Source organism: Pan troglodytes, chromosome 4 (genome assembly GCF_028858775.2).
Source record: "Pan troglodytes isolate AG18354 chromosome 4, NHGRI_mPanTro3-v2.0_pri, whole genome shotgun sequence".
NCBI classification, from domain to species: Eukaryota; Metazoa; Chordata; class Mammalia; order Primates; family Hominidae; genus Pan; species Pan troglodytes.
In genome coordinates this window covers 82,632,053-82,704,141 of record NC_072402.2, presented here as the reverse complement: position 1 = coordinate 82,704,141, position 72,089 = coordinate 82,632,053, and the positions used below count along the sequence as shown (strand labels likewise).

At 34.6% G+C, this 72,089-nt stretch overlaps 1 long non-coding RNA gene across 1 annotated transcript; it reads left to right on the top strand.

The window, feature by feature from the left end:
* The first annotated feature begins 48,445 nt into the window (after positions 1 to 48,445).
* On the top strand, positions 48,446 to 52,403 carry LOC134810017 (uncharacterized). Its single transcript, XR_010157078.1, has 2 exons — positions 48,446 to 48,526; positions 52,142 to 52,403. It is a non-coding gene; the product is annotated as an uncharacterized LOC134810017 (long non-coding RNA).
* The last annotated feature ends 19,686 nt before the right edge of the window (positions 52,404 to 72,089 follow it).

Sequence of the window (72,089 nt, the reverse complement as noted above, 5' to 3'; positions counted from 1 at the left end):
ATTTTTAAGAATAGAAGTGTAGGGCCAGGCGTGGTGGCTCACGCCTGTAATCCCAGCACTTTGGGAGGCCAAGGCTGGCAGATTGCCTGAGGTCAGGAGTTCAAGACCAGCCTGGTTAACATGGTGAACCCCATCTTGACTTAAAATACAAAAATTAGCCGGCCACGGTGGCGCATGCCTGTAGTCCCAGCTACTCAGGAGGCTGAGGCAGGAGAATTGCTTGAATCTGAGAGGTGGAGGTTGCAGTGAGCTGAGATCATGCCACTGCACTCCAGCCTGGGTGACAGAGGGAGACTCTGTATCAGAAAAAAAAAATGCAATTAAATTTTGTATGTTAACTTTGTATATGCAGTTTTGTTAAAAATAGTTTTTAGATATACAGTCATTTATAGATTACTTAGGTTATCTGCCTTCTTCTTTTAAAATTTCTCTCTTTATTGCATTGGGTAGCACCTCCACTATAATGTTTATTTAAAATAAGACAGAATCATCTTTCTTGTTTCTCTTCTTAGGACGAATATGTTCAGTCCATTTTTCAGTTACAGCAATTAGAATGATAGCTGTAGGTTTTTTAAAGATGTTATTTAGTGCACTGAGAAAGTTTATTTCCTTTGAGCTTTTACAGAAATTTGTTCACATGAATGGGTATTAAATTTTGTCAAAGGTATTTTAATATCTATCAAGAAGATTAGATAATGTTTCTATTTTCATCTGTAAGTGTTTTAAATTGTATTCATCTTCAAATATAAATTAAGTTGCATATTTAGGAAAAAGCAGATGATATATTGCACTATTTGCTATAGTAGAATATCTTAAGAATGTATTGGAGCATATATATATATATATATTTCCTCACTAATTGATTCATCTAAATGAAGATTTTAAATTTTATTCTCCTTTCTAATAATCCAATTTAGATTTCATTGATATTCTCTGTCATTCGACTAGTTTTTTAATGTCTGCACTTATCTTTCTCATATCACATATTTTAATATTTCTTTTCTGTAATACATTAATTTGTAGTATTTTTTTCCCAAGACACTTTATATTCCCAAATTTAGATAAGTTGCATTTTTATCCTCATTTAGGTCCAAATGAGTTCTACTGTCTTTGTTATTTTGTATTTGACACATGCATACATTGGAATGGTTTGTTAGTTTACAAAATATTTAGAAGTTTTAAAGATATCTTTCTGGCTTGTTTCACCAATATTTAAAAGTTTTAAAGATATCGTTCTGGTTTATTTTCACTTACTATAATGACCTCTACTTCCATCCTTGTTGTTGCAAATAACAGGATCTCTTTCTTTTTTATGGCTGAATTGTACTCCATTGTGTATAGATATCACTTTTTCTGTATTTATTCATCTCTTGAGGAAGACTTAGGTTGCTTCCAATTCTTGGCCGTTGTGAATAGGGCTACAATAAATCATCAAAGTGCAGATATTTCTTTGATATAGTGATTTCTTTTGAGTATACATGTTAACAGAAGGATTGCTGAACCATATCCTAGTTCTATCTGAGAAACCTCCAAACTGCTCTCCTTAGTGGATGTACTAATTTACATTCCCCCCAACAGCGCAAGAAATTTCCCTTTTCCCCATATCCTCACCAGCATTTCTTATTGCCAGTCTTTCGGATAAAAGTCATTTTAACTGGTGTGAGAAAATATCTCATTGTCGTTTTGCACAAAAATACAGACTTTACATGTTCTCACTTGTTTGTGGGGGCTAAAAATTAAAACAATTTAATTCATGGAGATAGAGAGCAGAATGACCATTATCAGAGGCTGGCAAAAATAGTGGTGGGGGAGGTAGACAGTGGGATGGTCAATGGGTACAAAAATATAATTAGATAGAATGAATAAGATCTAGTCTTTGATAGCTCAACAGGGTGACCATTGTTACTCCACAATAATTTATTGTACGTTTAAAAATAATTAAAAGAGTATAATCGAATTGCTTATAACACAAAGAATAAATGTTTGAGGAGATGGATACCCCATTAACCCTGATATGATTATTATGCATTGTATGCCCATATCAAAATATTTCATATATAACTCAAGATGGGTTAAAGGCTTAAATGTAAAACCCAAAACATTAAAAACACTAGAAGAAAACCTACGCAATACCATTCAGGTTGTAGGCATGGGCAAAGGCTTCACGACAAAAATGCCAAAATAATGGAAACAAAAGCCAAAATTGACAAATGGATCTATTTAAACTAAAGAGCTTCTGGAAAACAAAAGAAACTATTATCAGAGTGACCAGGCAACGTACGGAATGGGAGAAAATTTTTGCAATCTACCCATCTGAAAAAGGGCTCATATCCTTAATTTGTAAGAAACTTAAACATATTTACACAAAAAAGACAACCCCATCAAAAAGCTGGCAAAGGATATGAACAGACACTTCTCAAAAGAAGATATTTGGCCGGGCGCGGTGGCTCACGCCTGTAATCCCAGTATTTTGGGAGGCCGAGGCAGGAGGATCACAACAAGGTGAAACTCCATGTCTACTAAAAATGCAAAAAAAAAATTAGCGGGGCTTGGTGGTGGGCGCCTGTAGTTCCAGCTACTCGGGAGGCTGAGGCAGGAGAATGGCATGAACCCGAGAGGCGGAGCTTGTGGTGAGCCGAGATTGCACCACTGCACTCCAGCCTGGGGGACAGAGCGAGACTCTGTCTCAAAAAGAAAAAGAAAAAAAAAAAAAGAAGGCATTTACGCAGCCGACAAACATGAAAAAAGGCTCAATATCACTGATCGTTAGTGAAATGCATATCAAAACCGCAATGAGATACCATCTCACAACAGTCAGAATGGCGATTATTAAAAAGTTAGGAAACAATAGATGCTGGCGAGGCTGTGGAGAAATAGAAACACCTTTACACTGTTGGTGGGAAGTAAAGTAGTTCAACTACTGTGGAAGTCAGTAAGGTGATTCCTCCAGGAACTAGAACCAGAAATACCATTTGATCTAGCAATCTCATTATTGGATATATACCCAAAGAAATATAAATCATTCTACTGTAAAGACACGTGCACATGTATGTTTATTGCAGTACTATTTACAATAGCAAACACATGGAACCAACCAAAATTCTCATCAGTGATACACTGGATAAAGAAAATGTGGCACATATACACCCTGGAATACTATGCAGCCTTAAAAAGAAATGAGATAATGTCCGTTTGCAGGGACATGAATGAAGCTGGAAGCCACCATCCTCAGCAAACTAACACAGGAACAGAAAATGAAACACCTCATGTTCTCATTCATAAGTTGTAGTTGAACATTCAGAACACATGGACACAGAGAGGGGAACAACACACATCAGAGCTTGTTGTGGGGTGGGGAGTAAGGGAAGGGAACTTAGAGGAAGGTAATAGGTGCAGCAAACCACCATGGCACATGTATATCTATGTAACAAACCTGCACGTTCTGCACATATATCCCGTTTTTTTTAGAAGAAATAAAAAAAATTCTTATACCCATTACTATTTTATTTTTTATCTATGTTTTTGAAACAGAGTCATGCTTTTCTTGCTCAGTGCTACAGTGCTATAGCCCCGACCTCCCGGGCTCAAGCAACTCTCCCACCTTAGCCTCCCAGGTGGCTTGCACTACAGGTGCACACCACCATGCCTGGCTAATTTTTTTGTTATTTTTTATTTTGTAGAGATGGTCTCACTATGTTGTCCATGTTTGTCTCAAACTGCTGAACTCAAGCAATCCTCCTGCCTCAGCTTCCAAAATGCTGGGATTACAGGCATGAGCCACCACCTCCAGACATACATACCCCATAAAAATATACACCAACTATGTACTCACAAAAATTAAAAGTATTTAAAAGAAGAAAGCTTTCTGGGTTTTTATTAATAATATAATTTCTCTGAGGTTAGAAAACATATGTGCATAATATCATTTTAAAATAGCTTAAGCAAGTATCAAGAACCAGCAAAACATTCTAGCATGGTGAATGCTTTATGTGTACTCCAAAAGGATATGCATACTGCAGGTTTTGGATATAATATTGTATCAGGTAAATTAGATTGTGTTGGTTGATAATATTGTACAAGTATTCTGTATTCTTGCAGATTTTTTAAAAGTAAACTTTTATTTTGGAATAGTGTTAGGTTTATAAAAAAATTGCAAAGATAATGTAGAAAGTTCCCATATACCCACTACTCAGTTTCTCCTATCATTAACATCTTACATTGTATGATCCATTTGTTACAATTAAGAAGTCAATGTTGATATATTGTTTTTAATTAAAATATATCATTTATTCCAAATTTTAGTTATTAGCTTATGTGTTTTCTGTTCAATGATCCCATCCAAGATACCAGATTTTATTTAGTTGATGTCTCTGTTGGCTCCTCCTAGCTCTGGCAGTTTCTCAAACTATTTTTGTTTTTGATGATCAGGACAGTTTTTTAGAGGACTGCTCAAGTATTGAGATTTTTCAGATATTTTTCTCAGAATTAAACTAGGTCTCTGCATTTTGGAAAGAAAGGCAGCAAAGGTAAAGTGCCATTTTCATCACATCATAACAAGGGTACATACTATAACATCTGACATCACTGTTCAATTTTACCTTGATCGTATGGTTGAGGCACTGTTTGTTTTTGAAGTTTCTCCACTGTAAAGTTACTGATTTTTTCCCCCTTCTTGGGCTTCATTCTTTGGAAGGACAATATTACACGCATTTCAAACTTAAAGTGATAAGTTATGTGTAAAATCCTAAAAGGTAGAGTATTCACACATATTATTTGAAATTTTCCTCTATATTACATTTTTATATTCTTTCCAATTTATTTAAACCATGTGTTTACATGACTATGAAATCATGAACATTATTTTTACTTTGTTTTTTCATTCAGTTATTTTTAATCCCCAAATGTTGGGGGCTCTTCCAGTTGAGCGAAGAGTTTTCCTTTGCCATATTTCACAATATTTGGAAATACATATGCCATATTTCCATTATATACAGCCATATAGTCCATTAAATCCAAATGTATATTTACAACATGCTCCAGAATCATATTTTACATTTTGTATATTTATTATGGGCCTTAGCCCTAAGTCAGCCATTTTGCTAAGAAGACTCAGCTTATCTCTAAATACTTCTATATGTAATTATTTTTATCTATATTAAAGTAAGCATTAAAAACTCATAAATAAATAATTCATTTTGATGTCTCTAGGTACAGTCTATCTCATGGTTTATTTTAGCTTCTTCCCCTTATTTATCTCTAAATTTACACTCCAATAGTGAGAAACTTACCTCTCACAATTTGCCATCAATTACACAATTTTTAGTCCCATATACATTAATAAAGTATCTCTGCTGTTAACTTACACTCTCATGGCAAGTAATATTACCAATTAGAGGAGAGTTTTATGTTCAGTTTATTTTTTTCTTTAGTCCCACTTGACCTAGGACACCACTAATATTTTTACCGTCACTGTAACTTGCCTTTTCCAAAACTTCCTAAAATTTGAATCACTTATGCAGCTTTTTCCATACTGGCTTGTTTCACTTGGTAATATGAATTTAAGTCATGTATTTTTATGACTTGATGGTTCATCTATTTTGATCAATGAATAATATTCCATTGTGTGTGTTATCAAAATTTGCTTATTCATTCTTCTTTTGAACAGCATCTTGGTTCTCTCCAGTTTGAGAGATTATAACTGTCCTAGAAATATTGATATGTAGTGTTTTCATGAGGATATAAGTTTTCAAAATTTGTTTAAAATTTTATTGTATGTTCAGAGGTACATGTGCAGGTTTGTTACGTAGGTAAACTTGTGTCATAGGGGTTTGTTGTACAGACTATTTCACCACCCAGGTATTAAGACAAGTACTCATTAGTTAGTTATTTCTGATCCTCTCCCTCTTCCCACCCTTTACCCTCTGATAGGAGGGTGGCTGCATAGTATTCCATAGTATATGTACAACATTTAAAAAATCTAGTCTGTTATTGATGGGCATTTAGGTTGATTCCATGTCTCTGATAATGGGAATAGTGCTGCGACCAACATATGTGAGCGTGGGTCTTTATAGTAGAATGATTTATATTCCTCTGGATATACACCTAGTAATGGGATTGGTAGGTCAAATGGTATTTCTGTCTTCAGGTATTGGAGGAATTGCCACACTGTCTTCCACAATGGTTGAACTTATTTTACATTCCCACCAACAGTGTATAAGCATTCCTTTTTCTCCACAACCTTGCCAGTATCTGCTATTTTTTTGACTTTTTAATAGCCATTCTGACTGGTGTTAGATGATATCTCATTGTGGTTTTTATTTGCATTTCTCTAATGGTCAGTGATGTTGAGTTTTTTTCATATGATTTTTGGCCACAGGTATGTCATTTTTTGAGAAGTGACTCTTCATGTCCTTTGCCTACTTCGGTTTGCTTTATTTTTTCTTGTAAACTGCTTTTAAGTTCCTTATAGATGCTGGATATTAGACCTTTGTCAGATGCATAGTTTGCAAAAATTTTCTCCCATTCTGTAGCTTGTCTGCTTACTCCGTTAATTTGGTTTGCTGTGCAGAAGCTCTTTTGCTTATTTTAAAATTCATAAAGAACCAAAAAAGAGGTCAAATAGCCAAGACAATCCTAGGCAAAATAAGTAAATAAATAAATAAATAAATAAATAAATAAATAAATAAACCTGGAGGCATCAGGCTACCCAACTTCAAACTAGACTACAGGGTTACAATAAACAAAACAGGATGGCACTTGTACAAAAATAGACACATAGACCAATGGAATGGAATAGAGAACCCAGAAATAAGACTTCACACCTACAGCTGTCTGATCTCCACAAACTGACAAAAACAAGTAATAGGGGAAGAATTTCCTATTCAATAAATGGTGCTAGAATAACTGGTTAGTCATATGTAGAAGACTGAAACTGGATCCCTTCTGTACACCATATACAAAAATTAACTCAAGATGGATTAAAGATGTTAATGTCAAACCCAAAACTATAAAAACCCTGGAAGACAACCTAGGAAATTACATTCATGACATAGGCCTGGGCAAGGATTTCATGATGAAGACACCAAAAGCAATTACAACAGAAGCAAAAATTGACAAATGGGATGTAATTAAGTTTTCACATCTTGTGGATAAATACATAGGTGCTTGATTGTTAGACTGATTACATGGTAAGACTATAACTTATGAAAAATTGTCAGTTTATTTTCCAAATCAGCTGTACCACTCTGCATTCCCACCAGACATGGATGAGATGTCTCATTTTTCTGCAGTCTCATCAGCAATTGATTGTCAGTTTTTTTGACTTTATCCACTTTAATAAGTGTATGCTTTAAGTTTTAAATGCACTAGTTCTATTTAATGGTAAAAACGAATTGGTTAAATCTTTAACTAAAATCATAAGCTGAGATATTTCTAATTGTCAGATATTTCCCTCTTATATTTTTAACTCCATTGCTAGGTTTATACATATTTAACATTATTGAGTTTTAAAAAAATTGACCCTTTTATTATTAGAAAACATGCTTCTTTTATCTAGAAATATGTTTTGTCCTACAGTCTATTTTCTGATATTAATATAGACATTCCAATTTACTTGTAATTAGTATTATTATATGATTTTTATTGATTTTAAACTGTCTTTATTATTAAAACATGTTTCTTCTTATTTGTATGCATTTGATTCTTGCTGTGTTTCATTTGCCCGTCTGAATCTTTTAACTGTAATAATTGCTCCATTAATAATACTTGCAATTAATGATATAATTTTCATCTACTTTCTTGCTATTTGTTTTGTGTTTGTTTCATTTTTCTCTTCTTCTCCTTTCTTGTTTTCATTGGATTAAGTAATTTTGTTATTCCATTTTTAACATCCCTATTGGTTTTTTAGAATGCTTTTAAAAAAATTTTGCAGTAGGGATTAGAATATGCTTCTAATTCTTTTTTCAATGCAACATCAAGTAATATCATAACACTTCAGGTATAATGTAAATTTTACAACATCTTACCTCATTTTAAATTTTTCCAATACAATTTTTCTTTACTGTAAATGTTGTTTCTACTTGTGTTATAAACCTTAATATTCTTTGTTATTATATTTCTTTGGTCATTCATTATTTTCAATAAAATACTTTTTAAAATCCTTTTGTAGTTACTTATAATTACCATGTCTGCTCTATTTGGTAAACATTAAAACAATGTTTAAATTTTCTTTAAATTTCCCTTAACTTCCATAGTTGATTTTAAGTATGTCTTATGATACAGAACTTCTGGTGATAAATTTTCTCAGCATTGATTTAATCTCAAATATTTCTTTATTTCCCATTTTTGAAAGATATTTTCAACGAATATAGAATTACTGGTTAAATTTATAATTTTTTCTTATAGTGCATTAACATTTCATTTTATTTTCTGCAGCATGAGGTGTTTCAGAAGAGAAATCCGTGGAGCTTTTATTATTCCTCATACCTACCCCTGAGTTAAATACATATTTTTTCCTTAGGTGCTTTTAAGATTAAAGGACAATGGTATTCACAATTTGAAAATGTCTAGGTATGGTTTCCTTTAATTTTGTCTTGCTATTTGTTAAGCTTCTTGGCTATATGAGTTGAATTTTATTGAAATTTGGAACATTTTCAGTTATTATTTTCTCAATTTTTTTTTCTGACTGAAACTCTGTCTCCTAACACGTAGACTCTGTGACTCCAAATACATAGATGCCAAATTGCTGAATGTCAGTGATAATGTTGGGTGGGATTTTAGAATTTTTTTGTTTTTCTTCTTTAATTTGGATGATTTAACTTGATTTGTTTTCAAGTTTACTGATATTCAGTATCTAATCTACTATTAAGGCCATTTAGTGAATTTTTCATTTCAGATCTTTTTTTGCAGTTATTCAATTAATTTTTATAGTTTTAGTTTTTCTACCAAAATTATCTATAATTTCTCTTATGATGTTCATTTTTTCCTTACTGTCTTTAAAATATTTGCAATAGCAATTTTAAACTCTTTGATTCTAATTTCAACTGCTTTGAACGTCCAAATTTATATGATAAGTCATTGTTGGGGCAGAATTACACACCTTTGTGAGTCTATTGCTCAAGCTAGCCATTGCAGAAGTACACTCTTCCTTCAATATAATTTGCTCACATCAGCATCTTAGAATTTTACAGTAAAGCACTGGTTAAAATTTATGCTCTCTAAAACACTGTAATTTAACTGAGTAAATTGGATATAAAAGACCAGTTAGATATGGTACCTTTGTTACATGACATGTTGTGTGAAGTTAATAAGCCTATAGAATTGTAGATATCTGTTTACAATAAATACACACATTTTGCGGTAAGTACATAACTAATTCAGTTACTCCTGACTTCGATATCATGTCTACGTTAACAATGTTACAAGCACAATTAAATAATGAGAGGAAAGGGAAAAATGCACACTACTCTAGCTTTAATTGTGTCCAATAAGCTTGTTAGATTATGAATTGCATCCATTGCTTTTATTATAGAAATCACTAAATCTTTTAGATGAGAAAGGAATTGAAAAATAGAAGACAAAGAAGGCATTCTGAAGTTGAACAAAGATACATGTAGACATATTATATGCATACTAAAGTAGATTGCTAGACAGAGAAGCTGACAAATAGCAATCAGATAGACTAATGAAATATGTCTAACCATCCTGTCAAGTGCAATTCTGGGTGGAGAGACAAATGAAGTGGGCTGAGCACTTGCATACTGACATTCACTTAAGATGCAATCCTAATGATGCAGACCTTGATCCCTCCATATGCATCACTGCCATATACATTACATATACATATATTTAAAAATCTGAACAAAGCTAAAATCTGAAAAGAAAATTTATTTGGTTTATTTATCATCATAAGTCTGTTCCACCAGGAAGAAGTATAAGGAAACGTGATACAGTCTTCAGGTGTGAAGAAATCTGTGCATTAGTTGGTAAGAGCAACATTTTTTTCCTCACTTTGAATCCTGAGTTTACATTATTATGTTTTTGGCTATGGAACCTTGAACCAGTCACTTAATACCTCAAAGTCTCTCATTTAAAAATAGAAAGTTAACAGTTTGTATAAAATACCACCTATTTTATATAACATTTAAGATGATATGATACACCATGTATAAAACACTTAGAGAGTATTGAACACATGGTAATCATTTACTAAATATCCTAGCAGATTTTATGAACAACTTATTTTTTGTGAAGTTGATTACAATATATTAATATATCAGAATTTGCATAGATTTCTGCGTCTTATCTATATGAGGCAATAATTATTTCTACAGGTTTCTAAGATTAAATGCTAATATGAGGTAATAATTTTTCACTTTCAGGATAGCAACATAGTGTTTTAATATTATGATTTAAAGCATGATATTGGAAAATGTATTAAAAGCAGCACATTTATAATTATACCTGTTACCCAGCTTTTCAAGATGAAAAATATTTCTTTTTAAAATATAGAACTGAAAGGACAAGGCAGTCATGGGCACCTCTTGTAGGTCTCCAAAATGTTACTGCTGCAGAAAACCCCACAGGATTCTAAATTTAGTGGGATTGTGGGAGAGGAATGAGGGAGGATATTCTCAGGGTTTCAAATTCCCAAAGATGTATAATGTATATTTCCTGAACTTGTATAGAAGAATTGAAAGAATAATAAACATACCTTCCACGGATGGGTGTTTAAAGGCCCCCTCTGGATTCAAAATAGTAATGCACTAAAGTGACAGGGCAGGTGGCGTCTAGAGCAGAGGGAGGTGAGAAATAAGCACGTTTGTAAAACAAATGGTGATGTGATTGAAAAGAAGGAAGATGCCTCATGTGGTCAAAATACCAGCATCATGGTTTCAAAAACATAATCACATTTTCATCAAAATAAGAAGCATAACCTCAGAGTATATGCAGAAATTACATTTTACAAAGGGCCAGCATGGTCCAGTACTCGATATACTATACACAATCAATACAACCAAGTTCCGATTTGCCTGACTTCGGCCTAAAGAATGAATCCATAATTCTATATAAAATGTAAAGATTTAGGGGTTACAATTGAAATAACCCCCTTACACAAGGAAAATGAGCAAATATTCCTTTTGTATGTGTTTTATTCCTCTTACTTAACTCTTCGATGCTTACATTTTCCAAAATGTTTTAATTTACACACACACACTTAAATTAGTTATTTACAATATCTCTGTGAAATAGAATAATAATTTCTATTTCAATTTCAATTGTATAGAATACAAAACTGAAATCCATAGAGATTGAAGATTTGGCCAGTGTTAACAAAACAGTAATCAACAAAGCATAAGCTAAAATCAGCCCCCCAAATCTGATTTTTTTAGTTTATGAAGACAAACTCTTTTCTATCGCATTATTGCATGATCAAAACACTATATGGCTGACAGAGGAGATACATTTCTTGGATGAAGCATTTTATGTAAGCTGTTGGAATTTCCACAATTAACCACCAAGTCAAGTCAGTAATATCCACTGGCAATCTTAGTATGAGGGATCAGCCTTCTCCATGATCTTGGGAATTTTTATGTAAAAAGATCCTGGAGAGGCAATACCTTGCATTATGCCTTGGTCAGTTCAGGCTGCTCTCACAGATTACCATAGACTGGGTGGCTAAACTAATAAACATGTAGTTTTCAAAGTTCTGGAGGCGAGAAAGCCCAAGATCAGGATGCCAGTATGGATGGTTTGGTGAAGAACCTCTGTCTTGTTTACAGAATTTTGACTTCTCACTGTCTTCTCACATGGCAGAGAGCAGAGAAAGAGAGGACAAACTCTCCTCTTTCTTCTTATTAAAGCACTAATCCTATTCATGAGGGTGCCACCCTTATGACCTACTTACCTCCCAAAGGTCCCAATTCCTACTGCCACCATACTGGGGGTTAGAATTTCAACATATACATTTTGAGTGGACACAAATATTCAGTTCACAACACCTGCCACAGAGCTCGTAACATTCTACCCTCATAATGACAGACCCATGTATAGATCTATGTATGAAACGAATGCGAAGAATTTTGGATCATAATCCTGACTTCATAGTTCTCACATTATAGCCCTCTCTTCATTTTTGTATTTTGCAGTAATTTTAAAAAATCTTAGAAACAAAATTATGAAAACGCTATGAAGTAATGATTTTATTGTAAAATGCTTTTCCTCTAGGTGTAATGTATTTCTCCACTATCTCTTGGATATCTTACCAGATTATTCAGTGTATGTGTGGAGGATACAAATAATGAGAAAAATAGCAAATAACCAAGTCAGTTATTTTCAGAATTTATATATATGTAATGCATTTTAAAATATAATTTTAGTGAAAATCCGCTGAATAGAAATGAAAGTAAAAGTCCATTTAGATCAATTCCATTAGCTATTTTATGTAGACAATTGTTTTTCAATAACAAGTTATTAATAACTTGTTAGCATTCTTCTCGTTTAACTTGGAGAGGAAAGCAGAAGATACCAAGGAAAGGATTGGGAACATTTTTCAACATGCCCGAACATATAGTTCTGAGAATACGGGATGTTTTCTAGACTTTTAGAATAACTTCACCAAAGAAAATGAGTAAATATGCACTCAAACTATTAATATTGATGGAGCATCTATTTTTTCCAATCCAAATTTAGGTTGTTTTTGGAGATTGGATGAAGCATGCAATTTTAATGCTTTATGCATGGGAATAAGTAGGAAAGAAGATAGAAATAAGTGGACAACTGTAAGTGCAAAATCTTAAAAGTTGCTTGTGCAAGTTTTAACTCTAATACATTCTCTTTCCCTGTGGATTTCGACAGGCAGATGAAATAAATGTCCACTAAATAATAGTATGCATGAAATAAATAGGTATTTCAGGAAATAAAGGCATAGAGAAAATAGTGTGCAGTTTAAAAAACATAGAGTTAATGAAGGCCAGGAACTAAACAGAGTAAGTTGTCCTTCTATAGAATCTGTATTTCTTTAGTTTGGATGAGTTCCAAAAAGTGAAAACTTTTTTTACAGTTCCTGTATGGCATGGAGTAAGTGGTTAGATACTGTTAACTAAGCACATGGGACATGTGGAAAAAATCCACAGGCTTATATGGCCAAAATAATCTCTTTCTCAAATATAAAGCCTCTGGTGATGGATGGGCAGTACTGTTTGTTTTCTGAGAATTGCTGGTTAAGTGAATCAGTTAATGAAATCTAATTTCTCCAGAGGCAGATACTTTCAGAGAGAACCTCAACCATACATGAAAAACAATCCCACCTCCAGAATCCATTAAAATAGCACAATCTACATTAGTATCCTTCACTTTTTGTAAAAAAATTTTGTACAAAAATAAGAAAATTTAAAGCCATTCACTAAATTTAGAATATATCCTTGAGAAAAAGTTTCTTCACCAGACTAATATCACGATTTTGACACTGGGTCCACAGTGAGCTAGCAAACCAATATCACATTAACTATATGCACAAATAAGTGATTGCTTATTTACAAAGCATACTTATAGCCTGAGTAATTAACTCTTGCTCTTCCAAAGGCAAAGCTATGGTAATTATAGTATAAATGTGAATAAAAATAGTAAGATTTCATATAATCTCACAGCATTTATGTCCTATAATTCTCCAAGCAATATAGTGAAATATTATTTCACCTTTGAGTTTAGAATAAGCTAAAAATTTAATGACCTCTTTAAGAACTTCCCAATAATTTAATATCTCTAAATAAGTATTCTTAATTAAGATTATTCATATAGATTATCAAAATTATTTAGGTTGCTTAATATATGCCAATGTTTTAGTAAAAGCAATGCCCTACTTCCTCATTATTTAAATGAGAATATTTCAGAATTAGAAAATGTTTTTAGAAGCTGTTTCTCAAGATGTAACAATATCAAACTACCATCTAATTGAAATTTCTAAATATTTAATTTGCCAAGCAATAATAAATAAGGTTCATACCAGCTTTGTAGACTAGGTCTTTTTTAAATCCTTTGTTGAGTATACCCAATAATAAAAATTGAACAGGAGCCGAAGAGGTGAATGTATAAAATACCTTAAGAGTATCATAATAGCTAAATTGCTGCCAGGATAATGTATTTGTTTTGTTTTCTTGTTTTTGAGGAAGAGATTTACATTTCATCTATGATCTGTTAAAAAGGTAAATAATTTTGAGCCTCCCTAATACTGTTCTAAATCTGAAAATAAAAGTTCCTCATTAAAATTGCAAGGCTTTGGGAGTCAATTGGATGTTAATTCATTGACTTTTAACATTTGACTTAGAGAAGATTTGATCAAGCCTTTAAAAAGTAAGGCAAGTACCTAGAAAGTAAAATATAACTCTCTAGGAATAACTCTCCTAGCCTGAAGTCAATGCCAATATCCCTTGAATACTACGCAGAGGTCAAATGTAATAACTCTGGGAGCTAAACCGAAATGCCCAAATTCAACATTGAAATATAACCCAAGGCATTACACTGCCTCAATAATTTTCAGTACAAAAAATATTTGCTGCATAGTGATATGAAAAGAAACAGAAGAAAATCATATTTGGAAATTGTCTTAGTTCAGTCTGCCATAACAAAATTTCACAGACTGTGTGGTTAAAACAACAGAAATTTATTTCTCATAGTTCTAGTGGTTAAAAGTCTGAGATCATGGTGCCCGCATGGCTGGTTTCTGGTCAGGCCTTTTTTTTTCTGACTTCTGGGCAGTTGCCATCTCCCTGAGTGCTTGCTCATTTGACCTCTTCTTTGTGTGTACGTAGAGCAAGACAAGTGCTGTCTCTTCTGCAAGGACACGAATCCCATGACATCATGGTCCTGCAGCTAAGACCTCATTTAAACTTAGTTGCTTACTTAAAGCCTCCATCTCCAAACACAGCCACACTGGGGGTTAGTGCTTCAGAATATTAGTTTTGGGTGGAAGCAAACATTCAGTCCATAACAGGAAGCACATGACTGTTATGTAGAGGCAGCACACACATCTTTTGGGGAGAAGGGAGACAAGGATGATTTGTTTGAACTATTAAGCTCGTCTCTTTGAACAGCTCAAAATATCTAAGTATTTATAAAATATCTAAAAAAGACAGAAGCTGGGGTTAACTAGGAGGAAGCTGGGAACCTGCATGGGACTCCCATGTATCAGGACTCCTTCCTGGCCCCTAAAGACGAGGGGATAATGGGTGGCTAATGGGTGAGTTGAACTGGCAAGAAACAACCAGCTCTCACCATAAGCCTCTGGAATCCTGACAGAAGGAGACCCCTCAGCCACCATGGACACTGGAATTGGCAGGGAGAGCTGCTTAGAGAAGTGGTAGGGGAAACATAACAGCTGAGGCGGAGCCCAGAGTGTTTAGTGCAGGAACATCTCTAATAGGAAAATGACCAGGGAGGCCCATCTCCCTAGCCTCAATGTCCTCCCATAGGAGACTTTAGCCCTAAGGGAACTATTGGACCTGAACTCTGCACGGCGGGCTTGCCCATCAATCAGGGCTAGCATGACCTGAGCACCTCTTGTTCTGCTGGCCTCTCCTGGAACCCCGACCTGGCTGTGCCTGCTTGCAGGGCAGCCTCTGATGCCCTGGGTGCCCGCATTATAGCTCCTGTGCTTGCGGACTGTGCTTAACCACTGGAGAGCTCCAACGGGGTGGCCACACTGCCAGGCAGCAGCCTGCCCTCTCTCTTTCCACATTTCAGCTTCCCCCAGGCCTATGGCAACCCCCACCACCCAACATTGCCTTGCCTATGAGCGTGTGCATTGGCAGGTTTTGAGTGTGTGCATGCATCCTGCCCTGCCACTGCTGCCAGTGGGAGAGCACTCTACCCATACTCCCACACCCTCGGCCCCCCACCAGTATTGCAGTTGGAGCCTTGGCAGGCACGGATCCAGCCAGCCCGCCCCCCGCCTCCCTGAGTGCCCCACCTTGTGCCAACACTGCTGCAGGAGGGAAACTAGCCACAGAGAACAAACACTTCCTTGCCCTGAGTGACCACCATTGCCTGCAGAGCACAGAGAGCGCACACAGACCTGCACCCGGCAGTGAGCCATCATCATGCCGACCCCACCACCAGTGTGACTGCCTGCACAGTCACCAGCAGGGGCCCCCGCCCCACTGGACCATGCTACCTCTGGCATTGTGGTAAACCCCCACACCTCAGCCACCCCCAGCACCTGCTAGCACCCTGCAGCAGCCAAGTATGCACTCCACCACACTGCCACTGCTGCTGACATGTGCAAACGAGGATGGATCTCACTGCTACTGCAGTAAGAAACACTTTACCTGACCATTCATCAGAGCGTGGTGACCAGCCATACGGGAGCACTTTGGCCCTCCCAGTGAGGTGGATTCTTTTGTTTTTGTTTTTGTTTTTGTTTTTTTGAAGAATAACATTTTATTTGTGTTGTAGTGATTTTTTTTTTCACATTTTGAAAAATTGTAATAGCCTTTGGGTTTTTGGTTACACGGATGAATTGCATAGTGGTGAAGTCTGAGATTTTAGTGCACCCATTACCCCAGTAGTGTACTTTTTATCAATATGCAGTATTTAATCTGTCACCCTCCTCCCACCCTCCCCACTTCTGAGCTTCCAATGTCCATCATACTACTCTGTATGCCTCTGTGTACTCACAGCTTAGCTTCCACTTTTTTTGTTATTATACTTTAAGTTCTGGGGTACATGTGCACAATGTGCAGTTTTGTTACATATGTATATATGTGCCATGTTGGTGTGCTGCGCCCATTAACTCGTCATTTACATTAGGTATATCTCCTAATGCTTTCCCTCTCCCCTCCCCCCACCCCACGGCAGGCCCCGGTGTGTGATGTTCCCCTTCCTGTGTCCAAGTGTTCTCATTGTTCAATTCCCACCTATGAGTGAGAACATGAGGTGTTAGGTTTCTTGTCCTCGCGATAGTTTGCTGAGAATGATGGTTTCCAGCTTCAGCCATGTCCCTACAAAGGACATGAACTCATCGTTTTTTATGGCTTCATAGTATTCCATGGTGTATGTGTGCCACATTTTCTTAATCCAGTCTATCATTGATGGACATTTGGGTTGGTTCCAAGTCTTTGCTATTGTGAATAGTGCCACAATAAACATGCATGTGCATGTGTCTTTATAGCAGCGTGATTTATAGTCCTTTGAGTATATACCCAGTATTGGGATGGCTGGGTCAAATGGTATTTCTAGTTCTAGATCCTTGAGGAATCGCCACACTGTCTTCCACAATGGTTGAACTAGTTTGCAGTCCCACCAACAGTGTAAAAGTGTTCCTATTTCTCCACATCCTCTCCAGCACCTGTTGTTTCCTGACTTTTTAATGATCGCCATTCTAACTGGTGTGAGATGGTATCTCATTGTGGTTTTGATTGGCATTTCTCTGATGGCCAGTGATGATGAGCATTTTTTCATGTGTCTGTTGGCTGCATAAATGTCTTCTTTTGAGAAGTGTCTGTTCATATCCTTCGCCAACTTGTTGATGCGGTTGTTTATTTTTTTCTTGTAAATTTGTTTGAGTTCTTTGTAGATTCTGGATATTAGACCTTTGTGGTCTATTCAGAGATTCAACTTCTTCCTTGTTTAGTCTTGGGAGAGTGTATGTGTCGAGGAATTTTTCCATTTCTTCTAGATTTTCTAGTTTATTTGCATAGAGGTGTTTATAGTATTCTCTGATGATAGTTTGTATTTCTGTGGGATTGGTGGTGATCTCCCCTTTGTCATTTTTTATTGCATCTATTTGATTCTTCTCTCTTTTCTTCTTTATTAGTCTTGCTAGTGGTCTATCAATTTTGTTGATCTTTTCAAAAAACCAGCTCCTGGATTCATTGATTTTTTGAAGGGTTTTTTGTGTCTCTATCTCCTTCAGTTCTGCTCTGATCTTAGTTATTTCTTGCCTTCTGCTAGCTTTTGAATGTGTTTGCTCTTGCTTCTCTAGTTCTTTTAATTGTGATGTTAGGGTGTCAATTTTAGATCTTTCCTGCTTTCTGTTGTGGGCATTTAGTGCTATAAATTTCCCTCTGCACACTGCTTTAAACGTGTCCCAGAGATTCTGGTATGTTGTGTCTTTGTTCTCACTGGTTTCAAAGAACATCTTTATTTCTGCCTTCATTTCATTATGTACCCAGTAGTCATTCAGGAGCAAGGATATCCAGGAACTGAACTCAGCGCTGCACCAAGTGGACCTAATAGACATCTACAGAACTCTCCACCCCAAATCAACAGAATATACATTCTTCTCAGCATCACATCTCACTTATTCCAAAATTGACCACATAGTTGGAAGTCAAGCACTCCTCAGCAAATGTAAAAGAACAGAAATTATGACAAACTGTCTCTTGGACCACAGTGCAATCAAACTAGAACTCAGGATTAAGAAAATCACTCAAAACCTCTAAACTACCTAGAAAGTGCTGTGGATTCCTAACCTCAAGGAGACAGAAAATAACACTGAGACCCAATACAAGTCCTCCAGATATATAGCACACAGTCCAGGCATCTGGGAGGTGAGTGTTGGCCCCCTAAAATATTTCAGAAATGAAGGTGGTCAGCTGAATGCACTTTATATGACAGTCAACACCCAAAGTCATTAAATAGGATAAAAGAGAAAGAAAAACCCAACCAGAGGTCCACAACTTCAAAGATCAAAGAAACATCTGCCTATAAAGATGAGAAAGAACCAATGTATGAACCCTGGCAACTCCAAAAGCCAGAGTGCCTTCTTTCTTCCAAAAGACCACACTGCCTCTCCAGCAAGGGTTCTGAACTGAGCTGAGATAGCTGAAATGACAGAAAGAGAATTCAGAATAGGGACAGGAACAAAGATCACTGGGATGCATGAGTATGGTGAAATGCACCCAAGGAAGCTAAGAATCACCATGAAACTATACAGGAGCTAACAAACAAAATAGCCAGTGTAGAAAAGGATGTAACCCACCTGATAGATCTCAAAAATGCACTACAAAAATTTCATAATGCAATCACAAGTATTAATAGCAGAATAGACCGAGCTGATGAAAGAATCTCAAAGCTCGAAGATTAACTTTCTGAAATAAAATAGACACGAATAAAGGAAATAAAATGAAAAGGAATGAACAAAACCTCTAAGAAATAAGGGATTGTGTAAAGAGACCAAACCTATGACTTATTGGTGTCCCTGAGAGTAATGGAGAGAGTGCTAGCAACTTGGAAAACACATTTCATATCATTCATGAGAACTTCCCCAACCTACCTTGAGAGGTAAACCTTCAAATTTAGAAATGCAGAGAACTCCAGTAAGATACTTCAAAAGAAGTCCCCAAGACAAAAAATCATCAGATTTTCCCAGATTGAAATGAAAGAAAAAATGTTAAAGGCAGCTAGAGAGAAAGGTCAGGTCAACTACAAAGCAAAGCCCATCAAACTAACAGTGGACATCTCAGCAAATACCCTATAAGCCTACAAGATTGAGGGGTTAGTAGTCAACATTCTTAAAGAAAAAAATCCAACCTGGAATTTCATATGCAGCCAAAGTAAGTTTCATAAACAAAGGAGAAATAAGATCCTTTTCAGAGAAGCAAATGCTAAGTCACAAGACCTGCCTTACAAGACCTGCCTTACAAGAGCACCAGAAGGAAGCATTAATATGGAAAGGAAAAACCATTACTAGTCACTACAAGAACACAGATAATTACACGGATGAGTGATACTATAAAGCAACCACACAAACATGTCTGCAAAATAACTAGCTCATATCATGATGTCAGGAACAAATCCATGCATATCAATACTAACCCTGAATGTAAATGGCTAAATGCCCCAATTAAAAGGCAGAGTGACAAGATCCATTTGTATTCTGTCTTCAAGAGACCCATCTCGCATGCCATGACACTCATAGCCTAAAAATAAAAGGTTGAAGAAAAATCTACCAAGCAAATGGAAAACAAAAAATTGGGGTTGCAATCCTAATTTCATACAAAACACATTTTAAACCAATAAAGATAAAAAGACAAAAATGGCATTACATAATGGTAAAGAGTTCAACTCAAAAAGTAGGCATAACTATCCTAAATATGTATGCACCCAACATAGGGGCACTCAGATTCATAAAGCAAGTTCTTAGAGATCTTCAAAGAGACTTAGACTTCCACTAAATAATAGTGGGAGACTTCAACACTCCACTGACAATGTTAGAAAGATAATCGAGGCAAAAAAAAATGATATTCAGAACCTGAGCTCAGCACTGGATAAAATGGACCTGATAGGTATCTACAGAACTCTCCATCTGAAAACAACAGAATATACATTCTTTTCATCACCACTTGGCACATACTCTAGAAATTGATCACATAATCAGAAATAAAACACTCCTCAGCAAATGCAAAAGAACCAGAGTCGTAACAAACAATCTCTTGAACCACACAGCAATCAAATTAGAAATAAAGACTAAGAAATTCACTCAAAACCAAGCAACAACATAGAAATTGAGTAACCTGCACCTGAATAAGTTTAGGGTAAATAATGAAATTAAGGCAGAAATCAAGAAGTTCTATGAAACTAATGAGAACAAACCAGAATCTCTGGGACACAGCTAAGACAATGTTAAGAGCAAAATTCATAGCACTAAATGTCCACATCAAAAGTTAGAAAGATCTGAATTTAACAACCTAACATCGCACCTAAAAGAACTAGAGAACCAAGAGAAAACCAACCCCAAAGCTGGCAAAGGATGAGAAATAACGAAAATCAGAACTGAACTGAAGGAGATTGAGACATGAAAAACCATTCAAAAGATCAACTAATGTAGGAGTTGTATTTAAAAAAAAATAGACAACTCGCTAAACTAATAAAGAAAAGAGAGAATATCCAAATAAACATAATTAGAAAAAAATGAAGAGGCTATTACCACTGACCCACAGAAGTACAAATAACCATCAGAAATATTATGAACACATCTATGCAAAGAAACTAGAAAATCTAGATGAAATGGATAAATTTCTGAACACATAAACCCCCCAAGACTGAGCCAGGAATAAACTGAATCCCTGAACAGGCCAATAATGAGCTCCAAAATTGAATCAGTAATAAATAGCCTACCAGCCAAAAAAAGCCCTGGACCAGATGAATTCCCAGCTGAGTTCTACCAGATATACAAAGAAGAGCTGGTATGGTTCCTGCTGAAATTATTCCCCACACCCCACAAAAAAAAAACGAGGAGGAGGGACTCCTCCCTAACTTGTTTTATGAGGCCAGCATCACCCCAATGCCAAAACCTGGCAAAGACACACCAAAAAAAAAAAAAAAAAAAAAAAAAAAAAACTTCAGGCCAATATCATTGATGAACCTCAATGCAAAAATCTTCAACAAAATATTGGTAAACTAAATCCAGCAACATATCAAAAAACTTATCCACCGTGATCTAATAGGCTTTATCTTTGCAATGCAAAGTTGGTTCAATATATTTTAATCAATAAATGTGATTCATTACATAAACAGAACTAAAGACAAAATACACACAATTGCCATGATAGCTGCAGAAAAGGCTTTCAATAAAATTCAACACCCATTCATGTTACAAACTCTAGGTATTGAGGGAACGTATGTCAAAATAATAAGGGCCATCTATGACAAACCCACAGCCAACATCAGACTGAATGGGCAAAATCTGGAAGCATTCTCCTTGAAAACCAACACAAGACAAAGATGCCCTTTCTTGCCACTGCTATTCAATATGGTATTGGAAATCCTGGCCAGAGTAATCAGGTAAGAGAAAGAAGTAAAGGGCTTCCAGATAGGAAGAGAGAAAGGCAAAGTACCTCTGTTTGCAGACAATGTGATCCTATATCTAGAAAACCCAGTAATCTCAGCTCAAAAGCTTCTTAAACTGACAACTTGAGCAAATCTCAGGATACAAAATCAGTGTACAAAAATTATAATACTATAATTCCTATATACCCAAAGACAGTCAAGCTGAGAGCCAAATTAGGAACACAATCCCATTCACAATTATCCCCAAAAGAATAAAATACCTAGGAATACAGTTAACCATGGAGGTGAAAGAGCTCTACAATGAGAACGACAAAACACTGCTCACGGAAATCAGAGATGACATATACAAATGGAAAACATTGTCCATGCTCATTGATAGTGATATGGTTTGGCTCTGCGCCCCCACCCAAATCTCATCTCAAATTGTAATCCACATGTATTGAGGGAGGGGCCTGGAGGGAGGTCATTAGTTCATGGTGGCAATTTCCCCCATGCTATTCTCTTGATAGTGAATGAGTTCTCATGAGATCTGACGTCTTACAAGTGTTTGGCAGTTCCCCTTCCCCAAGTCTCTCTTTCTCCTGCCACCTTGTGAAGCAGGTGCCTGCTTCTCCCTCTCCTTTCACCATAATTGTAAGTTTTCTGAGGCCTCCCCAGCCATGCAGAACTGTGAGTCAATTAAGCTTCTTTTCTTTTTATATCACCCAATGTCAGGTAGTTCTTTACAGCAGTGTAAAAACAAACTAATACAGATAGGTAGAATCAATATCATTAAAATAGCCATACTGGTCAAAGCAGTTTATAAATTCAATGCTATTTCTATCAAACTACCATGACATTCTTCAAAGAACAAGAAAAAAACGATTTTAAAATGCATATAGAACCAAAAATAGCCCAAATAGTCAAGGTAATTATAAGGAATAGAAAAAAAGCTAGAGGCATCATGCTACCCAATTTTATATTGACAGGGCTACAGTAAACAAAATAGCATAGTACTGGTACAAAAACAGACATACGGAACAACGGGAGAGAATAGAGACCCCAGAAATAAGGCCATACAACTACCATGATCTGATCTTCGACAAACCTGACAAAAACAAACAATGGAGAAAGGACTCCCTATTCAATAAATGGAACTAGGATAACTGGCTAGTCATATGCAGAAGATTGAAAATGGACCCCTTCCTTGTACCATATAAAAAATCAACTTGAGATGGATTAAAGACTTAAATGTAAATCCCAAAACTATAAAAACCCTGGAACACAACCTGGGCAATACCATCCTGGACATAGGACCAGGAAAATATTTCGTGATGAAGATGCCAGAACAATTATAATAAGAGCAAAAATTGGCAAACTAAACTAGAGAGCTTCTGCATAGCAAAAAGAACTATCAACAGAGTATATAGACAATCTACAGAATGGGAGAAAATTTTTGCCAACTCCACATCTGACAAAGGCCTAATATCCAGCGTCTGTAAGGGATTTAAACAAATTTACAAAGCAAACAAACAAACAAACCCACAACTGCATTAAAAAGTTGGCAAAGAACATAAACAGACATTTTCAAAAGAAGACATACATGTAGCTAATAAGCATATGAAGTAAAACCCAACAATACTGATCACTAGAGACATGCAAATCAAAACCACGTCATCTAACACCAGTCAGAATGGCTGTTATTAAAACGTCAAAAAATAATATGTGCTGGCGAGACTGCAGAGAAAAAGGGATGCTTATACACTCTTGGGCGTGTAAATTAGTTTATCCATTTTGTAAAACAGTGTGGTGATTCCTCAGAGATTTAAACACAAAAATACTATTTGACCCAGCAATCCCATTACCCAGCAATCCCAAAAATGCCATTTGACCCAGCAATCCCATTAACAGCAATCCCAAAAATGCCATTTGACCCAGCAATCCCATTAACAGCAATCCCAAAAATACCATTTGACCCAGCAATTCCATTACCTAGCAATCCTAAAAATACCATTTGACCCAGCAATGATGTATGGATACATAAAGGCACATGCATGCATTTGTTCATTGCAGCATTATCACAATGGTGAAGATACAAAATCAATCTAAATGCGCATCAATGATAGACTAGATAAAGAAAATATGATACATATACACCATAGAATACTATGCAGCCATAAAAAGAATGGGAGTATGTCCTTTGCAGGAACATGGATGGAGCTAGAGGCCATTATCCTTAGCAAGCTAATGTAGGATCAAAAAACCAAATAACGCATGTTCTCACTTATAAGTGAGAGGTAAATGGTTGAAACACATAGACACAAACAACAGACACTGGGGCCTAGCAAAGGGTGGAAGGTAGGAAGAGAGAGAGGATTAGAAAAAAATAACTAATGGATACTAGGATTAATACCTGGGTGATGAAATAATCTGTACGTCAAACCCCATAATACAAGCTTACCTACATAACAAACCTTCAAAATTACCCCGAACTTAAAATAGAAGTAAAAAAAAAAGAAATAAAATAAGAAAAAGAAATATCTAAAAAAGCTAGTCTAATCTGATGAAATATTATTTCCTATATATCAAATTCTCATTTCAGGTCAACTTAAAGATTAAGTAAGTGCAACTCACAATAATTATACAAATATTAGGAAGTTTCCAAATAACCATTAATTTCATCTGGTCTGACTCTTCCTGTCAGCTTATGTCAATATATATTTTTATATTACTTTGGACCACTGATTTTTTATGTCATTGTGAAAGTGATAATTGAGTCAGTGATAATTGAGCCAGTGATCATGCCAAAATAATTTGAAAAGTGGATAGGGGTTCTAATTTTTTAAAATGACTGAAAGTGTAAATTACTGGAAATTGTAGCACAGTTCTTGTTACTTTGCATATCATGATATTTCATATTAAGCAGAATGTTTTCACCTATACCCCTTAAAGACAGTTTATGAGAACCATCTAAATACTATTCTAGAATGGTTATTTTAAAATAGTATATAGATACTCTATATACTATTTTAATCCATTTTTGTCATACAAAAATGAAGAAATACATAAAACTAGAATTCAAGAACTTACTTTTGAGATGTTCAGTAATTGTAAAATATTTTAAATATATATGAAATATAGAGTATATATGTAATACATGTATTTATTACACATATACATTGATATGGATATTATATACATATATGAATAACATACTGTGTATATAACATATAATATTTATGTATGTATCACATATTATATTCCTATAAATAGTAATGTGAATATTAATAAATGAGAGTATATGCTCTATAAATGGATTGAGCCAGAATGTAAATCTAAGTTCTCCCAACTTTCTCTATATGAGTTGTCTTATCTAAAAAAGAGAATGATTATATTATCTGCTTCATAGGATTATTGTGATGAATAAATGAGATAATACATGTAAAGTGGTAAGAGCAATACCTAGTAGTTCCCAGATCAAAATTAGAGTTATTGACCATGTCCATAATTATGTTACTAATGATCATCATTTCCACCACCACCACCATCACCATCATCACTGTCATCAAATATAATATATGATTTTGGTTCTCTGTATTTACCTTTGACTGCCTCACAGTTCTACTGGATATATCACACCCTTATAAGAAAACAAACAAACAAACACAGGCAAATAATGACTTCATGTCATATGGAGACATTATGCATGCTTCATTGCACCAATGTAGATTTCATACTAATTAAAAGAGAAGACTGTTATGAGAGGGTTGAGTCATTACCTGGCAAATAATAGTATTAAAGAGCTGCTCCTTTTCCCCATTAGTTGATTAAAAATATCAAGCATAACTAATTTATGCCTAGTCTTTAGTCTATATACATTTGAGTATTATTAATGTTAAAATAATAGCATTTAATTTTGAAATTCAATGAAAATTGCTCACTTAAAGTAAGAGAATATTTACCACTAAGTATAAGAAATATTTCAATAACAGGAGGAAGATCCCTTGTAGAGAAAGATAAGTTTCCTCTCCCTGCCCTGCTTCTTAAGAGGGGGGATCATATAAATATCTGGACCCTTCTTATCATGAAAGACCCCATTTTAGTGAGGTTTTGCTTACTCTAAGGGAAATTACTTTAGAACTATCATTTCTATCAAACACTATAAAGAAGATGAACACAATCATTAGCAAGAAGTACCATAAAACCAGCTCTACAATCAGGGTTCATATTTATTTGTAGCTATTGAAGATAGTGGATTTTATTTGAAGTTCACAATGTGCAATTCTCTGCCTAGATGCTGAGCTCTTAATTTAATTGCTTTGAATTTTTGTCTGTCCCCATGATTGATAGATTGATAAAAGCAATAAATTGTGAAACAAGAGTCCTGGGATTCAATTGTGTTCATTGTGTTTAACTAGCTCTGTGCACTTGAGAAATTTCCTTAACTTCTCGGGTCCTGAAGCTCTTCACTAGCAAAGTGAATGAATGTATCTCAGAGGCTTATGAGGCTCTAACAGTTGGTGATTCAATATATTACAAGAAAATCACAACGTCCTAATATTAGCCACAAATATATGTATTTTTGTTATTCTGAATACCAACGTTATTTAGTAGAATAAATATAAGAAGTCAAAAAAACAAAACTACACAAGCAGTTAAGGCAATTTCAAAGCTATGTCTGTCTTCACTTTAAGTAGCTGAGCATAATCACTTGGAAAAATTGGGGGCACTTTTCTCTCGTTCTATAAAAGTAAACAAATGGTAAGAGATCTGAGCTATTGTGAGTCTGAATCCTATCTATACCCAGAAAAGCAATATGTAAGCAAAAGCATGTGTACCATACATCTATCTCCCTTAAGAGTCTTCACATACTAGTTTAATTAAAGTAAACATTATTCTACTTTTACTCTATAAATGCTTAGTGTACTGTTGAATCTTAATAAATATTTAATAATATTAAGAACCAACAGAGTGACAAAGTCATTTTCCTTTTATAGATACAGCCTTTTTAACTGAAGTAAAGAAACCTTATCTATTAAAGCCAAATGTTTTATAACTGAAGTATTCAGAACTCATAATCTTTACAAGACCTTCATAGCAGTATCTACATTAGCATTTTAATGGGGCAGTACTTTTTTGAAACCAGTACCCTTGTTGAAATATTATGGTAGATTAACACAAAACAATCTATTGAGCTATGATGTGACACTTTTCAATAATATACATGAACTGCTCTAAAAATTTCCCAGAATAGACTTAATCCATTTCTGTTATTTAATTTTAATTTCTACTTAACTTTCCATTTGTCACTGCAGGAAAATTCCTTCAAAGCTCTTCTCTAACAGAACTAGTAAAGTTGACACATGTATAGTATATATGCTTATATGTAAGATCCCATATGTATGTAACTATTTTAATAAATCTGTACAGCCATTTTAACTAACATTTGAATTATGAGGAAGGAGCACTGAGGACTAAAATTAGATACGTTTTTGACAATGAGCTTCAAGCTTTCTACGGAAAACTAAAGTCATTTTTTTCTTTATTTTTATTTTATATTTATTACTTCAAATGTTATTCAAAACCTCCATCTTACTAAATTTCTTCATTAGCTATTTTAGTTAGTTGAAATTACATAAATATAATTTAAACCCTAGCTAGGGTTTCAGTTGCCTTTTGCGTATCATGTGTTCTCTGAAGTAGAAAAGCTTCCTTCATTAATCCAGACAGGGGAAGAGAAGGAAAGTCTGTGTGTATATGTATGTATATGTGTTTGTGTATGTGTGTGTAAAATAAAGTGTGTCATTTTCCTTGAATCTCATACCCTTGAATTTTCCTCATAGACAGACATTGCTTCATTGCCTAACATGTAATTCTATGTCTTCAAAGGTTTTCAAATAACAGATTTTATAATACTGAAATTTCTAAGGACTAAAGGGATTAACTCTGTGAGAGAATGGGTAAGGCTAATTATTAAATTCATTTCTTTCCAATAAAAATACAAATACTCCTGAGTAGAAAGCATATAGGCATTTCAGTTGATCTACTTTTGAAGGATGGTAATTTCAAAACCATACTATCCAAATAGTAGGCTAAGACAATCAATTTTTCTCCTGCAATTGCCAGAGTTTATATTTGTTTAGAGTAAAATGCATTCAGAATTGGTTCAGGTTGTCTGTTGGACACTAGATGAGAATTTTTAACTGTGTTCAGATGAACTGAATGTAAATTAAAATGTAGGTTTAGTTTTTCTTATTATCTTTGATATCATTTACCTATCTCAGTAATATATCATGTGTAAGTTTATTTTTAGTTCAGTGTTTTTGAAAGCACAAAAGTGTTTCAATTCAGTGCACTGTGGAGAATTTTAGCATAGCATTAAGACCCATTGCAGTTCTATGCTCAGAATATCAAAGCAAAACTTCAATATTGCATCCTCCAAGATTATAACATACAATTACATATAAAATGACTTGCTTTTGATTTTTGTTTTATAAGCACGTAATAACACTGACATCTACTCCCCACTTCACAGATGGGACACTTGCTCAGTTCAGAAGAGCCAGTGTTAGACAACCCATGTAATTGAACAACACGAAATGATGATTCCTTGGCTGTTTAGGGATAAATTATTGTTAATTAAGTAGGTTATACTAATTTATATTTTACACATTGACACAGAAGACTATATATTTTATGTGGTATCATAATTATTTAGTTGTCTTGGGAACTGTACACAGATACATGATCAATGTGCACACACTTAATAACCTTAACAACTTACCTCAATTTAATAAATATTATGCCTAGCTACCTGCAAATAAATTTTACAAAGGAGGAATCAGTTCATACAAAATTACAGCTCTGGCTTTTCATAACAAGTCCATATAAGACTAGGGAAAAACTCATATGGAGTAGAAATAATACATTTATCTGAACAAATATAACCAAAATAACTTCATATTTAGCTACGATTTGACATAACTTGAATTTTTGCCAATGGCAGTCAAATAAAAATTCTATGTCCAGCCAGTTCTGCTGTTTTCTATATAATGACAGGTAAATGCCAAAACAGGGAATCCCCCTTGCCACTGTAAACAGAGAAGATATTGATGATATTACACAAAATTTATCATTGTTTCCATGTTACTATCCAAAGCAGGATTAATTTGTAGCTCAGATTCAATCATGAAGTTATTACTGCAGCAATACATAGTTATATTAAATATATCACTCTCATTTTAATGAAAACAGGATATAGAGTGAACAATATGTTAAGTTCAAACCAGAAAAACACATAACGAAATTGCACAGTCCTAGGAGAAGTTGAGAAGATATAATTTTATTTTCCTAAAACCAATTAACTTTTCATCTAGTCATACAAGAAGACTATTTCTAGATATCTCTTGCTTCTAATTGTGGCCTTGTTTAGATCAAAGAAATATGACATTTAAACATGTTCTTTGTAATGTCCTGCATTTTTTGCATAATATATTGGTCTCAGTCTTCACAAATGAATTCAAAGAATTATGATATGGTAATGCCATACAATGGAAGAGGCCTGATAACTGTTTCATAACCTCAATTATGTGGGTTTCAAGAGCTAGATGGACAAGTTAGTTACTTTGTGTGCCTTTATGTCTTCTCCTTTCCAGGAAGGGGATTGTATTCTAGTTATAGTTTTCCTATTGTATATTTGGGGTGTGTGTGTGTGTGTGTGTGTGTGGGTGGGTGAGTGCACATGCACTAACTTGTCTATAGTAGTTGGTAGGTCCCCTTTCTGAAAAGCTAGACATGATGGAGAAAACAGTGGATAAACTAGAGATTCTGCACTTACTCTGTGTGGAAACTGGATGATGGAACTCCCTGTTGTCACTCTTGGGGCAAGAGTGAAGATTTTCTATGTATGAGAAGAGTATGAAATGCCATGTTTGGTAACTAAACTGGAAAAGCTGCCCAGGAGAATCACCTGATCAGCATTACACTATGATGTTGGCAAGAAATTAATTTAAGGCACTGAACTTGTGGGGATTTTATTAGAGCAATTACCATAAATTCTCCCTATTAACTCACCCACACAAAATACTGATGATAGTACTTTAAAAATGGTGTTTAGAACCAAATAGCCCACGGTTGAAAAAGTATGGCTGAAAAAAATTGCCATTATTATACATTTTGAATATTTAGAGACTTAGAATTCTCTGTACATAGTAACATGGATCCTAATTGAAGGGTATGGTCAGCCAGGAGCATGATGATGTGGACACGAGTAGCCTGCATTTGACACAATAGGATTAGTGACAGAGGAAGTGAAATTCAAAACAAAGAGAATGGGAAGAGCAGGGTTTTTTAATGTGATAGGAGAAAATTAGAAAGAAATATTGAAACCCGTAGTGTATCATGGGTATCCCAGCTAATTGTTGTATTTTTAGTAGAGATGGGGTTTCACCATGTTGGCAGGCTGGTCTCAAACTCCTGACCTCAGGTGATCTGCCCACCTTGGCCTCCCAAAGTGCTGGGATTACAGGCGTGAGCCACGGCGCCCGGCCAATGGTAAGATTCTTTAATAGGCTCATCTCTCTTCCGCAGAAGCCACGGAGAGGAAATTAGACTGATGATTTTCTGTCTCCCTAAATCCTGAGGGGAGCTTAAAATAGCACTCGTATAGAGAAGGGAAACTTTCTTCAACTTACTCAAACTAAGCAAATGGAACATCAGCTAAACAGTGCACTTCAGGGATATAAGCCCAAAACTAATATTATGCTGGCTTCTTGAAGATAAGATAAAGTGCATTTTTTGCCTTAGGAAAAGAAGCACATTATTTCAAATAACACGGATTATTGATTCATAGTTCAGGTACACATTAACTTTTTTTATTCCATGAAGAGAGTTTACATAAACTATCCTGATAAAAACTGAATTTTATATTTATTTTACCATTAATCTAAATGAAACTTGATAATTAGTTACTTAGATGTATATCATACATCTAAAATAAAATGATTTATTTTACTGCATCATGCATATTTCAAGCATAGATGTTATGTTAAGAATAAAACCGCTATTTTTTTTTTTTTCTTGAGACGGAATCTCGCTCTGTCACCAGGCTGGAGTGCAGTGGCACAATCTTGACTCACTGCAACCTCGGTCTCCCAAGTTAAAGCGATTCTCCTGCCCCCACCTCCCGAGTAGTAGCTGGAACTACAGGCACCCGGCCACCACGCCCAGCTAATTTTTGTGTTTTTAGTAGAGACGGGGTTTCACCATGTTGTCCAGGATGGTCTGGATCTCTTGACCTCGTGATCCCCCCATCTCGGCCTCCCAAAGTGCTGGGATTACAGGCGTGAGCCAACGCGCCCAGTCCAAACCACTATTTTTAAAGTTCGTCCTCTTCATTTGGTTGATGTTTATACGTAGGTTGATGAAAGAGAAAAGTGCACAGACTTTGAAACTAAATATTTTCCATGTTTAAACACTTCTTATTTTTTCCTTATATGTATTACAATAAGCCAATTCAATAAAATCTTGATGGCTTGATACTCTCGGCCTAAATCATTCTAGATTCAATTACAGAAACTAGAATTTTGGAACAAGATGATATGCAGCTCATCTACATGGAAAGCACATGTTTCTCTGATTCTCATTTAATAATCTCTAAATAGATTTTTAAAGATTTTGAGTCTGTTGTATAAACAATATCCTAATACTAAATTTATCTCTTGAAGAGCTTTCAAAAATTTATTGAATCCTCCCAAATTTTATTGGGCTTATTAGGAATATTTTGGCTTCATTTCTTCTTTTACATTAATTACTCCTAGAGTTGCAACCTTACCTGATATTAGGAGACTAGAATCATAAATTATTAATTCAGCATTACCAAATGATGTTTGTCTTATTACTTGCCTTGTTTTCTTTACATTATAAGATTATGATTTGCAACTGCATTTATAGGCCGTATTTGATCCCCAAATAAGAAAAATAAAACAATATTTTTATGGATTGACTAAGCTTCAGGTCTTTTGCTGTGGGAAGGAAGACGTAGATATAAATGAAACACACAAGTATTTTCCCCTAATGGCATTTGGAATCAATTAGAACAGATACATGTCGAGTGTGGATGGAACATGGGAGTAATCAACCATTTCCAGATAACAATTAGTTTAGGAGAACAGCCTTGAAGCCAAAACACACATCTTAGCCGTCTTCCCATGGTTTCCTATTCTTTAATCATTTCTTTTAAAAATAGTGCTCTCTTCTTTCTCATTTATTACACTCTAGAAATCTCCTTCCTTTCCCTACCCCTCATGATCACCTGGGACCTGGGTAAATTTTTTTTTTTTTTTTTTTTTTGGTTTTTCTCAATATACTACTCTTCCCTTGGCCTTTTCAGAATGAGTTTTTTTTTCAGAATATTTATTTATTTATTTATTTATTTGTTTGTTTGTTTATTTATTTATTTTGAGACGGAGTCTCTCTCTGTAGCCCAGGCTGGGGTGCAATAGCATGATCTCGGCCCACTGCAACCTTTGCCTCCCAGGTTCAAGTGATTCTCCTGCCTCAGCCTCCCGAGTAGCTGGGACTACAGGTGCGCCCCACCATACCCAGCTAATGTTTGTATTTTTAGTAGAGTTGGGGTTTCACCATGTTGGCCAGGATGGTCTTGATCTCTTGACCCTGTGATCCGCCCACCTCACCCTCCCAAAGTGCTGGGATTATAGGCGTGAGCCACTGCACCTGGCCCAGGATGATATATTTGCCTTTTAAAATCAAAAAGTTTTATATGTATCTACTTCCTAAATAAAAGTATATTGAAATAATTTTAATAAAGAAAGCAAAAACTTATTTTCAGAGGTAACCAACTTCAACTTTGTAACAGTTTTCTTTGGTTTAAATCTATGTATAACATCAAAAAAATTAGTTAAGGTAAGATTCCAGTTTACAAAAATTGACTCCGAGAATAAATGAGAACAGTAGACCATATTAAGTAAGAGACCTTGTCTCTTACTAAGCCTTCCTCTTCTTTATAGGTGATGAATTCTGTGGGTTTTTAGTGGCTATTTGGCTTCACTTACTTGGATGAAAGATATGGTCTTAGAATTGGGTCAAGTTCATTTCTATTTAGTCACAAAAACATAAATAATTGCCAATATCAGATTTAGGACTCAGATTGACAAAATGGAGGCTAAGAATGTTGGTTACTTGAGTAATTTTAACTAGCAAATAATACATCATAAGACACTTAAATTTTACCTTGAAAATGAACTGAATCATCCCTCAAGTCATTTTGCATAAATAAAGCTCATATTAATGTAGCTTTCCCAATTGCAGCAATAGCAAAAATTGACAAATAAGATCTAATTAAACCAAAGAGCTTTGGCACAGCAAAAGAAACTCTCATCAGAGTGAACAGACAACGTACAGAATGGGAGGAAATTTTTGCAGTCTATCCATCTGAAAGATTTAATATCCAGATTCTACATGGAACTTAGAGAATTTGCGGGACAAAAACAACCCCATTAAAGTGGGTAAAGGGCACGAACAGACACTTCTCTAAAGAAGGTATTTATGCAGCCAACAAACATATGAAAAAAGCACAACGTCACTGGTCATTAGGGAAATGCAAATCAAAACCACAGTGAGATACCATCTCATGCCAGTCATAATGGCAATTATTAAAAAGTCAAGAAACAACAGATACTGGTGAGCTTGTGGAGAAACAGGAATGCTTTTACACTGTCAGTCGGTATGTAAATTAGTTCAACCACTGTGGAAGAGAGTGTGGCATTTCCTCAAAGACCATGAACCAGAAATACCACTTGACCCAGCAGTCCCATTACTGGGTATATACCCAAAGGAACATAAATAATTCTATTTTAAAGATACATGCATGCACATGTTTATTGTATCACTATTCACAATTGTAAAAACATAGAATCAACCCAAATGTCCATCAATGATAGAGTGGATAAAGAAAATGTGGTACATATACACCATGGAATACTATGAAGCCATAAAAAGGAATGAGATCATGTCCCTTTCAGGGACATGGATGGAGCTGGAAGCCATTATCCTCAGCAAACTAACACAGGAACAGAATACCAAACACCACGTGTTCTCACTTGTAAGGAGAACTGAACAATAAGAACACATGGACACAGAGAGGAGAACCACACCCATTGAGGCCTGTTGGAGAACGGGTAGAGAGAGCATTAGGCTAAATAGCTAATGCAAGCAGGGCTTAATACGTAGTTGATGGGTTGACAGGTGCAGCAAACCACCATGCCACACATTCACCCATGTAACAAGCATACATATCTTGCACGTGTATTCTGGAACTTAAAATTAAATTAAATTTTAAAAATCACATTTACCCTAAAAATATATATAGATACCTATTATGTACCCCAGATTAGCAATAAAACATTTTAAATTTTTTGAAAAAAATTAGCTTTTCATAAAAATAGAAAAATAAAATGAACTTACCCAGTTAATATCCTACACAGAAACTGATTCAAGATTATATTTTAATAATTATTTTATAAACACTAGGAAATAGATCCTGCCCGGTAACCTTAACTTATTAGCCTAATTATAAATTGTATCTACCAAATATGACTTATTAAAAAAATTATAAACACAAATTTCTTTCCTTTTTCAAAATGACAATACTGTTTTGTATTGTTCATTTTCACGTTTTTGTTTGTTATATTATTTTGTTATTTCACTAATGCATAGTATATTTTATTAGTCTCTCACTTTCCGTAAAGACAATTTTTGTCTAGTCAAGTTGATTGTAAATTTCTTGGCGTGATGGAACCCCCCAAAATTCAATTTTCTTTCCCCACCATGTGACTTGCTTAGGGCTATTATCGCAGTAGATGTTTATAGAATACAAATAGGTCATAGAGAGAAATACACTTGGTTATTGAGTAGTTCACTCAAATCCTAAATTTTTATCATTATTGAATATATTAAAACATTGATAATTTGCACCATTAATCATTCCAGGCACTACTTCCAGTAAAAGCACTCATTGCTTCCCAGAGTAGAAGTCTTCAGCAGATGAGATGTGGTAAGCGAACTCCAACTGGATTGTTCTTGACAAAGACACAACATTCTGCCATGGCAGATATGCAACCTGATTAGTTCCCACAACAGGACCTTTCTGGTAAGCTAAAGTATGATATCTCATGCTAGTTATTGCTTGACAATTGCACAGAAGGTTAAGTGGCAAAAAGAAGATTAATGTTTTTGGACATCGGCTGTATATCATCAGCAATATTTCTGACAAAAAGTCATTAGTTTGCCAAAAATTTTAATGAAATCATGATTAATAAATGCATCTCAAAAGTCTACATTAAAGTCAAGGCATTTGGGTGATAAATGTAAACATGCTGACCCTTCTTTGCCAAAAGCTGTGTGTTTCACTTACATAGCTCCACTGATTGATCTGTCCATTATTCTAATACATAATTTATCACATCAAGGGGGATCATTCTTTATGTGTGTTATATAGACAGGGAGTTCTAAACAGGAAAATTTTTAGGAGAGCTATCAGATTTTCAAAGTACTGAAATTCTTTTTTCATTATTTGCAAAATAATGCAATGAGATTTGAAAACATCAACAAAAACAGCACTTATGAACAAGCAAAACAAAACAAAAGTCTCACATCTTATGAAATGAATTTACTTGAGATCATTTTGACACATTCCTTCCTCAGGTAGCATTTCCATTGCCGTCATTGTTGTTATTCTTCGTGAGAAGTCCACATGTTGTTAAACTTAAAGCAGTCAGAAGTGGGATGGTGTTCCAATCCCGTCAAATGAAAATTGTGTGGCTATATTGCTTGAACTGTAAACAGCAGTATGCACCATTACATAGAAGTTCACGGAATTAAATTATAGATTTGGCATTCTTCTATTTAAAAAGTGAGGCATTGAATAGTATAACGTATTTAATTTCAAATCATTCACTCCTGGATGCAGTCATCTGTATGACTCAATTCTACTGCTATATGTTGATGTAATCTATAACTCAGTATATACATTAACAGTTCCCATGAATATCTCATAAGGAAAAATGCATGCTTTCATTGAAGATAAAAACTGTAGTGATGAATGGGATATTCCTCTGAGTGTTTGATATGTAATTGATTTTTGGAAAGCAAAGAATTTGAATATAACCTTCAGATAAACAGAGAAGGCAGTACTACAGAAATGCCTTTACATTTTTAGAGTTATAGACAGAACAGATGACTGAGAATACTGATTAATTGATAGTACCAAATTTTGTGCCGCCACAGTGCACAATCGCTTAATTACATTTTATCCTTCTCATCAGTAGAATAATAATAATTTAAAAATATTTAAAGATTTCTTAAAAATTTGTGAAAAATGCACTTAGGGCATTCCAATTCCAATTCCAATTACAACTTTAAAAGTATATTTCCTGTCATGAATCAGTTAATCTCTTTCCATTTTATCTGTAGAAATAATGGGCCCCTTTAAAGAATCAACTGTTTGACACTGTTTTCTCAAAGATATTGTAAAAATTAAGTAATTGGAAATTGCATGTATTCATTTGAGAATAATGTATAATTTAGGTAAGTAAGTCCAGCTCTCAAAAATTATACTATGAGATATTACCTTGCAGGTTTACACTCACAAGATTATGTTTTATATCTTTGAGTAGCACTGTAATCAAAAGATTACAATTGAGCAACACTCACAACATTAGTTTAAACACTTTTTTAATCCAAAAAGTGGTTCTATATTACATTCCCAAAACTGCTTCATCGACTTAAAGGCTGCACTTAGTAAATGTAGTCACTATTTTGGCTTCAGGGAGACATAGATTAATCTGGAAGCTTCTAAAACTGATTTATAAATTCTATCTTAATAACTAAAATTGTTTTTTACTTTGGTTAAGTGTTTTTCATTGCAACTGTATGAGTAAATTCCAATGGATCCTACAACTCATAATTTACTAGGGATTATCAGTGCAGAAAAAGAAAATTCTGAATATTTCAAGTGTTTTAATTTAGTATACCTAAAAAATACCTTTCTTTATTTGCATCTATGGATAGTATCCATTTAGCTTTTCAATTCAAATAATTGGTATCTCTCCTGCTCTTTTGGCCCAAACCACTTGTGCTCTCTTTCTGGCCTGTAGTGTTAAAACACCTGAGTTTCTGAGAAAAGCTCTTTGATCCTTCACATAAGTATTTTTTGACTGAGCCTCTAGATGATTATATAAATTCTTTCATGGTGAGACAGAAATTGACTCATTTTACCTGCAGCTTTGTCCATAATATTCATTGAATTTTAAGTAGCAAAAAGTCAATTTGATATCACCAGAATGTACATCTTTAAAAATATTCTAATTTTTAAAAATAGTCACCTATTTTTAATCAACAAATATTTTCCTCTAGAATCAATCACATTATTATGTGAGAAAGTATATCTGAGTAGATCAAAGATTAGCCTATATTCAAGATATTCATGTCATTAATGACAGCATGGTAGAGTAGAAAGAGTGCCTTGAGATGTCACATTCCTAGGTTAAAGTTTTGTCTTGCTCCTTAACTAGGTAGCCTTGAGTAATGACCTCTCTCTAAACTCTAGTAACCTACAAAGAGATTATTTTTACCATCTTATCTCTAAAATACTTTTTAGAAAATACTTTTTAGAGTTTGCCTTTTATTTACTACAATAGAATTTTAGTATGTTAACTAAAATACGATTTTGAAAACAAATATAACAAATTAAAGACTAGAAATAGTTCTCTCTTTATACTTACTAAGCTAACAATAAACCGGAAAACAATGAGGACAGTTGATCAAATAAATTATTGATTTTTTTCTCCAATTAAATTTAGGTAGATTCTGTTCATCCACTCTCCTAAATGAATATGAGTATGAATTCCCAGAGGTATTTTTAACAAGATTTAAGGGAAAGGTTTCTATATCATTACACTAACAGGATTTACATTAGTTGACAGCCAAAACACATAAGTTAAATAAAACTTTATTGATATGTTAAAATATGCGATTTATGCAAAGTACAACAATGGATTTTTTAGAAAGAAAAAAATAATAAATATTTGCTCTGAACCAAATATTTGTATTTACTAGAAAAATATTCTTGTCTGATTTTTTATTTAATTTTTGAATGTATGCTTTGTAACAGCAGTAAGCAAATGAATTAAATGTGAAAGTTCAGTCATTGTAAAATAGGTGCTAATATATATATAATATGTATATATATCTAAAATAGAGTGTCTGTATGGATAGTTAAGAGCTTAAGAAGAAAACTAAAGAGAATATGAGAAGACCTGAGTACTAATCCTGAGTCTGTTATTAATAAACAGTTTTTTATGTAAATTATATGCTCCTTTTCTCCACTTTTGGTTGTCTTATTAATAAAAATAATGTTTCCAAAGCCCCCTGAAAACTATAAAGTACATAATAGTTGAAAACTGAGGAGAATCCAATTGCCAAGTAAGAGTAATTTACATAGAAAATAGCTTAACACAGAAAGCATCTTGTTCACAAAATGTCCATGTATTAGTTGCTGTCTCCTTTTGCTTTTCAGCAATTTAGTCAAACATGATTCATGCTTTTATGTTAAATGTTATTATCAGCACATTTTACAAAGCAACACAAAACAACCCTAACAACACTCTTCAGTGAAATGCTCGTGAAAGCAAATTAGGAGTCTTCATTTCTCATAGACCCATAAAATAATGTACTTCACACATTCAATGAAACACTTTTCTATTGAGCTTAATAAGCTATCAGATTGCTAAGAGGTTTCTTGAGTTAAAATAAAGAAAAGCACATGGCTACAGTTCAAGAAAATGCATTTATAACAAAAGGGGAAAAGTCTTTTGACACTGGCAATTGTTATACTATAAAACCAAAGGCCAGCCTTCTGCACATCAGCTGAGAATGAGATGGTAAAAGTGGCAAGCTTTACCATTAAGTAACAGACACATCAATTGACAAAAGAAATAGAGGCTATGTGGTTGATAGCTCTTGTATTGCAGCTGATACAGTTTGGATGAGTGACGCAGAAAGAGTCAACTGTCCTACCTAGAATATGAGGAGCCAAATATAGGTAGAGATGAGTTGGTAAGTAATTTGACATATTTGAATTATCATTTACATATGACATATCTTTTTCCTTACAAAGCCATGACGTGGATAACTGTTAGTCTGTAAATCTTCTAATCAAATAAAACCAGTTCCATAATCTGTAACAGTTTTTGAAACATTTCAAGTTATACATCACCTAACTTGAAATTTAGAAAGAAAATAAAATGACTACCATTCTTAAATGAACATAGACATGTAGGTATTTATAATCTTTTTGAGTAAATTCATATATAAAATGTGTACCATATATGTATATACACATATATAATAAATTATACATATACATGCAATTGAAGGTTTTTTATTACCTCATGAGTATAAGGTCTTTGTTTTTTGCTCAAAAATTAGTGATGGTTTCTTCAGGGGACCAAAGAACAGGAAAGAGTATAATGCTGATTTTATCCATATTAAAATCTTGTTTATCAATTATCTTAAAGCTAAATTAGAAAAAGGGATGTAAATGCCAAAAGTATAACAGTGAATTGGTTATATTATAAAAGAAACACCCACTCTTTAACAGTAATACCACTGAAATGTTCATTAAACAGATAAAGTGGTGTTCCTTTATAATTTTCTGCAATGTGCCCTACTTGTCAATCATTGACAAAATAAAAGGGCGTATGAATGTGCCAATCACTACAGCACTGACATTTTCAGAGCTACATTAAAAAATTTCCTCACATAATCACAGACACTAAATTTGTGAATAACCATATTGGTTATATAATTATCTGCTCATTACTACCATATATTATATTTTATATATGGATGCTTTCATACTTGCAAAACAAACCAAAAGTTTTCAAAAGTATGACCACAATAGGGGTTATTGCAATATTTATATTGAAGGTATAGGGAGAAATGCCTAACACAGGTGAAATTCACCTTGTTTTAGTATGATATTGGTCTTCTTTGACAATGTTTTGAGTATTGAGGCTTGTTGTTTTCGAATTAGGTAAATTGAAGCAACAATGACATTTTATGATAAAGAAAGCAAGAAGCAATGTAAGAACAATAATTTATTTACATGTGCATCATAATTGGTAAAGCACTTTATATATACATTATTTACTTATTACCAAAATTATGTGAGATAGTAAGATAACTTTTGATCTTCTCCATCTCACAGATTAGGAACCTCATGCTTTGCAAGGTTGTGATCCTAAGATTTAAAATCTGTTAATTAGTAGATCCAACCATAAGCATTTTTTCCTATTGTTCTCTCCACTTCTTCACTATTCTCCAAATCCCATCGACAATTCAAATCAGCTAAAGTGCTCTGTGTATATAATGGTGCATAAACTCTCTCCCAGACTAATTAAATAAGAAACTCTTGGGGTGAGACCTAGTGATGATTTATTTAAAGCTCCACAGGTGATTCATACATTAAGGACAGGGTTAAGAACCGGGCCTTTATATCAACTATTCTGACGCCCAATTTAGTGCTCTTTCTACCTTCCCACAATGCTTTTGATTAACAACACCTAAAAATAAAATAAGCCTACCAGGTCCATAAATGCAGCCTTTGACATAAGATAGCACAATAGCAAACATTATCAGTTTTAAAGGCACCAGTCTGGATTTCAATATCTGTTTGAGGACTTACTAACTGTGTGAACTTAGGTGAGTATTCAACTGCTATTATTGAATGAGTTCGTGCATGTTTAGATCAGTGCTTGGCAAACAAATAAATATTAACAAAACAACACAATCATGCTGTTATGGACTAAATGTTCTTGTTCATCTAAAATTCATATGTTGAAGCCATTACCCTCAATAAAATATTACAGTATTTGGAGATGGAGCCTTTGGTAGGTAATTCGTTTTGGATGAACTCATGATAGTGAGGCTTCTGTGGTGGTGTCAGTGTCCTTGTAAGAAGACGAGAGACCAGATCGCTCTCTTTTCTCCATGTGATGATACACTGAGAAGGCAGTCATCTTTAAAATAGGAAAGGGGCCCTCACTAGAATCTCATCATTTTGGCACCTGATCTCAGTCTTCCAGGCTCCAGAACTGTGGGAAAGACATTTCTGTTGGGTTAACCATTCGGGCTATGGTATTTTCTTATGGCAACCTGAGCTGGTTAATATGCATACTTATCATTCAATAAATATAGCTTTGAACATACTTGAAAATAATTTAAAGTCCTAGTTATAAACCAGAAGAATATCTGGACAGTCTAAAATTCTTAAGTTTACAACAGATCACAATAGGAGATAAGGAGGATTTTAAAATGTCCCTAATAAGAAAGTAAATCCTTCCAATTTTACACTTAAAGAATCAATTTCTTTTCTGCCATCGCATTTATCTGTAAATTACAAGCCTCTGCTCATGTACCTACTGCTCTCTGAAGGCTGCTTTGCTCTTCATGTTTATCTCAGACTCTGTGTAATTATGGAACTGTGAGAGGTGTTTGCTTATGTGAAAAGCAGAGTTTTAAATTCTTTGTTAGAAGAACTGCATGATTAACGAATAATAACTGAGTAATAGGGCCACAACTGAGAATCATATGTTTAGAGATATTTATTTGAAACATTATTTTTTAAAGATGACTTTTGAATGATCAATACATCATTCACAGGAAATAATCAAAGGATTATTCATAAGAAAGTAAAACTGCATTTTTACTTATTTATTCATCAATGTTTTTTTTTAAGTTCCAGGGTACATGTGTAGGATGCGCATGTTTGTTACATAGGTAAACGTGTGCCACGGTGGTTTGCTGCATAGATCAACCCGTCACCCAGGTATTAAGCCCAACACACATTAGCTGATTTTCCTGATGCTCTCCCTCCTCCTCCTCCCTGACAGGCCCCAGCGTGTGTTGTTCCCAACAATGTGTCCAGACTACATACACGGAAAAGACATTTACTCATGTTTTAAACAAATGAAGGTTATTTCAATGTTATACAATATAGTGGTTAATTTACAATTAAAATTCAACATCTTTGCTCTAAAGCCTATGGACAATTTTCTACTAATTAGAATTTCCTCTCTAGCCTCTCTGTCTCTTCTCAGAAACTCCTTTCCCTTACTCTATTCTCCAACTTCAAAGTTATCTGTAAGAACATCACTTTTCATTTTAGAACTTTATTTTTAACCTCAACTTTAAACTTTATTTTTTATTTTTTCACACAGAAAAATCTAACATCTACACTCCTTCTAACATCCACATATATGCTCAAGGCTCACTTTTTCACCTCTCAACTTTCACTAAAAAAATCTACTAAACACATAGCCAGCTATTTTTTAGAATCAAAGAAAAATAATAAGACAGGTGAAATTATAGTTTTATTTTGACTTATAAGTATGCATCCCAATCGGGGACCATGATCTTCTATTTGTTATTGTTTTTATTTGTTTGATTGGATATGGCATTATCTATGCAGAGATAACAAAGTTGAAATTCAATGTTTATAGGGTAGTCAGTGAATGCTTCTCTGGAAAAATTATTTATAAAATGTCTGTTGCATGATCAATACGGAACAAATGCTAATAATAAAATTATTTATTGTGTATGCTTGTTGAAGTTGCTAATCTGAGATCAGATTGGGCATTTTATTTCTGTTCAGCCATGTGTCCATGCTGTGTAAGTTTCCCTGACTAGCTTTGTAGAGTCCCCTCAAGCTTAGTCAGGAAGCAGCGATACTGCATGTTAAGCTTTTGGCCAGTCATGGTCACAGCTGGAAAGATGAGAACTCTAAAGGCTGCTGCTTTCAAGCTTTGTTGAGTTGCTTGTAAAATAAGTAATGTGTTCTTGGAAGCTAATGTAGCCAGTAACTATCACTCACCCAATAAGGTGCTATACTATTTGCCAGTATCTCCCTTTCTAAATTCAGAGTCATCTGCTTTCTTTGGAGAAATTACTGACAGGTATCTTTGTCTTCATTCCATCATGTCTCATCTTCAGAAAACACTGAAAAATGTCCTAATATTTAACTATGTAAATGGTACCCCTTCAATTTAACAAGATGAATGCCTCTGATACTTTTATGTATTTTTGGTTATTTTAGCACGAATCTGAAAGATGAACAAATTAGAAGTCTGCATTCTGTAGAAATTTTGCATTTCATAGAAAGTTTGCAAAGGTTTATTAAACACAAATTTTTCTTATAGTCAATGGATTGACAAACGTATATAAAAAATATTGAAAATTGGAAGACTGCAACGAAGTCACAGGCCATTAAAGAGTTACTTTAAATAACCAAGAATAGTCATACATAGCACCAGCTAAATTAAATGGGTTTAATGTGCTAGTTTCTGATGAATATCTTAAATTTAACACAAGGCATTCTTTTGGGGGTCATAAGGCATGGTTCTTAGTACTTTAAAGAAGTATAGTGATTTAACATAGATTTATATTTATTTATAATCTAGTACATAAAATAAAACAAAGATTTAAATCATTATGAGGCAAAAGTTATATGGTGTTTTAAATTCTATGGCTGTCAAAGAAAATACGTTATGCCTAGTTTGAGTGATTAGGTAAAGCTCCTAGAGACGGTAATATTTATGACAACACTAAATTAGAGGTAAGACGTAAGCAGGAGGAGATAAGTGAAATTTCGATGAGGAAAACTGCAAAAGCAAAGACAGAGTCAAGTATGGGCCAAGAATGATTGAACAAAAAGTCTGTGAAACATGCTAAAATTTAGGTTATACAAAAAATATGTGAAGAGCTTATAGAAAGATATGTTGGATGACACAAATAGAACTGGAAAAGCTATTAGCTGTCTCTTTGACAACCTGTGATAAGTTCAACATTAGCAACAAATAACATATACTGAATTGCTACTATAAAATTTGATTCAGAAGTGGGGTTCCAAAAGATTAGCTGGATTCAGTGTAAAAGCCTGCAGACAAAACAGGGTATGCACAGAGAGAAAAGAGAACAAAAATAAAACCATGAATCCCCTCAGTTAAAAGGAAAATTTGAAAATATTTGGACAAATATACTATTAAGAAAAGAATAAGTATAGAACCAAGCAGTCGGAACAGAACCTCATTACAAATAAAACTATTTGTGTGGAATATTTTGAAAAATACTTCAAAGTAAGTATAATGGCAGGATTTAGAAAGTAAGTGCAAAACCTCTATTTTAAAAGAATTCAATACATATAGAACAAGAATTCTCACGATTGAAGTAAAACGTGATTTCTTAAAAAGAAGAACTCATTTAAAAACACAATTTAAAAATAAATAAATGGGATTAATTTTATATTAGATGTGGTAAATGGGAGGCTAAAGGAATTAAAGCTTTCAGAATTTTAGAAAAGCAAAAGTCTTCAAATTTAAAACTGTAATTGGTGAACAGGAGAAATGAAAATCAATCCTTGCCTATAGAAATTCTAAGGAGACTCCAGTAAACCAAAAATATATAAAATATAGAATGCCTACAAATAAATGATAACTTCACCTACTCTCCAAAGCAACTTGACCAGAAGATCATTACAGTGATAATTTTAAAGTGCAGAAAAATATCTAATGATTAGTACAGAATTTTATTCCTAGCTAATTTACATTTCATAAAGAGAAGCAAAATAAAGATACTTGAAGATATACAAAAACTAAAAGCTTAGTATATATAACCTGTCAATAAAAGAAGTAAAAATAAATGTACTTCAGCTAGCAGAAAAAGTAAACTCTGAGGAAAAGCACATGAAACAATTTAAAAAGTAAATATGAAAATTAATAAATATGTAGGTAAATTAAATACATTTTTAAATTGTTTTATTACATTTAAAGTTTTGGGATATATGTGCAGAACATACAGGTTTATTACATAGGTATACACGTGCCATGGTGGTTTGCTGCTCCCATCAACCCGTCATCTATATTAGGTATTTCTCCTAATGCTCTCCCTCCCCAAGCCTGCCACCCCCCGATAGGCCCCGGTGTGTGATATTCCCCTCCCTGTGTCCATGTGTTCTCATGGTTGAACTTCCACTTATGAATGAGAACATGCCATGTTTAGTTTTCTGTTCTTGTGTTAGTTTGCTGAGAATGATGGTTTCCAACTTCATTAATGTCTCTGCAGAGGACATAAACTCGTCCTTTTTTATGGCTGCAAAGTATTCCATGGTGTATATGTGCCACATTTTCTTTATTCAGTCTATCATTGATGGACGTTTCGGTTGGTTCCAAGTCTTTACTAAGAAACAGAAAAACAATGAAACTAAACTAAACATATACTTTTAATTACAGCATTTCTATTCACATAAATGAAATAATAATGCTGACAGTGCATATAGGAGGAAATATAGGTTTTGGTGAGGAAAAAGATGTTTAGATGATTAAGAAACTTTTAAAATTTGACAAATGAAAGATACAGCATGTGGTTCAGTACTAACAATAAGAATTGTAAAATAGCAATCCCAATACATTTGAGAATCATTATAATAATCTACAATGTTCAACAACAAAAAAGCAATAATAGTATTAATAAATCTAATATTTAAAGATCTACTTAATTTGCAGAATCAATTCTTATGTCAAAACACATTCATTTTTCAATCCTTTTAAAATTTTTTCAATAGATTTTAGTTTTAGTATGTTTCTGTGTTTATTATGTCTATTCAAACATCTCTCATAGTGACAAAGTACAATCTTTGTCAAAAGAAGCTTATTACCAAAAGAAATATGATGAGGAAATATGACTTTTCTATATGTCAAGGAAATGTGATGGTAAAAACAAACACAATTTGTTATTTTAAGCATTTCATTTCAAATGGAAGTCTTTCTGCTGGAGAAATTATTTGTTTTACTCTTAGGCAGTTGTGCACCCTGCGGAGAATGAATGCATAGAGAATGTAACCTTTCTCGGGTCTTCATTTTAATCACACTCTTGCCTAATCTCCATTTTATTCCTCGGAGACATTAGTCATCCTTAAAGAATGCCTTCTTGTAATAAAAATGCACTGCATTGGGTTTAATGTGTTGACTTTTGCAGATATTTTTGTTGGGAATATTGTATTCAAGAATAATGTAAACAGAGTGCTTTATAATCGTGTTTATATTATGAATGCTGCCAATGAAGGGAGATCACGCAATTGCCATCTGCAGGTTTTGCAGACATCTCACACATCTGCTATTGCTTCATGAAAGCCATGACATGTACACATAACTTCCAAGGCTTTTGATTATTCACACAAGATATGATCGATTAGCTGCTAAGAAAGTGGGTTTAAAATACTTTTCCAGAGGGAAGCAGAGCAAGAAAAGAGCATTTTCTCAACTATCAATATATCGAGGGGCCACAATATTTAAGGAAACGCAGGCTAGAGTACAAGAAAAGAACTACTGTTACTTCTGACATGGATTTTTTTCAAGTAGACATAAATATTTGACCTCCACCCTCATTGCCAATATTTCTATTTCTGTTCAGGTTAAATTTTTATCTTTCCCGAGATAAATCAGTTGGTGGGAGCATCTGACAAAGCATTTGCATTATCCTACTTAATCTCTCTAAAGAAGGCATCACAGTGCTTAAGTCAAATGCTTAGCCCGTTTACAGAGAGGATTCAGAAGAAAAGTAGTTTATGATTCTGTGTGTGTGTGAGAGAGAGACAGAGAGAGAGAGAGGGAGAGAGAGAGAGAGAGAGACAGAATTGGAAGAAAAGATGGGAGAGGTAAGAGAGAGAATATGCATGTGAATTTAATAGCACAAGCAACACGCTGTAACATTCATTAGAAGATTATACTAGAGTTCACTTCGCGTTCTGTTTGAAAAATTTCTCTAAAAGCAGATATTTGTTTCCTAAGTCTGTGAACTCAAGCTCCCAATCACTGAACTCTGAGAATTTTGTTACAGGAACATTTCTCTGGGACTCAGGAAATCTCACAGAGCTCCTTAATCATAATGTGTTTTTTACTTATGTGTTTGTTTCCTGTTGCAGTTGTAACAAATTACCTCAAACATAGTTCTTAAAACAGCATAAATGTATTCTGTTTCTGTTCTGGAGGCCAGAAGTGTGAAATCTGTTCCACTGTGTCAAAGCCGAGGTGTCAGCAGGGCTGGTTTCTTCAGGAGACTCTAGGGCAGACTCCATCTCCTGGGCTTTCCAGCTGGTAGTGGCTGCCTGTATCCTTTGGCTAAGGACACTTTCTCTATCTTCAAAGCACAAAACTCCAATCTCTGCTTCCATCATCATATTGCCTCTTCCTCTCCAGCCCCACTCTGATCGCCTGCTTCTTTACTAAGTACTCCTGTGATTGCATCATATGATTGCATCATACCCACCTGGTAACCCAAAATTATCACCCAAACTCAAGATCATCAACTTAATCTCATATGTAAAATTGCTTTTGCCATATAAGGTAACATATTAAGATGTGGATATTTGGGGGAGCCATGATTAGCTATACTTTAGTATAGCCAAAATCACTTGTTTACAAAGTAGGTTTTTTATTTTCATAGGTAGCAGATTCAATATAAACCAAGTGTTTATTCTGCACTTAGGATGCAATAAAAAAGGCACAGACACCTGGACATGTATGTTTTGTACTTATGTAGTACTGTGTAACTTACATAAATATATGCATTAGAAGGAAAGGAATACAAATCAACTAGCTCAGCTCAGCATTAGAAATCTTGAGAAAGAAGAGCAAATTAAGCCTAAAAGAAGAAGAAATATTAAAAATTAGAATGAAACTCTACAAAACTGAGAAAAAATAGAGAAAGTAAATACAAGCAAAAGCTACTTTTTAAAACATTGATAAAATTTATAAACCTGTAGCCAGGCCAATCAAGACAAAAGTTGAAGAGACACAAATTACAAATACCAAAAATATAAAAAGACTTCTCTATTCTTACTTGTACTTTGAAAGGCTAACAAGGGAATAGTATAGGTAACACTATGCACACAAACTTAAAAATACAGATATGATGGACAAATACTTTGAATGACACACCTACCAAAATTCACATAAGGAGAAATAGATACTATTGGTAGCTCTTATCTACAGAAAATTATCAATAATCGAATATCTTCGAAAAAGAGAGCATGAATCTCAGATTTCACTGATGAATTCTTTAAAACATTTAACATGAAAACATAATTATTTTTTGTAATCTTCTCAAAAAATAAAAGCAAAGGGATCGATCCTTATTCATTCTATGGGCCAATATTACCCAGATAAAGTTATTAGAAGAAAGAAAACTATGAATTGGTATCTCACAGAAAATACAGGCAAAAATTCTCAACACATCCAACAACATGTGAAATGAATTATATAACAAGACCAGGTGGGATTTATTCCAGATATTCAAGGCTGTTTTAGTATTTACACTATATCAATGTAATCTACCATGTCAACACATTTGAGAAGAAAAATCATATTATTATATCCATTGAAGAAAACGTGGCAAAATACAACATCCACCAATGATCTCATGACAAACTTACACAAATATTCCAATTGAGAAAAACATTTCTAGCAGTACTCCTTAAAACTGCCTAGGTCATCAAAACCAGGGAACCTTTGAAAAACTGTCACAGAAGAGAAGACAAAGGAGACATGATGACTAAATGGAATGTGGAATCCTGGATGGGATTCTGGGACAGAAAAAGAACATTACGTAAAATTAAGGAAATCTGAATAAAGTAGGCATTATAGTTCATCTTTATATATCAGTATTAGTTCATTAATTGTGACAAGTATGCCATGCTAATATGAAGTACTAAGAGTAGGAAAAACTGAATGTGAGGAATATGCAAATTCTCTGTACTACGTATCACAACTTTTCTGTAAATCGTAAGCTAAAGTTATATTAAAACTTTAAAAAGTTTATTTAAAAACAACCATCAAAAATTTGAATGTGTTCATATAATTCTCTCAATTTTTTTTCAAAAGAATACAATTTCTGCCACAAATACAACTGATGTTATTTTGGGTGATGTGGAGGATACTCATTAATTTAGATTATAAGGGGGAGAGTTTAAAAAAATATTAAATAGTAGTATTACAACTTACAAATATAATTTTGGTCCGTTGCTATGATTGTTGAAAAATCAGCTTACAATTTAGCCTTTAAAATATTTGTCCTTATGAAAAAGAACTGGAAGATTTGTCCTCTGCTATAACATTTTTTAACCTGAAAATTTCCTTGCTTTTTACATTAATGTTTTAAATTATTTTTAACCCTAAACAGATTCAATGAGTGTATTACTATTAAAGTAACATGCCTTATTTCAAATAATTCTTTTTAGCACATAAAAGTGTGTGAGTGTGTATTTTGGCAGAACATATATTTTTGCCAGCAGATTCTGTGAATTACTCATAGTTTTGAAATGTAGCAACTCATCGAATAAGGAAGAAGTCATATAAAAATACTACTTCTTCTCTGAGGATGGAGCCAAGTAGCTATCTTCCACATGCTCCATGAAAAAGTAAATAGTTTAGCTACGGAGAAATTATGACTTCATTTCATTTATTCTCCTCTCTTCAATCCAAAAGGCACTAAATAAATTCTTTCTTACATACTCAAAGGCAGTGTGTATGTGTGTGTGTGTGTGTTTGTGTGCATGCATGCATATGTGTATCTATTTGAGACATTGGAGTGACTTTTACTTTGTTTCCATTTGATACCATATAAATAAAATATATTTAAAAATACTAAGCAGTACTATTTTATTGAGAAGGACACATAAGCTGCTTACGTGAACGTTGTAGATATTGAAGACAGGAAACTAGCATTGTGGTTTTTCTCATTTTCCAACATAACTTTTCAAGAAGTTAGGAAATGAAGATTGATATCTTTAAAATCAAAGCTGAATCATCTCATGACTTAATCCTCTCAGCATAATCCAGCAACAGTTGTTGTCCCTGCCTATTTTAAAATATTCTCAGTGATTATAAAATGCATTACCTTACAAAGAAGCAAATGTATCTTTAGACATTTCTGCAAGTTAGAAAATTTCTCGTAAATCCTGAACTGTGTTATCTTTCTCTTAGTCTCTCATTCCTTTGTCTATGCTTCTGGGCTGCATTTTAAAAAAGAAAAAGAAGAAAATTCTAACCTTTTGTGTCTTGGTGTTCACTGCAATTCATCATCTTGATAATTGTCCGCAGAACGCTTTCCGAAGTGTCCATATCTCTAAGGAGGTTAAGGACAGAAAATAGATGTATGAAATATGCTATAAATTCTGAAAATTATGAGAGTGTTTTTCAAAGAGGAGATTTTGAAGATGACTAATATTATTCTTGGTTTAAGTTCATTGTAGTAATGTCACTCTTCAAGAAATAATACTGAGGTAACAAATTATCTACAGTTTTAAAGTCCTATGGGCACATTTAACAATGCCCATTTAGTTATTTAAAAATAACTAAAATGTAGGCTATTTCTTGCACGTAAGTGTGAGTTTATTGTCAAATAAATAGCCTATATTTTAGTTATCTTTATAAAATATTGGAAGATAAAACAAATATGAGATATATTTAAATGATAAATGTATAACATATTTGTTAAATAATACATTTGCTAAATTTTAGCTAACATATCATAATCAGTATATTTGTTTTTCAGAAAACATATGAAAATACTAACTTTGAAGCACTTTAGCTTTTTTTTTTCTTTTTTAAAATGTGTCTTAACAGGGTGTGGTGGTGCGTGCCAGTAATCCCAGCTACTCGGGAGGCTGAGGCAGGATAATTGCCTGAACCCGGGAGACAGAGGTTGCAGTGTGCTGAGATTATGCCACTGCACTCCAGCCTGGGTGAAAGAGCAAGACTCCATCTCAGGAAAAAAAAGAAAAAAAGAAAGGGTCTTGTTTATTTGGCCTTTTTCTCTTCCATATATGTATATATATATATGTCATATATAGATTGAATATATTTTTAGAGTTTTGCAAATTTAACAACTTCATTAGTTTCTCCATGTTTTACTTTTCTTAATTTTATTTATCTGCAATTTAGGGTAATAACATCCACAGTAATTTGTCACATAGCAGTTATTTTTCTCAAACTTGAAAACTTTATTAGAGGCAAACTGCATACTTAAAACAGAAATTTAAAGTTGAACAAAGAAAGAAAGAAAAAAATTTTGGTGTGACCTGTTCTACAAAACATTAGGGATTAATTTTTACTTTCACATCATAAACTTTATATCTGGGCAGAGGAATTCATTGTGTTGCAGGTTAAGCAACATTAAATTTTAAAACACCACAATGATTTCATCCTATGAGCATTTGCAAAACTTTTATATTTTAGCCCAGTTGCATATTTAATGGCTTATACTCTACTAGGCAGCAGCAGCATTATGAAACTTCTGAATAATTGAAGTCTATGAGAATGACATATAGGAATGTTATTAGGATTTTTCATTTTTTATTACAGTCAATTAGACACTGATATGCTAATAACTTTTGAGGTTGTGCATTTATCTGCTTAAAAGAGCAGGCAGGGAAAAAATTATCTGTGTTCTAAGCCATAGACTATAGAAATATTCGCAACCAAAATTTCAAAGATCCTGTTTACTCAGCAGATTAAGGGAACTCTGGTGACAAGAGTGGCAAATGTTTTAGCTGTTATTCACTAAGCCTCTTAAATAACATTAATGAATGCAACATCTAAATTACTGGTCCTAGTAAATCTGTACTTTTCTAGAAATTTATGCCTTCTCAGGTAAAACACAAGCATATCACTTCAAGGCAAAATTTGGGGCTCTCAGGGTTTTATTCTGTTTGCAATTGTAGTTTGCAAAAACTGTGTATCAGTATTGGGTAATTGCTGATGAATTAGCTAACTATTTACATCTTTAAAGTTTGTAGAAATAATTGGCATTTATACATCAGTGCTTATCCATCAGGTCATATTATGATCTGGCTGTCTTGAAATAGAGTCCTTTCTGGCCATCTTGAAATCGGTTCCTAGTGATTTAAAAGTCTGAGACTCACATTGTGTTTTCTTGATTTCTTTCCCTGTTCTTGACTCAACCCTCACTGGATTAGGCTGGCCTATCCACTCATTGTATCACCTCTCTGTCAGCCACAAAGAAAGTCACACATTTTAGCTGATTTTTAAAGCCATTCCTCAGAGCTTCTCCTACTCTCCCTACTCTCCCATTTGGTCAACGACAGGGATGGGAGGCAGGGAAATTCTGGGCTGAAGAGGGCAGGTCCCTGGTGAGGGCCCCACCCTCAAGCTGAAAAGCCTGAAACAGCAGCCCAAAGTGAGAACTTAACATCCCAGTTTTCTCACTCAAATGTTGCCTTTTCCAGAAACACCCATGGCCCACTCCGTGCCCTCATCTTGTGCCCGTGAAAACTGCAGGCTCAGCCAGCAAAGGCAGGAGAAGCAGCTGGACATCAGAGAGAAGTGCCTTACTTCAGAGGGACAGCTCGATGGTGTAAATTTCAAGAAGAATCCCAGGAGACATCTGGACTTTGAGGGAAGATTACCTTCCTTCTCTGTCTGCTTTTCAGCTCCTCTTCCCTCTGAGAGCCACGTCCAACAGCAATAAAATCCCCCACATTTACCATCCTCCAATTCGTTTGTGCTACTTCATTTCTCCTGGATGCTTGACAACAGCTCAGGTGCAGTGAGTGTGGATGCAAAAGGCTGCCACACTGACCCTTTGCCCTCGCTGGCAGAAGGTAGCCGCCTTATGCTAAAAGACATAGTGTCCACTGAGCTGTTAACACTTAAGCCATCCACAGAGGGCAGAGCTAAAAGAGTACTGTGACAGTTCCTCTGGGGCTTCGGGGGTCGTGGGCACCCCCGCCCCGCTGATGCTGCTGCGGGGCCGGTACAGAATTCACTCCTGCAGGTGCCCAAAAGTGCTTCCCCAGCTCCTCCTGTACCTGCTCACCTGTGCTCCCCCTCCCACGAGGGGTGGAGCGCAGCGGGTTCAAGGGAGTGGAATTTGCCCCTGCTGGCGCCAACACAGTTGGCTTGTTCCAGCACCCATGCACTCCAGTTCCCACCCACAAAGGGGTCAGGGAACTATCTGGCTTCGTCACCACAGGCTTTGCTTCACACTTACTCTGAACTCGGCTTCACACATCTACTCCAATGTCTTTGATTCTTGTTTTCCAAATGGGCCGGCTCTGAAAGTTAATTATTCACAATGACATATCTGAACCCATCTGTCCTCAACTCTACTGCTATTATAGATTTTTTTGAAACAATAGTAATCAACATTTATTATGTACTTTTTACTGTACTAAATGCTATAACTTCATTAGTGAACAAGCTTAACACCAAGAAGTCTGTGATCTCCTTGAGAAGATCAGACAAATAAAAGTAATTAGGATTCAGTGTGTTAAGTAGCCATGGAATTCGATCAAATCCAGTCATAATGAAGTAAGGAGAGGTTTGTCTAAGCAACTTGTTACATAAGTGAAGAAGAATGAGAACCAGGCACAGTGGCTCATACCTATAATCCCAACACCTTTGGAGGCTGAGGCCAAAGATCACTTGAGGCCAAGAGTTTGAGACCACCTTGGGCAACATAGTGAGACTTGTCTCTATCAAAAGTACAAAAATAAAAAATTAGCTGAATGTGGTGGTGCATGCCTATTGTCCCAGCTACTTGGGAGACTGAAGTAGGATGGTCACCTGAGCCACAGACTTCAAGGGTACAGTGAGTTATGATGACACCACTGCACTCCAGACTGGGTGACAGAGCAAGACCCCATCTCTAAAAATAATTATTTTTAAGTAATAAAAAAAGAAAGACTTGTAGTTATCCAAGGAAAAAGGATGGGTGTATTAGTTTTTTAGGGCTGCTGTAACAAAATATTACAAACTGGGCAGCTTATACAATAAAAATTTATTTTCTCATAGTTCTGAGGTTAAAAAGCCAAGATCAAGGTGTTGGCAAGTTTTGTGTCTTTTGAGGCCCCTCTCCTTGGCTTGTAGATAGCCACCTTCTTGCTATGTGCTTATAAGATCATTTCTCTGTGAGTGCATCCCTGGCATCTCTTTCTCTTATAGGAACATCAGTCATATTAGATTAAAAGCTATCTCTCTACTGGTGTTATTTTAACTTAGTCTCCTTATCCTTATCCCAAAATGTGGTCACATTCTGAAGTACTAAGGATTAAGACCTTCACATATGAAGTTTGCAGGGTACACAATTCAATTCATAACAATGAGCTTGGGGTAGAAAGTTTAATTCAATCAGAAAATGCAGTGCATAAAAAGGCCCCAAGGAAAGAGAATGTAGATGATTGCATAAAATTTATTATGGCTAGAGAGTAGATTTGGAGAGATCCAGGAAATGCAAGTGATGGTTTAAGGCAAGCTGGACCAGATTATGAAGTTTTTAAAGGCAAGTGGTTACTGAAATCCCTATTCTTCTCTTTTTCCTGGCACACAGTCAGACTTTCTCTCTCATGGTCTTTGTTAGATGTTGTTGTGGAACTGACTTCCAGCCAACACAATATGACTAAAATGCCTAAGTATTATTTCTAAGCTTTTAAAAAATGGTGGTACCTCATTTATCTACTTCCTTTCTTCCTTCCTTCCTTCTTTCTTTTCTTTTCTTTCTTTCCTTCCTCCCTTCCTTCGTTTCCTTCATTTCTGATGGCTAGAATCAGGTTATGAAGGCAATGTAGTACATGCCAGAACCAAAAGAGTGAAGGAATGTGAATTAGTATATAGAAGGAAACTGTCTAAAGAATCAGTAATTTCCACGTGGCTGATCTATAAACAACAACAAAAAAACCTCTTCTGTTATTGAGCCATTGGCGTTTTGGGGTGTTTATTTGACACTATATCCTACTCCACCCATATGTATCTATATAATTATTCAATTTTCTAAAGACATTTTTAAAAATGTCTTTAGGAGTTTTAGAAAATTTAAAGGAGGAGTGACCTCATCAGTTCTATGAATTAGAAACTAGCCACAGTGGGAAGTGTGGATTAAAGGGATATGACACCACAGAAAAATTGCAGTCTCAGTAATCATCATGAAATTTTAGTAGCCTGACCTAGTGAGTGGGGATTTATAAACAGTGAATAGAATGATGAAATATTTTATTATAGAATCTATTTTCTGGCAACAAATTATTTATAATGTGGGAGAAATTCTAGAAGGAAAGAAGGATTCTAGGGTAATATCCAAGTGTCTACATCCGCAATTTGTTGAATTAGATCTTGAGTAATGAGAGCTGGAGAAGTAGGCATAATGTATTCAACTTTGAGCTAATTTTAGTGTCCACAGATCTTCTCTGTGGTGATCTGAGTGAGTTTGAGATACAGGTCTGTTTTCCATAAACTATCAAGAAGAAAAATACATATATAGTGTAATAAATTATAACTAATATGTTCTATATTACTCAAGGTTCTTTTGGGAAACAGAAGCAATAGGAGATAGATGATAGACAGACAGATGATAGATAGATAGATAGATAGATAGATAGATAGATAGATAGATAGATGATAGATAGAAGCTTTGTTCTGGGAATTGACTCACTTGTTTATGGAGACCAAGACGTCCTACACTGTACCATCTGTGAGCTACTGAACCAGGAAAGTCAGTGATGTAATTTATCCTGTGTCTAAAATCCTGAGAACCAGGAGATCCGATTGCTCTGGAGTTTGGAGGCCCAAGAACGAGGAGCTTTGATGTCAGAGGGCAGGAGAAAATGGGCGTGTTCAAGCGTAAGAAGAGAGAGAGAGAATTTGCTCCTTCTTCAGCTTTTTGTTCTTTCTGAGTACTCAATTGACTAGATGATACCCAACCCATCAGTGAAGTGGGATCTTTTTTATTCAGTCTGCTGATTCAAGTGCCCGTCTCTCCTGAAAACACCCTAATGGACACACCCAGAAATAACATTTTACCAGTTATTGGAGCATCCCTTAGTCTAGCCAAATTAACACATAAAATTAACTATTATGTACACATACGAAATTTATGGAAAAACTTACCTTTGCAACACTCTACCAAGAGTAAACAGTACCTTCATTATTCTTGCCTCTGTGCTTTTTGGTGTGTTTGTTTGTGTGTGTGTCTGCATGTGTGTTTCTGTGTGCACATATAATTCAGATTGCCTAGGGAAATTATTTGAAAACATTTGTTTGATTTTATTTGATATGAATTTAATTAATCTGTATTATATTGAAATTTTCTAAATAATCAATATTTTCACATAAAGGGTATTCTAATCCATAATATGTTATACAACTCAATTTCTTTAGGTCTTATTTAATGTATTTTAATCAATTTCTGTAATATTTTCCATAATGGTCTTGTACACTTCTGTTAGATTCATTTATATTATCATTGCTGTTATAGCAAATGGCATGTGTGACTTTTAATAATATTTAATTATTTTGGTTTATAGAAATGCAGTTATTCTTTATGTTAATTTTGCAACCAGAATCTATGCTGAACTCTCCAATTATAATAATTTATGTATAGCATTTTATGAGTTTTTATGAAAACAATCACATTGCTTGTAAATGATAACATTTTTTCATACTTTTCCAATCTTTGTATCTTATATCTCATTCACCTTTGGGTAGCATTTCTAATGCCATATTAAATACAGTTAGAAATCCTTGCTTTGCTCTTGATCTTGAATTATCATTCTTTTAATATCTCATGATTAAGTATGATATTTGCTCCAGATTTTTGTGGATACCTATATTGTTGGAAAATACCCCTAACTGCTGATGAAAACTTAACTTTCCCTGCTGCATGGGAATGAAGTTTTACCATGTTTTCTATAATCTTGCAGTTAATTAAGCTATGTAACAAATCCCAGCAAATGAAGCTGATTAAATGCAATGTGTATAATTTCAGGATTGTCTATTAAAATTTCTCGAGGAAAATAAGCTTTTCTACACTCTTTGTCCCATCCCAAACACTTTTTAAGGGGTGACCATACAACCTAGATTGTCTATAACAATAATGACTTACACCTGGCATCCTAGAAACATTACTAATAGTTTTCCCACTCTTAGAGATGTCTCATTTTGAATAATACATTATATGGTCATTCTATTTAAAAGCCATATGATGAGAGGTAAAGCAACTCAACACTGAGGTCTCTAAAGGAGAGCTGCTCAACAATGTGAATCCATGCTGAACTGTTAAATGAGTGAAAAATAAACATATTATTTTTAAATCTGTTATGCAATTGTATTTTCCTACAAGATTATCAGGATATGGAAATGTCCTTTGATTGGTAGATTAAAATTTTTGTCACAGATGGTTTGAAATTTTATGAAAATATTATATTTTTCTGTTTATTAGGTAAACACGAATTATTTTTCTTTTAATGTAATTAAATTACATTACTTAATTTTATACATTAAATCAACCTTGTATTTCTGGAATTAATCCAACTTTATTTCCAGGTTCATGATTCATACTGCAAGTCTTAATGTAAGAGTTTTACCTTCATAACCATGAATGAGATTAACATGTAATTTTCGTTGGGTAATGTCTTTATAGGCTTTACGTCAAGGTTGTGCTTGTATTCTAAAATAAGTTGAAGGCCCTGGAATAGTTTGAGTAGGATTACAATTATTTATTTCTTAAGTTTCTAATTATGTTTAAATCTCCATTATATCTTCCTCTTTGATCCACAAGTTTTAGGTTTCATGCTCAAATATCCGTATTTTTCCAGACATCTCTTTATTATTGATTTCTAATTTAATTGTGTTGTATTTGGGGTATGTTGTTAACATTTTGAATTTTGTTTAAGCTTCATTCACCAAACATTTATGAGGTCAATATTCTTAACTGGTCCAGTGTGCTTGAAAATAATACATATTCTTCACTGTGCTGTTTTAATGTATTATCATGTCACTCTTGTTATTTGTTATTTACACGTTCTGTGTCATTTTTGAACTTTTGTCTGCTTGATGTATCAATTACTGATAGAGCTATATTTGATGAATTCACAGTAATAGAATATATTTTTATTTCCTTCCATGGCATTGTCAATTGCTGTTTTATACACACGTGCGCGCGCGCGCGCACACACACACACACACACACACACTTTCTCTCTCTCCATAAGGGATAGGTAAGTTGCCATGTAATTTTTCTCAACTCATTAAAAATTATTTAACCAACTTCCTCTGGTTTCTAGCACTCTAATTTTCCTTTTGGGTGAGCCATCTTTTCTTTCTCGGTGTTCAACAAGTCTTCTCTATATCTTTGGTATTATATGTTTGAATTTGTATGGGTCTAAATATGATTTCCTGTGTATTTCTGTGTTTCTCAGAGAAGGAGAAATGAATATAGTTTGAATGGCACTTTCTGAATCTGTAGATTTTGCAATTTCAGGAATACTATCATTCATTATTCCATTATTCACCCTTTTTCCTTTTTACTCTGAAACTCTTAAATATATAGAGAATCTTCTTACTCTGTTCTCCATATTTCTTATCCTCTTTCATGTTTGTAATATTTTTGTCTATCTGTGGTGACTTTGTGATTTTCCCCTCCCCTTGTGTTTTATTTAGAGTTCTAGCAGGAGAATAGATGCTATAGTGGATGCCTTGAGTAGGGTAGTGTTTGACTAACAGAGTAAATGCTTATGATACCTTGGAAGGGCTGTGATGACAAAGGTCAGTGATGCTGTCAATGGCTTTTAGAATATCCAAAAATGTAGCAATTACTAGGAACTTTAGCCAATTATCTCACCTACATGAAACCCTAATGAAGAAGACTCGGGATGACATCTCTGGGAAGAGGCAGGATGATGCAGCTTTTAATCTTAGCCAATAAGATATTAAAATGACAAATTCTCAGGGGACACCACCACCAAAGGAAGTACTCTATTATCTAAGCTCTATCATCTACTAGATTTGCTTTTATTCTCTCCTAGCAAAGATCTTAGAAAGGCAAAAGTAGTCCTTAGTATCCACTAACAATGTATATCCAGATGATGCTTACATTGGCATATTATTTTCTCGAATATTTTATGATTCATTTGTAACATGAGCTTATTATTTTGGACCCTTATTGGAGGAAAATTTGAGGCCAGGGTTGAAGGTAGGATATTGTAGAGAGAAATTGCTCCTGTTTCTAACGGTCATATGGGAGCAATTCCACTTTAAATAAAACATACACAAAAGATTGTCTGACATCCAGATAGTGTGAATTTGGTATGCAAAACTGTTGTGTGGATGACTTGCAATTACGAAATCTTAAGAAAGCAATAGTTCCTCTCCTTAGAGCCAAAGTTTAGACAGACAATTTTTCTTGCAATCTTGAACTATGTGATTGGAGATAAGGCTGGGTAATTATAGTTCTAGTTAACCATTACAGTAAAGATTAAGTCTTCTTGGATCCCAGTTTGCTGGGGCAAAGGGTTTCTTGTGAGCTTTTACACATTTCAGTAGTCTCCAGGCATTTTGTAAAAATAAGCTGAAAGTTAATAAAATTTATCAAATGTCATCAAGCCAAAAGTTTCATGCTCCTCTGACCTCAAATGCCCCTTTTATTTAGTTCATCTTCTCATTTAGCTTCTCGATATTCTATATTTCCTTTCCAAGTCATCAATTAACTTACAAGTATTTTATCCAACATTCTTTACATGTTTTCAGCATGATGATGGGTACTTAATTTACCAAATTGCTACCAAAAGAAATCTATAGGTAAGTTTTTAAGTAAAGAAAAATTATACACCCCGAATTGTCATAAAATTGTCAAGGCATCTTATGATAGTAAAACTAGTTTCATCAAGATAATGAAAATTAAATGACATACAAAAACATTTTATTTACTAAGACAGATAAAATTTTTAGACAGAAGTACAAATGCTTATTTATACAAAAAGTATGTATGTGCTTGGCAGGCAGCCAACAACACTAACTTCTTGAATTTGACTCTCCACTTTCCTTAATATCAGTATTTGTTGATTAATGCTAGTCAAACACATAAGCATATTCAATGATTATTTAAAAAACCTTTTACATACATGAAAAAACACATAAGCATGTTCAATGATTGTTTAAAAAATATTTTACACATGCGAGGCTGGGTGCGGTGGTCCACGCCTGTAATCCCAGTGCTTTGGGAGGCCAAGGTGGGTGGATCACCTGAGGTCAGGAGTTCGACACTCCCCTGACCAACATGGAGAAACCCCATCTCTACTAAAAATACAAAAAAATTAGCCGGGCATTGTGGTGCATGCCTGTAATCCCAGCTACTTGGGAGGCTGAGGCAGGAGAATCACTTGAACCCAGGTGGCAGAGGTTGCGGTGAGCCGAGATCACACCATTGCACTCCAGCCTGGGCAACAAGAGCAAAACTCCACCTAAAAACTAAAAACAAAACAAAACAAAAATTACACATGTGAAAAAACACATAAGCATATTCAACGATTGTTTAAAAAATGTTTTACACATGTGAAAATATTAATGGAATCCTCAACTTTTGAATCCAAAACGGTGAGGTTCTCTTGATACTAAGCCTTACTCTTTCTCCTCAGCTAATTGCACAGGGTCTGCAATGAATTGATGGGTGAGTAAAATTACTTTCCACTTAAAGAAAGTTAAATTCCACTCAAAATAATTAAAATTTAAGAACAAAAACATCTCACATAATAAAATGTATAAAAGTAGAGCTGGTTAAATCCAGGCTTCATGACATTATCTAAGACCCAGATTATTTTAATCTTTTCATTTTGTTTTAATGATCATGTCCTTATTTTTCTCAAGCTAGCTCATCTCATGTTCCTAAGATGACTTTGCCACTTCCAGATGTCACATTTAAATATGACAAAGTTTAAAGTAGGAAGAAATTACAGGTCTCTTTTTTGAGAATGAGAAAACCTTTCCTAGAATTTCCCGGAGGAGTTTCTTTCTGATGTCATGGCAAGGTTTGTACTCTTGCAGATATGTTTTTACCATTCACTGCAAAGGTAATCATATTCCCATTATGTGCTTAACCTAATTAGGATTTACAACTGAGCATTGCACTGAGGGATGCAATTGTACCAAAGTATGAAAACATTTTAAAAATAGTGTTGATGTTAATGCATAAACGAAGAGAAAATATGTTTATTGGCAGATAACAGTAGAAAAATAAAATTATCAGTAGCATAAAATTTTAGAAGTTTTCAGTGAAGATTCTCTTCAATTATCTTTTCTCACATTGGAAATTGTTCAAGTTTGGTAGTAGCTGTAAAAGTAATTCATTAGGTAGTATTTTCTATAGGCCTATCGTCATTTATACACAATTTTCTTATGTAAACTCCAGGACAATTATATGAAATGTCCATTAGAATTGCCTACACTTTGTATATTGGGAAATAAGCTTCAGAGAGACTAAGCAACCTTTTCAAGGGCATAACAAATAAATGGAAACTTGAGTTTCTTGGCCCTCAAAAACAGTTTCTTTATCTACAGTTACAGCTTTCCAAATGTATATAACAGTACATATTTAAGTACAGAAATGAATAACTAATAGTTCTGAAGTGAATAACATGTTTAAAGTATTTCAAACCAGCACTCATTCATTGCAACAGATATCAATTTTTTCTAATGGCTAGAACCATCTAATTTGTATCTGAACAGGTGAAATTATCACATGTCAGTAAATGCTGTTCTTAATGAAAATGAAAATGAAATATACACTAGCTGTGCTTAAATTCTGGAGGTTTCATACTATGTGATGATTTTAATGTTCTGCAGGATGCAGATTCTAGGGTGCTTCCTAACTTGATGACCTCTCTTTCAGCTGATCTTCTTGAAGACGAAATTTTCCAAAATAGAAAAATTATGAACAACTAAGTGTTTGTGTGCTCATGTGTTCGCCCTCATTATTTCTGTGTAGTAAGGTATGTCAATGAAAGATCAAAAAAGGAGAAAGTCTGTAATAGAGAAAAGGAGAGAGAGTGCAGATCCTAAGCAATATAATTACATATATGTTTCTGAAGGAGTATCCTGTCTTCTCTTTGGTTCCACTGATGATTGAGATTTTCCAGTTCGTGTTATGGAAACAGTTAAGCTTGCTCATTAAAAATGCCTGCTGATCTTCATCTTAGGAATAAATAAAAGGGCTTAGAATTTTTTTCTTAGACTATTTCAAGCATTAGCCCACATTTTCTTAATATCATGTAGAAGAGGAGCAGCTTGTAAAACTACTGATAACTTCTGCATTAAGGGGGTGAAAACTGCAGATTTTATCAATGACCACTGATAGGGTTTGGCTCTGTCCCCACCCAAGTCTCACCTTGAATTGTAATAATCCCCAAGAGTTAAGGGTAGGGCCAGATGAACATAGCTGAATCATGGGGGCGGTTCTCCCATACTGTTCTCATGGTAGTGAATATGTCTCCCAAGATCTGATGGTTTTATGAATGGGAGTTCACCTGCACAAGCTCTCTTGCCTGCCGCTATGTAAGATGTGACTTTGCTCCTCATTTACCTTCTGCCATGATACTGAGGCCTCCCTAGCCATGTGGAACTGTGACTCAGTTAAACTCTTTTCTTTATAAATTACCAAGTCTTGGGTATGTCTTTACTAGCAGTGTGAGAATGAACTAATACAACCACAGAATAGAACCAAATAGACACAAATAAAATATTTTATTCTGAGTTTCTTTCCTGCTTATCAATTTTCAATTCTCTTTTTTTTGTTTGGTTCCTTTTGGTTTCAATAGCTTTGAAAAGGAAAACCCCTCTTGGCTTCTTAGGTGTGATTTATAACAAACGTTAGGTTTAAAATTAGTTTTTTGTTGAAATTCCCTGAGAGTTAAGTCCCCTTAGGAAATTAGTACCCTTAGTTGAACCTTCATGGTTGGTAGCACATGAATAATGGCCCAAAGAAAGACATTCATTAAGAGAAAGTTGAGAAGGATTGGGAAAATCAAGTCGTAGTAAGAAAAATATTCTGATTCAATTTGTTCAGCCAATTTCTAAAAAGATGTGTTTTCCCCTCCACACCAGAAAATGCATTTACTTTGGGGAAAAAAAATAACTAAAAAGGAAGAACATAGTTCTTTAACAGTCACATGCCTTCTTTATTTCCCTTGGGATAAAGTGAGCAGGCTGCCCTAGAGAGCTTAATTCAGTGGCTTTTATATTCTCTTCAATGACAGATTTTAGAATCTCATTCAAGATAAAATGAGGCATGGATAAAGCTAAAAAAGGAGACAAATGCAATCATTGAGAGAAATTACTCCTCAACTAACATTTACCTGTAGTTGAAATAATTTATACCTAAGCTAATTTTTACAGTTGTAGAGTGACTAGTTTTTTTTTGTTACCGTTGAAAAATAGGTGGACAATGCTTTAAATGCATTCAGATATTATAAATTAAAATAACATTTAGCCATAATTACTCTTTTAAAAAACTTTACAATAAACTAATTTTGATATAAACTTAGGTAAAAATTTATCTTAGAATAAGGTAATAACCATATGAAGCTATATTATTGCTGACCTAGTAAATAAATGTTTGAGAGTCATTGGTTTTGTTCACAAGGTTATTTTACCTGACTTGGAAATGATACTCTGATAATGATCCTATCATACCTTCACCTAGTTTTCTTGGGTTTAGTAATAGTCTATAAATAGGCATAAAGAGTTTGGAATTGACTGGTTTGAGACTAGAGGTTTTATAATATGGTAAAGAATATATAGTACCTATCTTATTGCGATCATGTTTTGACTAGTTGAAATAACTAACTACACTGTCTGAAGAATTGTGCTCATCTAACAGAGAGAGAGAGAAAGAGAAACCCCATTCTGTCTTCTTTGCATTATCAGAGTTAATTTCAATTTTCTTTTCAGGCAGAGTGTGTATAGTGGCTAAAGGTTTCAAGACTGTGTCATGATGCTTAGGTGAAAGTAGCAGATCAAGTGTTGGGGGAAATGTGGGAATCCCACTCTCAAAAATGATAATCTAAATGGGAAGCCTGAATTTCATTTTACTATCTCAAAGGGAAGGCACAGATTTAAGTTCAAATATTAGTGATTTAAGATATTTTTAAGCTTTGCTATTGCCCATCTGACAATTACTTATATCTTCCCTTCCCCAGTACTGATTTACCTTAAGATCCATAATAAGAAAACTGTCTGGGTGCTTCTGATGGGGATTCATTGTGCTCTTGAGTTTAGTTTGTAAAAAAGAGATTCCCCAGGCGAATGTGTCAGTGACTAAGACTTCTGGGGTGAAAAATAAGCAGCTGGCATAAAAGATCCTTCATTCGAGTATAGAAGGAACGTCTGTGGAGATCATTTAACTCAGAAGTTACAAGAAAATCTTGAGAAGGATGAAGGGAAAAGGTAAAGTGACAAAAGTTTGGGGTATATATTTGATACCAAGGCATTAGAATATACTTATTCTAGACCAACCCTCCCCTGTACAGGTTTGATCTTTAGAAGAGGGAAATAGGTTCCAAGCTATTACAATTTGGCCAAACACTATAAATTTTTGTTTGGAAATTTCATGAAACCTGAAAATGTTTTCATTCCTGAAGTTGACGAATAGCCTCTCCTGCATTTTTGTGCAAAGCCTGACCGCCTAGATTTCATCCTTATACTTTTTTTTTTTTTTTTTTTTTTTTTTTTTTTTGACGGAGTTTCGCTCTTGTTGCCCAGGCTGGAGTGCAATGGCGCGATCTTGGCTCACCACAACCTCCGCCTTCCAGGTTGAAGCGATTCTCCTGCCTCAGCCTCCAGAGTAGCTGGGATTACAGGCATCTGCCACCACTCCCTGCTAATTCTGTATTTTTAGTAGAGACAGGGTTTCTCCATGTTAGTCAGGCTGGCCTCCAACTCCCGACCTCAGGTGATCCACCCGCGTCGGCCTCCCAAAGTGCTGGGATTACAGGCATGAGCCACCATACCAGACCCCATCCTTATTCCTTTTCTCATCTCCTTCCTCAGAGCTTCTTTTGGAGAAATGTTTAAAATTCAAATTACTTCAATCACTATTTGTAGGCTGATGAATTCCTATGCAAAGTTGCCAGTTTTTGCCAGTTTTTCTCTTTCTGTACAACTCCTGCAGGGAAACTCCAGTCTCCTCAAATTAAACACACCTGAAGCTAAAATTTTCTTAAACACTCACCTAGCTCTAATTTTAGCCACTGTATAGCAGGTCCTTCAATAACGTCATTCCATTTAATGTTATTTCCTTGTAATGCTGGGGAAAAAAAAATGATTCTCGGCCAGCTACTGCTTGTGTGGAGTTTGCACATTTTCCGCATATCCACATGGATTTTCTCTGAGTTCTTGGGGTTTTTTTGACATCCTAAACCTGTGCATATGAAGCGAATTGGGTTGTCTACATGGTCCCAATCTGAGTGGGGGTGGGTGTGAGTGTACTCTGCCAGGGGATAGTGTCCTGTCTAGGGTAGGTTTACACTTCGTGCTTTGAGTTGCCAGGAAAGGCTCTGGCCAACTGAGACTCTGAACTGGAATAAGCAGATTGAAGAATTCATGAATGAACAAGTGAATACCAGTGATTGTGAAATAAAAATGTGTGAAGTCTGCAAGTAAGCCCACCATGTTTGTCATTTCTTTGTTTTTGGACTCTGTAGTGGTAGGGAGCTACTGTAAGGAGCAAAAACTCCTTACAGTTTTTGCCTTGCAAACATTTATTCCTTGACTTAACCCCCAACTTCTGTGGTCACTGTCACATACTGATTCACCAAAAATTGGGTGAATAATTATGTAACATTTTATTCATCTTTCTTAAATGTATGTATAGCTCATATTTATTTCAATGTTTAGTATTAGAAGTGTTTTCGGTCTTTATTTTGATGTTTGGTGATGGTTTTGTGACCAGAAATATTCTGTGGAAATGTAACTCTTGTTTATATGAATTAGCATATGGTAAAATTGGATCTGTGACATTTCGTCTCTCTTAAAGTTGCACTTTCCAGGAACCTATTGACGATGTTTAGTGAGAACTCATTGTACAATGTAAATATTGTATGGCTATGTATGTGCAAACACAATGAGATGACATATCTCAACTATACATTTTGAGTGTGAAATTATGTTTTATTATTTTAGTCTGTTTTGTGCTGCTGTAACAAAATATCTGAGAGTGGGTAATTTATAAAAAACATTAATTTATGTTCTCATGGTTCTGGAGTCCAAGATAAAGGTACTGACAGGTTCAGTGGTTTGGTGAGATCCACATCTTCTAAAGGGTAGGAACTCTGTGTGTTCACGTGGTAAAAGACAAAAGTGCAAGAAAACAAACTCCATTCAACAAACCCTTTTTAAAAAGCACCTAATCTCACTTATGAGGGTAAGGCCCTCAAAACACAGTCACCACCCAAAGGCCATACCTTCCAATACTGTTGCATTGGCAACTAAGTTTCAACATTCATTTGGAGGGGACAAAATTTTCAAACCATAGCAAGTATCTGTTTAGATATTAACACTGTGTCAAGAATAGAATATTAGTTCATTAAGTGGTTGAATATTTGATGAGTAAAACAGAAAAAATTGAGATATACTCAATTTTGATATACTATACTATCTATACTGTATGTAAGCACTGATGGAAACAAAGTGAAGTCTAGATTTAGGAAGTTAAATAAAATAAGACAGAGGCTGTGAAAGGGCTTGGAAAGAGAACACATGTCCATTGCACAAATGGACAATCATGTGAAGAGACAGTGAGAAGGTGGTTAACCACAGGCCAAGGAGAGAGGCTAAAACCTATCCTTTTCTTATGGCTCTGAAAAAAAACTCATCTGTAGACACCTTGGTCTTGCATTGGTATCTTGCAAAATTGTGAGAAATTTCTCTTGTCTAGGACAAATTGTCTGCAGTGTTTAGTTACAGTAGCCCCAGGAAATGAGTGCAAATTTGAGTATGTAATATTAGTATGTGCAGATATTATTATGTGTAGTTTAGTGCATCTAGAGGAGAAAACTGCCTCTATAAAACAAAGTCCTGGGTCTTCCACCTGAAGAGAAAATAGGGCTCAATTGAAAGCCAGTATGCCTAATCCTAAAGAGGAAAAACTACTTGATAAGGGGTTGCTGTTTTCCATCCAGATATAAATGCAATTACAATAAAACCATGTTTGTTTCCACTAGAGTTAGATGTTTAAACAAGTTGATACATTTTTGAAAACACAGTAAGTAAAGATGCTTTGTTTATTTTTATTTCCATATTAACTTTAGTACTGACAGAGGATGACAAAGAGATAGCCTTGGAGACCACTGAAATCATTTCATTCACAAAATGGGTATTTTGTGAGTAAATGCTGCAGATGGTTCCTCTGTTGGGAGCATTGCTTAGGGCTCAGCAGATGGCCACTGGAGTTTGAAAACATCTGTTTGCTTTCTCTCCTTTTCTCAGTCCAGAATCCACAAATGATAAAGCCTTTTACATAATAATGCTCTCTGCCTACTAGGACTAGGTTACAACTGGCAAGAACAAGGAAGGGAGATAGCTTTGATAAATGTGACACAATAATGTCATGTTGTAAAAACACTTTGACTTGGTAATAGACACTACTGCATCCAGGAGACAGTAGCAAGTATAAGTTTATGAATTGACTGATGTTTGAACTTATTTATTGGTATAGGTTGGATATCTGTCCCCGCACAAATCTCATCTTGAAATGTAATCCCCAATGCTGGAGGTGGAGCCTAGTGGGAGATCTTTGGGTCATGGGAGCAGGTCTCTCATGGTTTGGTGCTGTCTTTGGGAGAGTGAGTGAGTTCTCACAAGATCTGGTCATTTAAAAGTGTGTGACAGCTTCCCTCTCCTTCATTCTCTCTCTTTCTTGTCCCTGCTCTTGCCGTGTGAGACACCTGATCCTGCTTCACCTTCTGCCATGATTAGAAGCTTCCTGAGGCCACCACAGAAGCAAATGCCACCAGGTTGTCTACAAAGCATGCAGAACTGTGAGCCAATTGAACTTATTTTCTTTATAAATTACTCAGTCTCGGGTATTTCTTTATGGCAATGCAAGAATGGCACAACATACTTTTTAAAGTAATTCACAAGTTAAAACACATTTGCCCTAAAGAAATGAATTTGGATTTCAAAATAATAAGCATCTATTACAAACCCTGCAAAAACTTAACTTTCTAATATAAGTTTTACTTACACAAATAAATTTTAAAATAGTCAGCTAAATACAGAATTAAATAACTTTTAAATCCAGATTTTCACTGGGATATACTTTTTAAACCAAGAACTGTTGAACTGAAAATATTAAGCACTGAATTACATGCAGTGCAGTTAGATGTTAGGATTGGCAACAGTAGAAATAATATTGCTATCTTTTAAAGCTTCAAAAGTTTTAAAACAAAAAGACATATCAAAAAGTAAGTGAATATAAGTAAGCATTATATACACTACCTGTAAGCAGGCCATCTGCTCAGTTGTAAAGGTGGTGGTTAGGGAATGCTCTGTAGCTTCAGCAGGACAAGGGAAACCTCAAGAAAGGAAGACCCCTTGGGTGCATTCTGAGGGACAGGTAGCGATAGGGAGATAAGAATAGGCATTTTATTATGAAAGAATTGTCAAAAGAACCCTAAAAGATAGAGTTGAAATTTTGTAGAATGAGTTCGAATATAATGGATAGACTAGTCCATTGGTTTTCAATGATTTTAATATATTTATTAAAATATTTTTGTTACATTTCATTTTGTTTTAATTTCACATTTACAGAAAAGTTGCAAAAATAGTGCAAAAAACTCCTGTATACTCTCCACTTTACTCACATTCACCAATTGCATACATTTTTTTCTCTCTTTTGCTTTAGCATTCTGTCTTCCTTGCTCTCTCTGCATGTATGTGGCTGCTTCTTTTGTCCTTCTGACATATCTCCGGGATTCTCAAAATGCCTCTTTAATGTCTGAGACTACAGGATGACTCAGGTTTCCATTATCATTTTGCTGGTGTAGTCTTACTCTCAGTTATATTCACTGTACCTTTTAATTGGACAATGTTTTCTAGAAAAAGACTGAGCATCAAGGGTATTCATAGCTTCTATGCCTTCTCAATAAACAGAACTCAGAAAATATGTATCTCTATATTCATTTATTAAAATGATGCTGAGCTCATACTGCTACCTCAATTTTATCCAAAACTTCAGAATGTATTCCAGGTACATGTGTATATGCATACATACACACATATATAAATCCATACACATATACACACATAAACACACTCTTCCAAAACAGTGAGAAACCTAGCCTTCATTACACTCAAAATATTTACATGTTTGCTCAAAATTAGTAAACACAAAAAAATAGTTTCAAAATTGGTAACCTAAACCACTAAGGAAAAAAAAGCAAAGCTATAATAAAATTTGTTTACCATTTCTTTTTTGCTTCTTTGAGATAAAATTTAATTAGAGTGAAATAAACAAAGCTTACATGTAAAATTTAATGAGTTTAGACAGGAGCATACACTGTTAAGACAAAACATTTTCAATACCTTAAAAAGTTACTATGCTGTTCTTTTCAATCAATACCCTCACCCCTACAGAGGTAAACATTGCTGTATTTTTTTTCACCATGAATTAGTTTTGCCTTTTCTAGAATATATAATAAATCAAATTATTCTGTCTACAATTTTTTAATCTAGTTCATTTTTCAATATAATGTCTGAGGTGCATCTAGTAGTTTGTTTATTTTTATTGCTAGGTAGTATCTTTGTTACATGATTTTACCATAAAATATTTACCCATTTTTATGTTAATAGACACCTAGACTACATCCAGTTTTCGATTCTTGTGTATAGTGCAGTTGTGGACATTCTTGTACAAAATTATTTGCAGGCATGAGATTTTATAGATTTTGAGTATACACCTAGGGTAGAATTTCAGAGACAGATGTATACCTTTATAATAGACTCCCAAACGTTTTTTCCAAAGAGGGTGGAATATTTAAATTTTCACCAGTCTGTGTGAGAGATTTGGTTGCTCTGCATCCTTGCCAACATTTACTATTTACAGGTTTTTAAATTGTATTCATTCTGGTGAGTGTATATACATTTGATTTTAATATATACTTTCCTGATAATCATGTTGAATACTTTTCTCATGTTTATCAGACACTTGTATATGATTCTTTCTAAAGTATACAAGTTTTTTGACCAATGTTGTTAGATCCTTCATCCAACAATCGTTTTACTGTTGACTTGTAAAAATACATTTTTTTTTTTTTAAGACGGAGTTTCACTCTTGTTGCCCAGGCTAGAGTGAAGTGGCTGCAATCTCGGCTCACTGCAGCCTCCACCTTCCAGTTTCAAGTGAGTCTCCTGCCTCAGCCTCCTGAGTAACTGAGATTACAGGCACCCACCACCATACCTGGCCAATTTTTGTATTTTTAGTAGAGGCAAAGTTTCACCATGTTGACTAGGCTGGTCTCGAACTCCTGACCTCGTGATACCCACTTCGGCCTCCCAAAGTGCTGGGATTACAGGCGTGAGCCACCGCGCCCAGCAAGAATACATATTTTTTTATACCGGTCTTTTGTGGGTTACAGATTTTACTTGCGACATTTTACTAACTTTCCTATTTTGATGAAGTGTTATCTCGATGAAGTTTATCATGTTTTCTCTTTACTTTTATTCTTTTCAATAAAAATCTTCTATAAAAATCTTTCCTTTCTAAGAAACTTTTGCCTACCTCATGTTGCAGAGAGAAACCACTTTTTTTTATTTTGGCCAAACTCATAGTTTTAGCTTTTACGTTTAACCTTTACATTTGAGCTCCATCTCAAACTAAGATTTGCATATGTTGTTAGGTGACATTAAGATTTATTTTATGCCATATGTTTATCCACTTCTCTCACACTATTTGTTTAAAAAGCTTTCCTTCCCCATTGAAATGCTTTGCCATCTACCAAAAATTGAATGATCTTATAAGTGTCTGTCTAATTCTGGGTACTTCTCTTCATCTGTCTTTGTTTTTTGTTTTGTTTTGTTTTGTTTTGTTTTCTATTTTTATACCAATAGCCTACCATCTTTGTTATGTAGTTTTATGTTTTTATGTTAAGACTTGAAGCTTCTCAACTTTTATATATATTTGAATGTGTCTCACTTTCATTTTTATTTTTAAAAGATGTGTTCTGATTTCCATCTTAGACTTTTTCTCCCTTTTTAAAGAGAAGTCTGTGCTTCATATCATTGTTCCTCTACGTGTACTTTTTCTGTGGTGATTTTAAGCTCTTCCTTTACTCTGTTTTTTTCTACCTTCACTATACAGATCTCTTTTTGCAGTTCACTGAGCCTCTTTGATCTTTAAGTTTCTGCTCTTCACCAAATTCTGGGAATTATTGACTTTTTTTCATTTACGTTACTGTCCCTTTCTTTTGGTTCTTTCCTGAATCAAAATGTTCTCTCTCTCTCTGTCTGTCTCTTGGTCTTTCAATTTCTCATTTTTACTTCCTTCTCTGATTTTCAGGTTAGATCATTTCTTGCATTTTCTAACTAGACTGGCATAATTTGGTGAATTGTTCTTTAGTATGTTGTAATATTTAGCTCTAGAATTTAGGTTTTTAATACAGTGTTCATTTTTCTGCTGATAATTACATTTTTGTATTCATTCTGACCACACTCTTCTTTAAGTACTTCAACATATTTGTCATAGATGCTTGGAAACATTTTGTTGTCATAGTCATCTTCAGCATCTGGGTCATCTCAGATTCGTTTAATTATTTTCTTCTTCAGGTTTAGAGGCCACTATTTTTTTTTCTGCATGTCCTGTAATATTTAATTCTATGTTAGACATTTCTATGGTCTTTACAGTCAGTATGCTGTTGGGTTATTTTTGTTTTTTAAAAAATTGGGTTTAACAAAGGCTTTACTCTTAGGCGTGATTAGGACTACTTTTAGCTGGAATTTTCTGTCACATTACTGCCCCAGGTGTTCTGTCACATCTCTTCACTCTGCTTGGAATGCCAATATCTCTGATGTATGTTAGCATTGTGTGATCACCAGAGTCTTTGTTGAATTCACTGCTCCTCAGATGTTGTTCTGAGTAAGATCCCATGTAGGCACATCCTGCTCATGCTCAACATCCTCTGCCACTGCCCTTCTGCAAATGCTTTAGCTTTCTCAGTAGCCACAATGTGCAATGTGTAGGAAATGTGCCCCAAGCTGTCCCTGAACTGTAGTGGGGAAAGAGGCCAAGCACTCAGGGATTACAGTCCTCTGCAGCCTATTGTACAACGTCTGAAACCAGTTGTCTCATGTACTTGTTCACTTTTACAGTTATTTTTGCTTAGAGGACTGTTCTAGTACAAGTTAGACTTTCACAAACAG